Source organism: Erpetoichthys calabaricus, chromosome 16, assembly GCF_900747795.2.
Source record: "Erpetoichthys calabaricus chromosome 16, fErpCal1.3, whole genome shotgun sequence".
Taxonomy (NCBI): domain Eukaryota; kingdom Metazoa; phylum Chordata; class Cladistia; order Polypteriformes; family Polypteridae; genus Erpetoichthys; species Erpetoichthys calabaricus.
Genome location: NC_041409.2, coordinates 2,812,992 through 2,885,080, shown reverse-complemented (window position 1 = coordinate 2,885,080; position 72,089 = coordinate 2,812,992). Strand labels below are relative to the sequence as shown.

Genomic DNA, 72,089 nt, shown 5'->3' with positions numbered 1-72,089 from the left:
ACGTCATTCTAGTGTTTTGGAGCAGCTGGATGTTTAAATATACGCAGAGTGGATGCCAGTCCTGTCACAGCACTAGGTTCTCCATGGAGTCTGCATATGTTTATAGATTGATTGGCACCAGGGTTTATGAATCTGCTCATTCAAAAACATTGCTCGGCTCTTTTCTTACTGTATCATCAGCAAGAGCAGCTCATCTTGCATTTAAAAAACTTGATAATTCATCTGTAGCGTTTCAATCTGTTCTGTCGTACACACCCTTTTTTGTCACTTTGAAGTGGACTTGTTACTCTTTTTTGTAGTTATTTCTGTTATGTTTTATTTAGGTTTTTCCATTACATATGGATACAGGGTTCCATGGAGCTCCATTGTAAGATGTGCAAACAGACTACAACATTTTTTAAATTGTGAGCAATGCTTCCCTGTAGAACACAATTTTATTTAATAAATATTTACAATGATATTGAAGAAATAAATTCAACTTGAAAAGTACTGATCTTATTCTTTAACTATCCTGTGTTTTAGTAATAAAGTACAATCCTGGTCGTTGGATAATCTATCCGTCAGTTGTACCTTAATTTAACAACTTAAGTGGAGATGCATATAGCGCATCACTCATAATGAATCTGTAAGATTTGTTTACTTTAGGTTTTATTTCAGCCTCCTTGCCATCTGAACTATCCATCCATCCATTCTCCAGCCCGCTGAATCCGAACACCGGGTCACGGGGGGTGTGCTGGAGCCAATCCCAGCCAACACAGGGCACAAGGCAGGAACCAATCCCGGGCAGGGTGCCAACCCACCGTAGCCATCTGAACTATTTAATATGAAAAATGTTTGAAACGTTTGTTGATTAACTCAAAGGTTGGCAAATGTATTAAAAGCAAAAAAAATGAAACCTCTTCTTCATAGAAGTATTCAGACCCTTTGCTGTGGCGCTCCAAACTGTGCTCATGTGTTTAGTGTTTGATAGAATTTTTCTTGATGTGTGTAGAACTTGACTGGATTCGTCCTATAGCAAGTTGAATTGATTGGACATTGTTTGGAAAAGCACACGTGTACTTGTGTGTAGTAGGACCACAGTTTACACTCTATGTCCATGAGAACTCTCTGTAGATCTCCGTGATCCTTTTGTGGTGGTGCATCAGTTGGGGCAAGGGGATAAACTAATTGTAAAACTGTGTTCCAAGAATTAAAGCAAACAGGTTACACCTGATGCACAATTTGGTGTGCCATAACAAAGCATTTGAATGCTTGTATAAATTTAGAATTTTTTTTTTAATTAATTGGCAAACTCCCAGTAAATGTTTTCATTTTATGGGTTATTGAGCGTAGATTGATGAGCATAAATGGCAAATGTATCCATTTCAAAGTATGCAGAAAGTGAAGGGATCCGAAAAAGTTTTGAATCTACTGCATGTGTATAATTCTATGGAGCCTTAAGTGGCCCTCCATAATATTAGGGGCACTTTTTTTTTTTTCTTTTTCTTCTTTTTTTCTTTGATTTACCCCTCTGCTCCACAGTTTTAAAATCGCAAATCAAATACTTCATACGTGATTAAAGTGCACATTTCTGTCCTTCATTTGAGAGTATTTGCATATGTTTCAGTCACACAAAGTGGAAGTTACAGCACTTTTTATATCTATATAATACACACACACACACACACACAGTGGGTATAGAAAAGAATCACCCCCTTCAAAATATTCCCATCTTTTTTGCTTTACAGCCTTAAATGAAAACACACACAATATTTCTTCCGAGCTTAACTTACTCAACGCAACCTATAACATCCAAGTGCAAGATATCATAGCTACAGTTCAGAAAAATTATAAAAAAAAAAATCAAGAGACATACTGAGATTAATAAAGGATCACCCCCCAATGTCAATATTTTATTGAACCACCTCTTGCTTTAATGACAGCCTTGAGTCTGTTGGGATACTTCTCTTTCAGCTTTTCCCATCTAGATTGAGCAATATTTGCCCACTCTTCTTTACAGAACTGTTCAAGTTCGGTCAAATTGGATGGTGAGCGTTGGTGGATTGCTATCTTCAAATCTTTCCACAGATTTTCAATGAGATTTAAGTCTGTGCTCTGACTGGGCCACACGAGGACATTCACTTTTTTCTCCTTCAGCCACTGTGTGGTTAATTTTGCTGTGTGCTTCGGGTCGTTGTCGTGTTGAAAGGTGAACATTCTGCCTATCTTCAACTTTCTGGCAGAGGGTAGCAGGTTCCCCTCAAGAATTTGACGGCATTTTGCCCCATCCATTTTTTCCTTCTACCCTAACCACAGCCCCAGGCCCTGCGGCAGAGAAACACCCCCACAACAGGATGCTGCCACCTCCATGCTTTACTGTAGGTATGATGTGTTGTGGATGGTGAGCTGCATTGGATTTCCGCCAGGTGTACCGTTTGGTATTGAGGCATGATAGTGTTCGATTTTGGTCTTATCTGACCATAAGACCTTTTTCCACTTGGCATCAGAATCTTCAAGGTGCATTCTGGTAAAGCTCAAATGAGCCTTAATGTGGCCTTTCTTGAGAAGTGGCTTTCCTTGCAACCCTCCCGAACAAGCCACAATTGTGGAGCACTTGTGAAATTGTTGTCACATGCACAAACTGACCACTCTTTGCCATAAACTCCTGTAACACTTTCAAAGTAGCCATTGGCCTCTTGGTAGCCTCTCTTACCAGTTTCCTCCTTGCTCTTCCATCCAGTTTGGAGGGACAGCCGGATCCAGGGGGGGTCCTAGTAGTACCAAACACTTGCCATTTCTTTATTATGGACTTTACTGTGCTCCTTGGTATTGATAAAGCTTTTGAGATTTTTTTGTATCCATCTCCTGCCATATGTCTGTCCACAACTCTGTCCCTGAGATCTTTTGAAAGTGGCTTGTTTGCTGTCAGTTGCACTACCGAACAAGGGAATGACTGCTCCAGGAACAGCTTCACTAATCACACTGATTACAATTGATCACAGGTGGAAGGAAGCCAGTAACCATGGTCTCCAATGGAAGTGGTGATTACTTACACCTGATTGAGTTTATGGGGGGTGGGGGAGGATCCTTTATTAATCTCAGTATTTCTTGTTTTTGATTTTTAAAATTCTTCTGTGATATTTTTCACTTGGCTAACAGTTTATTTGAAGGGTGTCTAAATGAAGATGCGTTAACACATGAATAGGTTTTTTGAATAACATTTAAGAAGCAATGTTTGATTATATTATTTGCAAGATGATATGGGTGTTTTATAAAGTAGATGCCATTGTGTTGCATCAAAACACAATGTAATGTTAGTTAAATTATGGCTTTTTTATGAATTACTTCAGTGCTGTGAAAGGGTTTTTTTGTTTTTTTAAAGAAAAATGGTACTTCTCCAAATCTTCCAAATACTGATGTTAACTGTTCATTATTAATCACTTATTTCTTATTAAATGTCATTCCGTGCTTATGCATAGGATATGAAGCCACTATCTAAACATCCTTCAAATAAAGTATTATTGAAATTTGTCACATTATAGTGTATTAATATTCTATTTGAATGGTTAAGTAATCTCAGAAAAAGCCACCACTTTAAATATATTGGTGCACACTAATTTAGTCAAGATGAAATCTAATTGGGGCATTGTGAATCAAAATCAAATTGGAACATTGGTGCCAATACCCAGCCCTAATAGTAGGTACCATGTTGCATATCCCTTTCATGCAATGATTATTTGGAGTCTCCTGATTAATAGACATTGCCAGCTGCTGAGGAGCTTCTCTGATGCAGTCATCTTAAGTTCCTTCCGGTTTCTGGGACTTGGCCCCTTAAGTTTTAAGCATATGGATATCATGCTTAGTTGTATTTAAATTGGGTGACTGGTTTGGTCATTCAAGAATTTTCTATTTTGTAGCTTTGAAAAATCTGTTTTGCATCAGCAGTATGTTTGAAATCATTATCTTGTAGGATGAAGCACCATTCAATGAGATTGGAGGCATTTAATGGAATTTGAGCTGATCCGATGTTCCTATACATTTAACACTATAATTACCAGAGCCTACAAAAAAATTTGTGGATCCGGCCCACCTTAAATCACATCACACCTCTCCGTCAGCGTCTTTTGTCCTGTAAATGTGCCGATAAAGACGAGCAGCAGGCAGCCTGCTATTTTATCCCCCCCACTGTCGCAGAATGTGTACAAAGTTCTCCCAGCTCATGCCTTGATTATCTGGGAGTGAAGTGCTGGAGTTTTCGAGTCTGAAATAATAGATCATTATTTGGAACACATGCATTTCATGCGTGTTCCGTTTCTACAATAATTTGTGTAAACACATTGTTAAAACAGAAACATTTTTCATATTTTAGTAGTAAATGACAAAATGTTGGTATAAACTATATAATGTGTGAAGCCTGAAGTCCAAAGATCAAATACACTTTCACAAAAGGATCAAGGACGATACAACAGCTTCTGTGGCATAGCGGTAAGATTTGCTGACTTGTAGTCAAGAGTCCCCAGTTCGATCCCAACTGACTCCTATATTTGCCATTTTCAGTAGTGAGCTGCGGTTATTGTTAATATTATGCAGTACACACATACGTTTGGTTTGCGTCTGTAACAGACGGTGTACATTTATAGTACTTGTAAAAGTTACCGTTTTTTTTTTTTTTTCACTTTTATACTCTGTCACAATCACGATACATACTACCGCCCCAGGGATCTGATGCTGTTAGTGTTTATTTGAAACTGGGATTAACTGTAGATGTGAGTGGTGTTTTGAGGCAATGCGGTCACTGATTGCAACCAGAAGATGTTATGTGAATGAATAATATGAACAATGTTGCATCTGTGCCACAATGTTTTCCGAAATGTATTGTACAGGTCATAAAATGAATAATTCCAAACATCATATATACCTATGTCTCTGTTTTTGATAGACCATAAGGTGCATACTAATTCAGCGTGAGCGGGAACACTCAATAAAACTGAATATAAAAAAAAAAAAAAAATCAAGTGACGGTGAAATGCAAAGATGGCAGATTCACCAGCGTTTGTGTGTCAGCTTTTATCCATCCAAATCAGAGAATGTCCAGTTCCATTGTCTCAAAACACCACTCACATCTACAGTTATTCCCAGTTTCAAATAAAAACTAACAGCGTCCGATTCCTAGGGCAGTAGTATGTATCGTGATCATGACTGAAAGAATAAAAGTGAAAAAAGAAAGGTAACTTTTACAAGTACTATAAATGTACACCGTCTGTTACATACAGTGGGGCAAAAAAGTATTTAGTTAGCCACCAATTGTGCAAGTTCCCCCACTTAAAAAGATGAGAGGCCTGTAATTTTCATCATAGGTATACCTCAACTATGAGAGACAAAATGAGAAAAAAAAATCCAGAAAATCACATTGTCTGATTTTTGAAGAATTTATTTGCAAATTATGGTGGAAAAAAAGTATTTGGTTAATAACAAAAGTTCATCTCTATACTTTATGTACCCTTTGTTGGCAATGACAGAGGTCAAAAGTTTTCTGTAAGTCTTCACAAGGTTTTCACACACTGTTGCTGGTATTTTGGCCCATTCCTCCATGCAGATCTCCTCTAGAGCAGTGATGTTTTGGGGCTGTCGCTGGGCAACACGGACTTTCAACTCCCTCTAAAGATTTTCTATGGGGTTGAGATCTGGAGACTGGCTAGGCCACTCCAGGACCTTGAAATGCTTCTTACGAAGCCACTCCTTTGTTACCCGGGCGGTGTGTTTGGGATCATTGTCATGCTGAAAGACCCAGCCACGTTTCATCTTCAATGCCCTTGCTGATGGAATGAGGTTTTCACTCAAAATCTGACGATACATGGCCCCATTCATTCTTTCCTTTACACGGATCAGTCGTCCTGGTCCCTTTGCAGAAAAACAGCCCCAAAGCATGATGTCTCCACCCGCATGCTTTACAGTAGGTATGGTGTTCTTTGGATGCAACTCAGCATTCTTTCTCCTCCAAACACGCCGAGTAGAGTTTTTTCATCTGACCATATGACATTCTCCCAATCCTCTTCTGGATCATCCAAATGCTCTCTAGCAAACTTCAGACGGGCCTGCACATGTACTAGCTTACGCAGGGGGACACATCTGGCACTGCAGGATTTGAGTCCCTGACGGCGTAATGTGTTACTGATGGTAGCCTTTGTTAGTTTGGTCCCAGCTCTCTGCAGGTCATTCACTAGGTCCCCCCATGTGGTTCTGGGATTTTTGCTCACCGTTCTTGTGATCATTTTGACCCCACTGGGTGAGATCTTGCGTGGAACCCCAGATCGAGGGAGATTATCAGTGGTCTTGTATGTCTTCCATTTTCTAATAATTGCTCCCACAGTTGATTTCTTCACACCAAGCTGCTTACCTATTGCAGATTCAGTCTTCCCAGCCTGGTGCAGGTCTACAATTTTGTTTCTGGTATCCTTTGACAGCTCTTTGGTCTTGGCCATAGTGGAGTTTGGAGTGTGACTGTTTGAGGTTGTGGACAGGTGTCTTTTATATTGATAACGAGTTCAAACAGGTGCCATTAATACAGGTAACAAGTGGAGGACAGAGCTTCTTACAGAAGAAGTTACAGGTCTGTGAGAGCCAGAAATCTTGCTTGTTTGTAAGTGGCCAAATACTTATTTTCCACCATAATTTGCAAATAAATTCTTTAAAATCAGACAATGTGATTTTCTGGATTTTTTTTCTCATTTTGTCTCATAGTTGAGGTATACCTATGATAAAAAAAATCTTTTTAAGTGGGAGAACTTGCACAATTGGTGGCTGACTACTTTTTTGTCCCACTGTATGCAAACCAAATGTATCTTTTTACTGTATAATATTAACAATAAGAGCAGCTCACTACTGAAAACTGCAAATATAGGAGTCAGTCGGGATCGAACCAGGGACTGTTGATTACAAGTTAGCAAATCTTACCGCTACGCCACAGAAGCTGTTGTATCGTCCTTGAATCTTTTGCGAAAGTGTTTATTTGATCTTTAGACTTCAGGCTTCACACAATACAGTAATCCCTTGCTACTTCGCGGTTCACTTTTTGCGGATTCACGACTTCGCGGGTTTTTAAATACAAGTGATTGCCCGCCTATCGCGGAAGTTATGTTCCAGACCCATCAGCAACAGGAGAAAATCCGCGATATAGAAAGACCATATAAATAAACATTTTTATAGTTTAAGCCTTAAAATACCCATCCCACATGCTTTAAACACATGTAAACTTATAAAACACACTTTGTTAACACATATGATATGTGGATGTCGGGCTAAGGATATGAGTAACATCTCACTATTATAAAACATTTTAACTTCACGCAAGAAAAGACAGTGAAACAGGAAAATAGGTGCTGTACAGGCTTTTAAATTATTGACACGCAGAGCGACAAGCAGCACAAAGTCCACTTCTCCTTAGCGTTCATTCAGCTTCCCACCCCCTTGACAATGCGAAGTGGCAGGAGCGTACTGCGCCTCCGGGGAAGGGGGTTTGAGCGAATATGCGTTCAGCCCTCACACACCCCCACTCCTCCTCCTCCTTCCGAAAGCGCAGAGCAACAAGCAGGCATTTTGGCAGAAGCGTGAGTTCAGCTGCCCCCCTTCACAAAGCGAGTGCAGACTCATCGACGTCTGATCACTGCGTGCGGTGTGCAGTGTTGGTCTGCGGTGTTTAAGAATGTAGAAAGTGTTTAAGAGCATAGGAAGTGTTTATAAGAGTGTGGGAAAGGTTAACAAGAGAGTGAGAAAGGTTTATAAGAGTGTGGGAAGGGTTTATAAAGCCTTAAAATATGTATAAATAATAAAATAAATATAGGTCGCTACTTCGGATTTTCACCTATCGCGGGGGTTACGTTCCAGAGCCCCCCCCGCGATAGGTGAGGGATGACTGTATATAGTTTATGCCAACATTTTGTCATTTACTACTAAAATATGAAAAACGTTTCTGTTTTAACAATGTGTTTACACAGATTATTGTAGAAATGGAACACACATGAAATGCATTTGTTCCAAATATTGATCTATTATTTCCACTCAAACTCCAGCACTTCACTCCCAGATAATCAAGGCATGAGCTGGGAGAACTTTGTGCAGGTTCTGCGGCAGTGGGGGATGGAATAGCAGGCTGCTTGTCTTTATCGGAACATTTACAAGACAAAAGACATTGATGGAGAGGTGCGATGGGATTTAAGGTGGGCCAGATCTACGAGTTGTTTTTGTAGGCTCTGGTAATTCTAGTGTTAAGAATTCATTGCACAGCTGCCGTCAGCAGTTACATCATTCTGGAGAAGTGTGCCAGTACCTGTGGCAGCATTTCGTTTCCAAGCCATAATACTCACACAACAATGTTTAACAGATGAGGTGGCATGCTTTGGATCTTGGGCAGTTCCTGTTTGTCTTCACGCTTTACTCTTGCCATCTCTCTGATACAGGTTTATCTTTGTCTCATCTGTCCCAAAAACTGTTTTCATAATTATGCAAGCTCTTAAGTACTTTTTTCACAAACTAATTTGGTTGTCCTATTTATGTGGATAACTAGTGGTTTGTATTTTGCAGTGTGGTGTCTGTATTTTGTGTTCATGAAGACTTCTTTTGATAGTAGTCTCTGGCACATAGGCATCTGCCTCCAGAAGACTGTTTCTGATGTGCCAGAGAGGTGTGTTTTGGGTTTCTCTTTACCAAAGTGAGGATACTTCTATCAGCTGTGGAAGTCTTCCTTGGTCTACTAATCCCTTTGTGATTAGTGATCTCACCAGTGTGTTTGTTCATTTTAATGATATTCCATACAGATATTTCTAAAACCTTAGGAATTTTTTTGAGACATTTGTAATACCTTAAGGTTTAATTCTTGTTTCTCAGCGCCAATAATGGCTTTTTTTTTTACTTTGATTGGCATAGCTGTTGTCCATGTTGAACAATAGTAACTGCAGACTCAAGGGTAGAAGCAAGTCCCATACATTATACAGACTGTCTCAAACATTATGGTGCTCTGTAATGAGGAGAAACCATCTACAAAAATTGCTACATGGTATGATTTGAAATATATGGATATATCCTTAGTTTGCAGTGTGCACTCTAATCACATCTAAATTGTGTGATTTGTATTTTTAAACTCTGAAAAAGAAAGGTGAAGCAAGGAAGAATGGACCTTTGTCCCAAACGTTATGGAGGGCACTGCAGGTAGGAGAACAATGATGGTGAATTTTTTTTTTATATATATATAAATAGAAAATTTTTGTGGAAGGAGGTCAAATCCATATGGCAAACTTTTGTTGTTTCCTTTGGCAAAGGACTTACTGGCTAGTGGCATGAAGCTTAAAGGTGATATTATGGGAAGATACATGAGCAACCCAGAAGACAAATTGACCGAAACATGGCACATGAACACATGCTGTGAGAATGACATTACTGTGAAGACGTTCACGTGTCCTTGTTTGTAGCACAGTCTTAGTATACCAGCTGGTTAGTCCACAACTCAAAGTGGAGCTTGATGTTGGTGACTCGGTTGCAGTCTTGGTCATTCTTCTAGCAGGTACCACTATCAAATGACAAGTAGACTGAAACACCACATGTAACCACAGCATCAAGTTAACTCGAACACTTTCTCAGCTGTGAGAGTGACTAGGGGGATGTGGACTGCAGGAAGGTGTACCTGTAATAATTTTCTTAGCACAGTCTTAGTCATTCTCACCCCACATGAACATAAGTGTCTGTTGTTTTTTGGTCAGCTTGTATTATGGGTTTCTTGTAATTCTGCACTGGAAGTACTTTTGTGAGAGAACACAAAAGTGTCAGAGTTTTTTTTGTTCTCCTACCAAAACAAATTTTCCTCCCATCAAAAAATAAAAATCACAATTTTTTTTTCCCCTTCACTTATGTCATTGGAGAGGCTCTGTATAATTCTGATGTGTTGAATGTGGGCAGATAGTAGTATGTGACCTTGGTTGTCTCTGCCATATTTGGGAAGTCATTGTACATGTGCATTATACTGTCTTCAGTAGCCCTGTACATCATGTAAACGCATCGTTGGATGATGGTTTTAACATCGCCAAATGTCTCCTGTGGTACTTTATACTCTGTGCGATTTGCAAGTTTGTGCAAAGCAATGGTATTTTGCTTCTGGGCTGAAACTGGTACTTTGTAGCTACCTGGTTGTTCAACAAATTGTAATGTGCAGCTTAACAGCATTTCATATGTTGATCTTGACATTGTACTGTCATAATGTCTTTCATGGAGTTTGAGCTGTCAACTCGTCGTGTCAATGGAATTTTCTTTAAAACAATTTCTTGTAGGCATATTATCTGAAATTGTCTCATTTTTGGCAGCTAATTGTGGTGGTTAGCTGAGGCAGGACAGTATTAAGCAGTTTTCTGTCTATTGTGGCATCAACATGTATGGAAACCCAGGGTAGTCGAGGACACATTTGCAGTATCCATGAACTTCTAGATGGAATTTTTTTTTTTTTTTTTTTTTTGGCTATGAAATATTACATATTTTTATCATTAAAAGTCAGTTTGAAAAAAAAAAATGCAGTCATTTAACACATGCTAATTTTATGGTTAAAGGTTTCAGTTGAAGGAAACAGGTATTTGGCAACAAGTTAAATAGTTTAGTGTAGACTAGACAATTTAATACCTTGGCAGTGTAGGGTTTGGAATCTTCACATCCCTTCCCAGTCACCAGTCTATGCATATTTTCTACATCCTCCTCTTTGAGCCCTGTTTTCTGAAGATGTGTGTTAATTTAAATTTAAATCGGTGTCTTTGTCTGGTGAGTGTGTAGGTCCTGGAATGGACTGATCTCCTGTTTTGGGTTTGTGGGTATCTTATTTCACATGTGACACACAATGTCTTCTTTTGTGAAAGTGGATAAAGAGGACAGAAAATAAATAAAACCTTCACTGTACCATATGAATAAAATAACCCTAAGCCATTTCATATCCCCTCTGCTGGATTAAATGTTTCTCAAAAAATGTTTAGCCATAATTAATACTATTTTAAATGTATATCAAAGCGGCGTTTTTGTAAAGATCTTAAGTTTATTTACATTCTGAGCAAGTTTTTTGAATGCCTTATTTTAGTAAAACATCTTTAGCTCTCACTGTTGTTTTCCCAAGTGAGACCTTCATACAGCACAAGTACTGTTCAAGATTTGTGCTTCACCAAAGTCTGTCTGGCAGATGCACTTTGGTTTTCCTTTTCTGTTCAATTGTGAGCTGAAAGCATTTCAGATTCAGCATTTTTGTCAAGTCATGTCAGTTTTGGATGGATGGGTAGATAGATACTTTATTAATCCCAAGGGGAAATTCATATACTCCAGCAGCAGTATACTGATACAAAAAAACAATATTAAAGAGTAATAAAAATGCAGGTGAAAACGGACAATAACTTTGAATAATGTTAACGTTTACCCACCCGGGTGGAATTGAAGTGTTGCATAGTGTGGGGGAAGAACAATCTCCTCAGTCTGTCTGTGGAGCAGGACAGTGACAGCAGTCTGTTGCTAAAGCTGCTCCTCTGTCTGGAGATGATACTGTTTAGTGGATGCAATGGATTCTCCATGATTGACAGGATGGGTTAGGGTGGTCAAACCTGTTAAAGAAGTTGTTCATTTGGTTTGCTCTCTTCACATCTCTCTCGATGGTGGCACCCCACTTTGAGCTGCAGCCAGTGGGATATATATATATATATATATATATATATATATATATATATAATATTTATAGCACATTTAAAACAGTTGTGGACCAAAGTTTGTGTACAGTTTCCATAAATCAATAAACATACAGAAATAAAGTACACTTGCGCAAGTTCAAAAAGCTATGGTAAAATGATGGGATTTAAAGGTGCCTAATGTAGAGTTAGTGCTGACCTGATATAAAAGGATAGATTATTTAGAAGCGTATGGGCAGCTACTGCAAAGGCATTGGCCCCACTGAGCTTGTGCCTAGATCTGGGCACAACCAGTAGCCATAAGTGATTGTGATGGTAAGAGGGGCTAAACCATTCAGAGGCTTAAAAAATTTTAAACTCTGTTTTTGTGGTTTCTGTTTCATCTTGCTGTTTGATTTCTTAACTTTAGATGAGTCTGGGGACTGTGAGATTTTTGTTGTGGGCCCAGTATAAAATTCTTTTGATATTGTGTATAAAAGTATATTTGATACAAGTTGGACATCAGTAATCCAAAAGGCTCAAAAGTCCAAAACATTTTGAGTTCCAACATGACACCACAAGTGGAAAATTCCATACCAGGGTCAATTTTACAAAAGTTAGATTCAAATATGAAAATATGTTTACACTATAAAAAGGTGGATGTGAATAACACGTGCACATTCAAAATGTGTTTTATTCTTTCCAAGCTTTTTGGAGTGGAGTCCAGTGTGAAGCTTAGAGCACTATGAAGCCACTAAGATGATTAACATTCTGGGAAAGGGGGTGTTTCCATGAGGAAACAACATAATTGAATTTTGAACACCGTTAAGCAGTAGAACAGTCGGCAAGCTTTGTCCCCAGTGAAGCAACACAATAACCTCCACAATCAAACATGCTCTGCGGCATTGTTAAAATCGGATGACTTGTGAGTTAATGGAATGTCACTTCTTAGTTACCAAAAACAGCTTCATTCTGTCTTGGTGTCATTACTGCAATTTTAGTGCAGTAAAGTGCTCAAATTATTTTTAGAAGAAGCACGCACTACTTCAAATTCCCTTTTTATGTTGGTAAAAATGTTTTATGTATGTGCGCCCATACTCGTATGAAAACTGGATGCAGTGATTTGGTCGGTTAATAGCTTCCTGCTCCCAGGCAAGATGGGAGTGAACCTTGGCTGAAATATTCCTGAACTTTCTGTTCTTCAGAGCAAATATTTTATATAATATAGCCTATAAATTGGTCCTCTCTCTACATCTTATTCATCACTTTTAACGTTTAATATGTGTGTCATGTCAGTGCACATTACAATAACATCTTGGTAATATTAAAGTGTTTTTATTCCATGTCATTAATGGTTCTTAGTGCATGAAGGATTCTTCTTGAGTTGGAATTATTCAGTGTACCACTTTTTTCTGGGGAATGCACTGTTTTTTCTTAGGGTTCTGAGACAAAAATGAATTTGTCTAAGCTGACAACACATATGAAACTGACATGTTCAGAGTTTGTAGTCAACCATTCATTAACAAGCCTATTTAAATGTATATAGTGTTATTTGCTGAATCATTTGTCATTGTAAAGCAACTACATTACAATTAGTGATGCCTGATTGTCAACTCGATTTAATACCTATTTGATTAAGACTTGGATATACAGTATTATTTACAGTAATGCTTGCTCTTCACACTTAAGATTTTTTTTACTTCTCTTTAGGTGTTTGTAAGATGTATGAAGAACATTTGAAGAGGATGAATCCAAATAGCCCATCCATTACATATGACATCAGCCAGCTTTTTGACTTTATTGATGATCTTGCTGATCTCAGCTGCCTTGTGTAAGATTTTTTTTTTTTTACTTCAATACATATATTTTTAAAGCTGAAAAGCTTTGTAATTGGGAAGAGAAATTGCTATTATGGATATGCAGAAATATTTAAAAAACAGTATAGTGACTGGATCCACATTTATATTTTCCTGGGCATTTCTTCCTGTAAGGTTAATATCTTATGGCCAGTAGCAAATGCTTCAGCACAAAAATTGCATTTTATAGTTGTGAAAATGACATTAGTCACATTTTGATAAAACGTTTGCACTATATATTCCACATTTCCTAGTCTTTATTGACATAGCACATTTTTTTACAATATAATTCACGTGTACCCTTCCCTTGTTTTGGATTTTTTATAAAATGGACCAGAACGGACCCATTAACATTCTAGGAGAGGATAAATTAATGTATTTGTGGAACCTTTATATAGTAACATGGTAAAATCTGATTAAGTTCTTAATAGATGGAGTATTTTTATTTGTTATAGGTAGCATAGCTTCATATTGTTGTTCACTGTGAGTCTTTCTCCAAGTCGTTGTATAATTTGGCATGCATTTTAGCCACACGTTTATTGCAGGAGGACTTTTTTTTCCTTTATCGATAGTAATGTTCTTAACCCTCCTCACAATTTGTTGCATATTTGAATGGTTCAGACCATGATGACAGAATTGAGCACAAGACAGGGGACATTTCAGGATGGGGTGTGTGGTCATTTAAGAGTCTCTCAGTACTGGCAAGGGGTGAATTTGTCGGTTAGAAGAGCTGCTGGAAAAGTTTTATGGAAAATCAAAATAATTGTTGGCATGGAATAGGTTCTAGTCTAAGTTGATGAAATGGTAGTTGTACAAAAGCATACCTGGTTATGATAAGTCATCAGGGAGCAGGCGAAGTAGTCCTGAGATCAGCTTATCAAATTCTTGAATAATAATGAAATATAAATAGTAACAGTTTTTGGTGCAATTCATGTTGTATCATGTGTAGAAAGTTGAAACATTAAGTTTGAAGGCAACAATGAAATGGTCAGTAATGGAAAGGCTGGAAACTGAAGGGGACAGGGAGTAATGCCCATTTGGAATTTGGAGGGCAAGGCAAGTGTTGAGAATGGATAGTTGAATAGGAAGCCAATGGATGATACAAAAAGTCAGAAAGCATCAAGTCTTAGTGGTGGATTGCATAGAGCTATAATATGCTGCATGTTATACTTTGAAAATAGTTTTTTTAAAGGGTTTGTCAATTCTGTCAGTGTGCAGTGGCATTTTGTGTTCGTTCATTCTTGGTTTATGAAGCTGGGAATAATTCTGTAGCTAACTCTATAAGCATTAAACACCTTTAAGAATGTTCAAACTCTCACTTACTTGGTGTTGAAGGTTGGAGATAGCTGAACTGTTAATAGATGTTTGTTTAGTGTTGAAGGAGATTGTGTATGGCTTAATGAGTTTTGATGTTTTAGATTAACCATATTTGTATGTTGCATCTGGAAAGAAGCAGGTGTATTATACACCACTAGCTGTGTTTAGGATGTGTTGAAATCTAAGTAATCAACATAGACCCCATTAATGTTTGCAGTGCACTGTGCAATGCCGTGTTTGTTATATGCCATTTTGAATGGAATTCATTAAGCAGTGTTTGTTTGTGATGCACTATCCATTGAAGTGAAAAATGCAATGCATTTTATTACTAAAACAATTATATTTATTAATCAAAATTAACTGTATTAATCTGTTTATCATTTCCTTCAGTCATAGTAATGTTTCTATAAAGCTGTGATTAATGTTTAATACAAAACAGTTTTAATATCCTCTCAATGTATATTAAATTATTTCAGTTTATTGAAAAGTTTTGTGTAACAAACCTTTGAATAAACAGTGAAACACTAATCGTTCAACATCTAAAATTAATTTTTTGCCTTTTTATTTTGAGTCATGTCATGGTGCAGATTAGTGCAGCACTTTGTTGGTTTCTGTCAATTCTCCCTTTAAAATTATATGAAGATGAAAAATAAGACACTATAGATTATCCCTTTAGCCATTTTTTTTTTTTTTTTTTTTAAATATACCAGTTTATTTGTACTGGTTATTCAAGGGGTTATATCCAGATACAGAAAACAAATGTTCACAAAGGACCGGTGTTGGGAAGTTTTACTGTTAATTTTAACTTAAGAAACTACTTATTACTTATTTAATAACTACGTAACATGTTTAGTTATTTATATGTGTTACAGGCTGTGCCTTTCCTTTGTGTTTTTTCTTCTAGTAGAGATGAAAGCCATACTTGTAATCAAAAAAAATCTATTTCTTTGAGAGAGGAAAAAATAATGCATCATTCATTACTACTCTCTTCTAGATGGAGAAAGATAACATAAAGCAGGACCTACTGAAAGAAAAGTTTTGAGTTCTGTTCCACCCCCCCAAACCAAATCCAATCTCACAATCCTATTTAACTGTAGATGCGTATTAGTTGCACCCCAGCATGACCCTAAACTGCATGCACTGGTTAGAGAATGGATATATGCTTGAGCTGATGGACATCTGTACAAGTATGCAGTACAGTCAGAGATTGAATGTTAAGCCTCTGTTCATTTATCTGGACTATGTTGAAAGATATTTAAAAATGATCTTATCTTTTTATCACCTCCTGAAAATTGTGTGACACTACAAGTTAAACAGCTATATTTGATCAGTAATTTTATTTTCCTTACAAAGCACACAAGTCTGTGTTCTTAATCATAAAATGAGATAAAAGTGCCAATAACCTGAACCTTTTCTGTGTTTTGTGTTTTTTAAACAATTGACTCCTGCACTATCCTGCTGAAATTTACTTGCACAAACACAAGCACTTCCAGGTGTGAATTTTGCTGTTTTTCATTTTGACATTAATTGAGACAGTGCTGTATCATTATCACTGTGAGGCATTTTTGTAGATTTTACTGTTTCATAATGTATTATTGTGCCTTCCAGAGTAATTTGTCTACTTGTCATGAGTACAGTACCAACTTTCTTGGTAATACCAATACTGCAAAAAAAAAAGCTGGTGCTGTTATTTTCAGAACTATAGTATCAAATTAGTATTGAAATATTTGTTCTTGTAAAATCCCTATTTGTTAGCCAGTAGACAATAAGTTAGACAGTAAGTTTGTTTCCCTTTTGATTTGGTTTGTGTTGTTTAAGCAAGTCCAAGCTTAGATACAAGTTGCTATTCATTGACTAGTGTTGATAAGCGTATTGTTTTATCAGACTATAGGAATTGGCATACTGTGTCAAAAGTAATTTTTTGGAATCTCTGAATTACTAGAATTTCACATAAAATGTGCTTCTTTTTGATTTTTCTTTAATTGTGACCGTATTTAATTCAGTTAAAAATACTAATTTATATATCAATATCAATTTGACACATTTTCAGAAGGTACTACTCGTTTTCCATAGTATTAATTTTATCCATATCAGATTTACCCTCCTGTTTTGTCAATGAAAAAGCAATCAATATATTATAGTCATTAATGTTTGGAAATATCAAACTTTAGAGAAGGTGAAGCTTGTTGATTCGAATGCAATGTTAATGAATTCTGGAAAAAATATTGAATGTTCGATCTTCTGTAATTATAAGTAACGAGATTCTCCTTTCACAAAGTTGGGCTGTGAGAAGTGTGAGATTTACAAAATCTGTTGTGAAAACAATGTTACTCCTGTTTGGTGTAATCTTAAGTGTTGTCCGAGGGTTTGGGGTCTCTGTAAATTATCTGACAAATAGCAATTTTCTTTAAGTGTGACTTTTTGGTGATTCTCTGAAAGATGTAGGGCATTTATTTTAACATTTTTTAGCCTTCTTCAGAAAATCTGACATACATGCCAGTGGAGTAAACAGGCTAATGGAGCTAGTCCTGAAAACAGTGGACACAATTTAAACTATTTCTGACCTGGACCACAATCTTTGTGATAAACTGAAGGAAGAACAAATATTCCTTATTTGTGGCCAGACCTTTTCGCAGGATGTGGTTTTATCTCCTCTCCATTAGAAAGTGTTTTGGGTCAATATTACATTTTCAGGCAGTGGGAGCAGTTGACTTTTTTCATAGTCAAACATTCAGTGTTGAGAAGGTCATATCTGTTTTGAGCCGTTAATGCTGTAGAACAAAAGAATACAGAAAAGTGTAGATTCTAAACTGTCTACCCTGAATGAATTGCCACGGAGGTCTGAGCCCTTATTCATTGATGTCTATAACCTGTATCTTCATACGCATTTATCCTTAAAGAACTGTGCTACACAAATACCTTTTTTTTTCTAATCTTAAATCAGCAAATTCTACCTAACCTCCCATATGGTGAGTTTTAGTTTCTGTAGATAGTGGAACTGGCTGTCTCTGCCTCTTCGGTTTGACCTATTTTCACTTTGTGTGAGGATTCCCTAGTCCCCACCACTTTGCTGTGGGCCCTTTATTCACAATAATATTGCATTGAGTCTGCCTGAATGACAAATTTTTGTTTTTCTTTTCAGGTATAGAGCAGACACACAGACGTACCAGCCATACAACAAAGACTGGATAAAGGAGAAGATTTACGTATTACTCCGTCGTCAGGCTCAGCAGGCAGGCAAATGATCATCTCTGCTGTGCCATCAGTTTTTTGGAGTCAAAGGCTAGCAGTTTGAACGTAGTATTGGCATTTTGTATTCTGTTCTGTTTTCCTTGTGTTCTTACCCAGGTTAGTGAAAGGCTATTTACAAAGGAGAACCATACTTATGGAAATCATTATTTTATTAAAATAAAACACTTTGTACTAAATGTATAGGCTCCAACATTTTCTTGAACAGTTCTTGTTTTTAAGAGAAATTGATAACTTGTGTGTAGGTTGTACTCAAACTTGACATCGTCGGACTTAGTTGTGTTTATTTTGGCCTTTTGTCTTGAATCAGATTCCTCTTCCCTGTTAGTTGATTGATGTTTGTTTTTTTTCTCATGTTTGAAATTGAATGATTGTGATTTAACAGTTCTTAGCAGATGCTGCTTTAAGTTTTAATTTTTACAATTTCAGTAGCTGCTTTGACATTTAAGTGGTTTTTATTTTAATTTACAATCAATAATAAATTTACTCAAAATGCTTGACTTGCTGCTTTTTGTGTTTATGTCTGTACTCTTCAGCAGTCAACCACATTTGATCCTGTATTTGGTGGGTTCAAAATGTTGGTTAGGTTGTGCTTGGAGAAACATGCAGCTGATTGTATCAGCAGAGAAGATAAGATGAGTTTTACACTTCTGCTGTAAGGTAGTTGGATAAAACATTTCGTAAACCACTGTTCATAAGAACATAGTCATGGCCGAAATTATCGGCACCCCTGGAATTTTCCCAGAAAATGCACCATGTCTTCCAGAAAATTATTGCAATTACAAATGTTTTTGTATATACGTGTTTATTTCCTTTATGTGCATTGGAACAACACAAAAAAACAGAAAAAAAGCCAAATCTGACATCATGTCACACAGAACTCCAAAAATGGGCCGGACAAAATTATTGGCACCCTTTCAAAATTGTGGGTAAATTGTTTTATTTCAAGCATATGATGCTCGTTTGGACTCACCTGTGGCAGGAAACAGGTGCTGGCAATATAGCAATCACACCTGAAGCCAGTTAAAATGGAGAACAGTTAACTCAACCTTTCTGTTGTGTGTCTGAGTGTGCCACACTAAGCATGGAGAACAGAAGGAACAGCAGAGAATTGTCTGAGGGCTTGAGAACAAAAATTGTGGAAAAATATCAACAATCTCAAGGATACAAGTCCATCTCCAGAGATCTTCATGTTCCTTTGTCCACTGTGTGCAACATAATCAAGAAGTTCACAACACATGGCACTGTAGCTAATCTCCCTGGACATGGACGGAAGAGAAAAATTGATAAGACTGCAACGAAGGATAGTCCGAATGGTGGATAAACAGCCCCAATCAACTTCAAAACATTTTCAAGCTGTTCTGCAGACTCAGGGTGCAACAGTGTCAGCTCGAACTATCCGTCGACATCTGAACAAAATGAAACGCTATGGCAGGAGAGCCAGGAGGACCCCACTGCTGACTCAGAAACATAAAAAAGCCAGACTGGAGTTTGCCAAAATGTACTTGAGGAAGCCAAAATCCTTCTGGGCGAACGTCTTGTGGACAGATGAGACCATTGAATGCCTTGACTGTGTGCAAGGCATCATGAAATCTGAAGACTACCAAAAGATATTGGGGCGCAATGTAGGGCCCAGTGTCAGAAAGCTGGGTCTGCGTCAGAGGTGATGGGTGTTCCAGCGGGACAATGATCCCAAACATACCTCTAAAAGCACTCAGAAATGGTTGAAGACAAAGCGCTGGAGAGTTCTGAAGTGGCCAGCAATGAGTCCGGATCTAAATCCGTTTGAACACTTATGGAGAGATCTCAAAATTGCTGTTTGGAGAAGGCGCCCTTCAAATCTGAGAGACCTTGAGCAGTTTGCAAAAGAAGAGTGGTCAGAAAATTCCAGTTGAGAGGTGTAACAAGCTTGTTGATGGTTATAGGAAGCGCTTGATTTCAGGTATTTTTTCCAAAAGGCGTGCAAACAAATATTAAGTAGAGGGTGCCAATAATTTTGTCCAGCCCGGTTTTTTGAGTTTTGTGTGAAGTGATGTCAGATTTGGCTTTTTTTTATTTTTTTTTTTTTGTTTTTGTGTTGTTCCAATGCACGTAAAGGAAATAAACGTGTATACCAAAACATTTGTAATTGCAACAATTTTCTGGGAGACATGGTGCATTTTCTGGGAAAATTCCAGGGGTGCCGATAATTTTGGCCATGACTGTAGAGGTGGGGTTGAGTGTATTTTTTTAAAAAAAAGCCTTTTTTTAGCCTCACTGAATACGGTGCTGCTGTGGTTATGAACCAATGGTGAAATGAGCTGTGCAGCCACGCTATTAAAGCCAGACTGGTTTTCATTTACAATTTGATGCACTGTCCTGATGTCATAAATTGGTTTGACCAGTTTTGCACATCATTACGAGATTGTTCCTTCTCTAAGCTATTGGTGCCAGATGAACACATCAGACTAAGTGGTTGATGACGCTGTAACAGTTTTCTGTTTGATTTAGCAAGAGTCTGGAATTTTTTTTTATTGGCTTACTGTTTAAAATTGGGCGTTCTTTCTTGGCTGATGTGCTACACACATTTTTACCTCAACATCACTAAACATCTGAGCTGTGTTGTGTCAGAAGAAGTCCCACATAATAGCCACATTTCTATGTTAATATTAGATAATATCCAGTCATATCTGCTTCATCAAGAGGACAGGACATTCCAGCCTGCATTATACTTGTGTGTTCATTCTGAAGGTAACAGGTTTTTGTAGTTTTTCTTCTGCACATGTTGCTGCTTTTCAGATGGCCATTAACATTACTATTTTACCTGTAAGCTCCTTGCACCAACCACTGTTCTTACTGGGCACCTCGCCTAGTCATAGCACTTGATTTCTTCTTTCTTCAAACCTTTCATAATTGCTTCACATTTGTAAGTATGTAAAACAGCTCATTCAGTAGTCAACTGAGTGTTCTGCTGCTTCTAGAAATATTGAAAAGTGTACAGCTAACATTTCTTCTTTCAGTACTTTGAAGAAATGGAATACAAGTTAATAACACTAGTAAAACCAGTTGTCAGCAACTTTTAATCCCAGTCATTTAAGTTTTAGTAAATTGCTCACTTACTTGGACGATAGACTGGTACTTGGTTCAGTCTTTACTGCTGCGTTTTGACCAAAGTCACCATTACAGACTGAACTGAATTAAATAGTTTTGAATGATGCAGAATATGAAAGTAACAAGAGCATGTGGTGGGCTGTCTGATATTTGATACATGTTGGTAAAGTGAAAGAATTCTCTTGGAATTGATCTAACAAATGTTTTCATTGAAAGAGGGCTGTTTGGCTGCTTCCCCATCCAGAAATGAGAAACTTTGGAGAAGATGGCCTGTAAACCTCAACAGAACAAAAGACAAGAGTGTGGCTCTGTAGAATTCATTCAGTTTTTTTTGCAAGAAAAGGAAATTTGATACCCAAGACCCTCATTCCTTAAAGCCTACTGGACACTAGTCAGTAGCCAAAGCAGTCTTCATTTAAGTGGGATTGTTTTCCTCTACTGTTATCTTCAGCTCAGGTAATGAAGTTATTGCTCCTGTTTACATAAAGGTGAAGGCTGGAAGTGCCATAGTCTGTGAGGAGAGCAGGGCGGCCTGGCAGCAGACAACCACACAATGTTGCCAACAGCAGGCTGCTGTGTGTGCAGTGACAGAAGATAAGGAGTCCAAGCACCGAGCTGGGGCCAGTGAAGACCAAAAAATAAAAGCGGTTTGTGGGTTTAAAAATATTCTTCACATTTAACAGAGGACCCTTTCATCTTAAATTTGAGTAGCTGTGAATGCAGATTTATTATGGAATAAACAATATTTGCACCTACTGTTTACCTTTAAAATTAAAAAAGAAATGAATAGGGTGTACACTCTTAAATCCTGGTTCTTTAATGGCACTTTACCTGGTTATGTAATTGCTTGACAGAACTATTTAATTCTGGGATGGGTTCTTTGTAAATTGATCCTTTGGGCCCTAAAAGGGCTTTTAATGCATGAACGGAAAAAATATATAATACATGGAAGGGTACAATAGATCAAGAGTACCCAAATGTAGCCTGTCATTTTAAAATCAGGATCCCAGTGGTATTTCTCAAATTTATTATTTATGGAACTCGTTTCAGAACTAAAGGTGGCTTTTTTTCTGGCACCTCCATGTGGAGGTTTTTTGGGGTGTCAAACATGGTTTCTCTATGGCATTGCCAGGAAAAACCTCTTTGGCACCTTTTAATTTTAAGGGTGTAGGTACTAAATTTTTCAAAATAATTAGCTGCCTTTGTCTCATACTGTTAATGTTTTGGTAATAAGTTATTTTCATATTTTTGTCATTTTTAATTTACAGTTGATATTTGTTGGTAGCTTAAGATTTTTATTTTCAAAGTATACTTGGAATGCAAATTAACCTAAGACTAATGACAGAAATGGCAAGTATGGTGTTGACACAAAGTGCCCCTATAATATCACTGAAGATTATTGGTGGTCTCACCTAAAGAGTAACCTGAAGTTGGCTGAGAGACAACTGTTGGTGTGACACAAACCGCCATTTAGGGACAGGGCTGGAGATTCAAGTGACCTCTGTAGAAAGGCCTGAGCAGTCAAAAGACAGTTATTGATACGGGGGCGTTAATGTTTGTTACCTGACTATATGGATTTAAATCGTAAAAAAATTAAGCAGGTGGTGCATGGTAGAACAAGGGTGCAACTGATGAGAATGTTAAAGCTGCCACGTTGCCCAGGGTTGGTTGAAAGGCCTGACAAATAGTGACTACACAAGCAAACCCCTTGCCCGTATTGATGTGCTGGTGGAGGCATACACACACACACACACATATATATATATATATATATATATATAATTATTTTTCCCCCACACCTTTTAGCTAGTTTGGGATAACCCAGTGGAGTTTTTGCTGATATGAACTCCCACATTCTAAACTAGCCAGATGGGACTCCGTAGCCTTTTCCCCATATCCCCCTGAACACCACCTTGGTGGAGGGGCGAACTCGCCCTCCATAAAGGGCCTTAGCACAATTAGCAATCTCCCCCGTCTCCGACCCTCGCCCCCTCCTCTTCTCCGAGGGGATTGTCCTGTTTCGGCCCTTGCCAGCGTTGGCAGGGTGACAGTAGTCGAGTGTGCAAACTTGTGCTATTGTTCCCGGGCCAGTGGGAGCCATGGAGACCCCACTAATATGACACAGGAAAATGTTTGCTGATGGCAGTTCTATGGGCTTTGTCCAAGTCTCTTTCTGCATCATGACGACTCGATTTAAGTTTCGAACTGTTTGACTACAAATGCAAAAGTGCTATCCAAGTCCTTTGCCTTTGTCCTCTGCGGCTTCAATGGGTAATTCAGCTTTTGTGTGGCTCGATTGAGGGGGCAAACATAAAGACAAGATTCTTGAGCTCTCAGGTCCGCTTTCCATGGATATGCGCTTTTTTTTCCTCTTCCCCTGAAATCAACCCTAGATGGAAAAGGAAAAGTCCGCATCGGAACACTTGAAGGGTCAGGAAACGGCCTCTCACCTTAAACGGTACAGGCGGTCTGCTTGTTTGTTTAATAATAATAATTAATAATAGTGTACCCATTTTCTTTTATTTAAATTACATGAATATCCCAATAGATAAAGTGGCGAAGGCAGGGGCGCAAATCCTAAAAGGCGTGTGTGCGCGTTTTCCGATGGGCTTCTATGACAACAATCTGCGATTGGGAAGAATGCGGGGGCCTCGAGTGTGATTGGGGTGTATTGTGTCCAAGAAGAAGGTGCTGATTGGTCTAATGAAAACCCCCGAATTGTATGCACTTTAAATTCATTCAGCTGCCTCGAGTGCTAAAGTGATGATGATGACGCCGATTTGGGCTCAGTCGCTCTGCGGATGCCAGCGGGCCCGAGGTCGCTGATGAACTGGGCTGCATCTTCGTCCGCCTGACTGATCCGAAGGTTCAAATCGCCCGTTCGATACGAGGGGCGCACTGCACGGAGCGTTTTCAAGGCCAGGTTGCAGATTTCAGACAGAACAAGGCAACGACCTCTTTCACAAATCCACCGTTTCGCCTTCACCTGCACTTCGGACTGCCCACCTCCCTGTCTACTTGACGAGATGCTTTTGGATTAAATGTTCTCCCTCCAGCATGGCTTATACCGACAGCGAAGTGAAGACCCTCCTCAATTTTGTCAATCTCGCCTCCAGTGACATCAAAGCTGCTTTGGACAAATCGGCCCCCTGCCGAAGGTCCGTGGACCACCGGAAATACCTACAGAAACAGCTGAAGCGGTTCTCCCAGAAGTACTCGCGGATCCCCAGGTGTTCCGCACACCGCAGCGCCGAATCTCCGATGTCTAAAAAGGGAGATGGGAAATCGACAGGTGGCGCCCCGGAGGCGGCGCAGGGCAGCAGCCAGGCTTTAGCGGTACTCGCTAACAAGGACAGCGACACCTCGAAACGTACGAGCCCGAGCGCCGGGGTCGACAAGGACTGCGGGTTGCAAGATCAGGTGCCCATGCGGAAGCGACAGTTACCTGCGTCCTTCTGGGAAGAGCCTACCTCTTCCAACGGCCTCGAGCGGCCCGGCAGGAAGGGTGCCGACGATCAGCACCTCAAGCGGAACGGGGGCGACTCGAGCAAGGTGGCAGAAGGGGACCGGGTCGCCCCACAAGTGAGTGCGGCGGCGTCCAGGGCCAGGATGTGCGGTTGCTGCCCGTTCCCGTGTCACGGTCAGCAGTTACACCAAGGTCACCTCGTGCTACCCCATGCCGGCTTCTCTGACGTCGCTTTATGGGGAAAATCTGGTTCCTGTCCAAGCGAAGCGCTGGGCTTTGGCCACTCGAGCCACGCGCACGTCGTGCTCAAGCCCATCCCAACAAAGCCCCCCGTCCCGTCGCCCATCTTCAGCGTGTTTGGATTTATTTAAGGTGCGCTGCTTGTGATGCAATGACGAACCTGTCAGAAGCCGACCGGAGAGAACATGGGAGAGTCTTCTGAAGAAGACACATAGAAGAAACAGCGTCGGGGGGCGGCGAGGAACGCAGACACCTTTGTTCGAATGGCTTTTCTAAACGCCGCAGGTGTCTGCCTGCTTATCAGCCCCCGGAAAATGCGATTACCCTTTACAAAGTGCCCGCGCCCGCTTTGAAAGACTTGGAGCAAAGAAAAAAGGAGCTGAGCGAAGAAAGGGTTAAAAAAAAAATCAACAAAATATGGAAAATAAATGTGACTGGCAGTGAAACGGGAGCCCACGTCCATAGCACTTTAAATCTGAAATGAGCTGGCCATGTCTGGGAACGGGCACCTCTGTATGGTCGTTTGACGAAACGGCGGACGATGGGGTGCAAATGTATAGAAACTGTGGAGAAAATCGATTCGCCTGTGTTGTTTGTGTCTGTCTGTGCACTGTGGGCATTACCCATATAGCGTCTTTCTTCAGTGCACACCTTTTTCGTGTATGGTCTGCATACACCAGTAATGTGATCACCGGGTAAGTTCAGTGACTCGCTCGGAGTCAAATGTGATATAGCGCCTTCCTCCTTACATTGTGTATCCATAGTACTACTGCTGAGTTATATATATTAAAACTTGAAAACGGCACTCGTTTGTCCTTTTTTTAAGGGAGTCCTGGGTATCCTAAGGTTGTCCTCGAACTTGAAATTTCATTTTGTACATCTAGGAGAAGCGCAGCGACGTACGGTGAGCGTTTTGGTAGGGCGCCACCTAGCGTGCATCTTCTTAGTCCAGGCAGCACAGGGTACAAGCCCTGGAGGGGTTGCCACAGGACGCCCATTTGAACCTGCCATGTTGTTACTATTTTATCGTGAGCCATTTTAATAGCAGATAACGCCGTTATACATCCGTATGCAACATTTCAAATTTTACAGAGAGAGGTCTTGCCCTAAAGACCCCTTTGATTTCATTAAGGCACTGATTTTATAATAAAAGCTTCTGCGGACAGCCTCTCTGTCATAAACGCACACAGGCGGCCTGCCATTCCACCGCCACTCGCTAACGCCGCCAAGCACCATCGAGTTATGGACGGGACGCCGCTCAGGCGCACTTGTGATGGAAACCCAAGCATTCAAGCGACACAGCTGTGCCTAAGCCGTCAGCCGCGGTATTTTATCGCCGTTTTAAACCCAAGATGAACAATTAGTGACATTAAAGAAACGCCGCGGCATAAACCGAATCGGTAACGGGTGGCGATTATACGCTCATGCAGCAAACCCGAAAAGCAGTTAGAACATGCCGTAGTGTGACAACATGGCCTGAAAATGAAGTCCAGTAGCCTAGTTCTGTTGAGGATGATGAGTAAGCAAGGGGACCAAATGGAGACTTGATGGCCTTGAAGGACAGGTGACTTCCATGCACCCGGGAACCCAGAAACAAACCCGCTCGGTCCTTTTTCTTCCCCTTTGGGAACCCACCGTTAGGTCAGTGCAGTTCTATGTGGCGCTAACCACTATGCCACCTCCTCTCAATTGCGTTCTCTTGAAAGGCGAATTTTGAAATATCCCGAGGAGGCAAACTGCCAGCCGGCCAAAACCTTAAATCGACTACGAGCCAAAAGAGCGTAACTCCGAAATCCGCTAGGTGGCGCTCTCTTACTTTTGGGGGCTTGTAATGTGCTACTTGCTTTGTTAAGAACGTGCCTTCAGTGCCACCGAACATATTAAAGCCTTCAGCTATGGAATATAAAAGCGCTCGTGTCAGTGAAGGACCAGCATAAGAACAGAAAGGCGGCGTCGGCTCGTGTTGGGTGTGGAAGAAGTGCGCGGTGTTTTAAAATGCAAAAAATGTACAAATGAGATTTCCTAGACAAAAGATATATTTAAAAATATCAAAGTGTTCCATGTAGGGTTATTTACGCAAATTAAAAAAATAAATGCATTATATTTAGGATGACTGCTGTAAACTAAGAAGATCTTTACGTATCTCAGTTTAGTAGTGCTTGCCAAAATCAAAATCTGCTCCGTCAGCCTTGGCACCTTTATCCTGCAAGCAGCCCCAGTCCCAGTGAAGCGCTTTGGAGGATGTGATGGGACTCGCAGAGGAACAGCTTGTTTTAGTGTCCAAAATAAAAGTCATACTTTAAGAAATCGGTCCAAGTAGGCCTATAACAACATTACCAAAAACAGAGCAGCAACGTCTGACCAATATACTCTTGAGTGGGTACAGCTATGAAATGAATAATTGATGGTTTCGCGTTCCCCATAATTGTATTTGTAGTTTTGTACCTATATAATTGTGAATTAAAAAAATAATAATAGAAAAGGAAGCTGTCTTCCTGCCTTGCACCCGATGCTTACTGTGATAGGCTCCAGTGCTCAGAATACAGTAGTGGGTTTGAATGATGAATGGATGGATCAAAATCACCTGATAAATCCAAAGAGTAGAATCAACATAAAATGCAAATCCCAAAACCACTGGTTTGTCAGCGCTCTAGAATGGCGAGGGCATCCTAGTGGGCCGCGCTAACAGTTCAACAGTTAGAGTAGCAAGGACGTCACCCGCGCATGTCGCTCTCAAAACAAGGCAACGTGAAGCCCTCCGAAATGCGGTGTGTGGGCAGAGTGCCGAAAACATCAGCACAAGGGTTTAAATAGGAATGCCAAATCTGCAGTGTTAAAGTAAAGTAATTGGATTACGTGTAGTTTAAACTCGACTCGTTTAAATTTGGCACTCTAACCAGAGTAGGCTGAGTTGGATAAACGCGGCTTACTTTTTAAAACTCCCACCTCCGAGCATAAAATCAAATTGCTGAATTTTAACACAATTTGAATATTCTGATTGCACACTCGTGCACTGCATGCTAGTGGCCCGTCAAAGCAATATTTTTATTTTGTTTTTAGCAGTTTAATTTTCGCGTTTTAGTTGCGAGGCAAGTCCTCGGCTCACTGACCACAGTCGCGTCATTATTAACTGACATTGCCAATAGCCAATCACAGAAGGGTCTTATTTTATTGACACAGTACAAATTGCGGTCCATAATAAAATTATTTTACAGGTGTGAGGCAGACGCGGTGATGAATGAATGGAGGTCGCTCAATAAACAAATTACCCACTTTATGCTAATAAGGGTATTAAAAAACATAACTGCCCAAACATTTTGGAAATCCTTCCAAACAGCCTTATGTGAAATCCTCTTATTTCCTCCACGGAAAACGTAAAAGAGAAATTACGTCATTTTGCATCGGAACGTGATTGGTGGTTCAATGCCAATGAAATTCATTTGGTTTTTATTAACATAAATTAAGCGAGCTATTATGGCAACCAAACAAATTATACCTGTAATAGCAGAAATGGATTCGTGAAGCCCACAGAACGTCCATTTTTGAATTCAGTCATCTTAAAGTAGCTGCGGTATGACGCATTTTCCTAAAAAAAACATTTTTTGATCTTAGAGATTCATTTTCCGTAAAGTCAATCCAAGATTCTAAAAATGATTTTCGCGAGCGGTGTTCTGAATTAAAGCAATGCATTCCATCCATTTTGTATTTATACAAATTAGACTTCTTAAGAAAGTGAAGTCAGTCGTACTGGCAATGGAAACGCAAAGCATTCAAACCTGCTCGTCAGTCCACTTGAGTTAGCCGAGTAACAACAGCAGCAGCAGCAGCAGCAGACCCCAAGTGTCGTTTTATTTAAGCACGCAGAAGGTGAAAGGGTCTGAATACTGTGACACTGGACCTCCGAGGAAACCACACAGGTGAGGACCGTACAGCTATATAATCGGTCATAGTCGGGACTACAAATAAATAAAACGACGTAGCTGTCGGATATCTCATATAGCGCCAGCCCGAGTTCCGTTCTCGGGACTGCCTCTCTCGGACTCCACCGGGTCCTTCTAATACGGCGGCGTCAGTGAATAGCACTTAAACGTTTACCTAAAGAAAGGTAAAAGAAGACCTTTTGACTTGCTGACGCGCGTGCATGTGAAAGATTGGAGCGTGAATTCGGCACAACACCTGCCTCCCCTGCGCGTGCACGAGGGCTGACGTGCATGCTCGTTAGTCTCGCGATCTTCTCACCGATCAGTCTGGCGTCTCCGTGCTCACCTTAGATTCACCGGGTGACAACGGCAGTGGCGGATTTATTGGTCACTTACATTTAAAAAAATTTAAAGAATAAAATAATTTTAATCGGCCCGTCTGAAGATCGAAAATGAGGCAACTCAGGTGTGCGACATGAATATCGTAATCAATTACAATTCAAGCGGCATCGTCATTCTGCTCCAATTAAAGACTAGTACCGGACTAAGCTGCTGGTATTGGCTTAGCAGCTATTAAATTGGACTAAATATAAAACATTTATAGTTATTTTTTTATTTATAAACCCATTCTTTGGAATTTAGTAAAATGACAAGATTTCAGTGTTAGAATTTTTATTTTTGGAATGTAAGGAAAAAATAATTGAGGCGGATCACAAAAAAAAGGCACTATTATGTTTTCAGAGTTTACATTTGCCATTTTTGCCCATCAGTTTACACTCAGTCAGCCCATAATGACAAACTGAAGGTGTGTTTACAGAAAAACTTGTACATTTGTTCATTAAAATCTCTCATTCGTAGCAGTATTCAGACCCGTCATTGAGTAGAAACCCCTTTGGCAGCAATTCCAGCTTTGAATCCTCTTAAGGTAAGTCTCTACAAGCTTTGCACCCCTGGATTTGGGCAGCTGATCCCATTCCTCCTGGCAGATCCTCTCAAGCTCCATGAAAATCAATGGGAAGCGCCTGTAAACTGCCATCTTCGGGGTCTCTCCACACATATTCTGTGGGGTTTATGTCTCAGCCACTCAATGACACTCGGAGACTTGTCCCAAAGCCACCTCAGTGTTGTCATGGCTGTTTGCTTCAGGTCATTGAACCATCACCCCAGTCTGCGATTATGTGCGCTTTGGTGCAGGGCCTCTCTGTATTTCACTGCCTTCATCCTTCCCTCAGTTGTGACGAGTCTCCATGCCCCTATAGTGTAATGCTGCCATCGCCACACTTCACCGTAGAGATGGCATTAAGCAGATGATGAGCAGTGCCTGGTCTTCACCAGACGTACTGATTGGAGTTCTGCTCAGACAGTTCAGTTTTTGTCTCATTGGACCAGAAGGTTTTTCTCCTCATGCTCACCAAGTCCTTTAAGCTGTCTTGTGCCTGTTCCTCAAGAATAGCATCCATCTAGCCGGCCTACCATAAACACCTGATTGCTGGAGTGTTGCTAAGTTGGTTGTCCTCCTTACAGGTTCTCCTATCTCAGCAAGAAACTCTGTCAGAGTGACCAATGGCTTCTTGGTCACTTCCCTGGCCAAAGCTCTTCTTGCGTACTTAATTTGACCAGGTGGCCAACCCTCAGAAGAGTACTGGTGGTTCTTAACTTCCATTTCACAATTCTTCAGGCTATTGTGCTCCTGGTACCACTGAAACCTTTACAAATGGTTTGATCCTCTTGCCAAGACATTTTACCTCACCTGTCTGTGGAGGTCTACAGAGTGTTCCTCGTAATTCATGGCTTGGTTTTTGTCCTAACGTGCTGTGTGCATTGTGGACCTTCTACAAACAGGCATGTTCATCTTTCTTTCTATCTATCTATCTATCTATCTATCTATCTATCTATCTATCTATCTATCTATCTATCTATCTATCTATCTATCTATCTATCTATCTATCTATCATATAGTGCCTTTACTATCTCGCCATCTATTATATTGTACTTTTTCTTTATCTTTTAAATCTATCTCTCTATCTTATAAGAGGCCTCATTAAAAACTGTCACTCACACCTCAGCAACAGAGTCTGGCTGGAGACCTCCAATGGCAGACCCCTGAGAGGCAGCTTCAGCTCCTGAATGATGTCACAGGGTCCTGTGGCTGAGGTTTGCCCCCCGGAGGTCTGCAGCCCACCTTTATCACTTCTCCTCCCTGGTGATCAGGTTTCAGTGCCCACATGGAACTGTTGATCCATCGTTTTTTCTCCCAGCTTCAGGTCCGCCGGGCCTTGAGTCGGGAACACCACAGAGTCAGAGGACACGATGGAGCGACCACAGAGCACCGTCAACCAGTTTAAAATGTCTCGTGAATGTTTAGGAACCGAAGAAGCCAAGGAAAAACCAACCCAAGCGTGAGGGCAAAGTACGGTGGTCTGGAAGCAGCAGCTCCTACTGCCACCCCACCTCACTCTCTGTAACGTTTCACCTTTTCTTTCATTTTTGGCCATTAACGTTTTTATTGTTTGTCTACGTTTTGTGGTTGGGTGGGAATAAAATGTTGGGACGCCCGCCTGTTTAATTCAAAGGGCAGACTGAAAACAAAAAGTGCCGCACAACAAGACGCAGGCTGTAGCCTTCTTTTAGTGCATAGCCTTTGAGGAGCCCCGTTGTCCGGGTCGGCTCGTGCTGAAATGAGACCCCCGGCTTTATAAGACTCGGGGCGGGGGTCACATGACCTCATTAGACGAGGAGGAAGAAGGAGATGATGGTGTTGGCGACGGTGGCACCATACACCCCCAATGAGACGCACAGGAGAGATGTGGTGGACTGAGGAGCACAAAGGTTGGCGAAGCCACCATCTTAACAGATGGGTTTGTGGATTCCTCTGACAGGAGCTTAGGCCTCAACTGCACTTTGCATGTCAATTACAGAATTCATGTCTTCTGTCCCGTTAAGTCTGCTGTGTGTTAAGGGCCAGCATGAAGGCAGTGTGTGTGTGTGTGTGAGAGAGAGGGGACCTGCAGGGAATTGGGCTAAAGTAAAATGCTTTTCAAAAATTCTGAGAGGTGCATTCAAAAACAATTTCCTTCTCATGTCGATTTATGAGACACTAGCTTGTGCTACCTGTTTAAGATGGATGGCAATCTGATTCATCAGCGTTGACTGTGCACCATCTGTTGGAATTAATTTTGAAAAGCATATAGTAATAAAGTGCATTGCATTTGTCATTCACAAACATCAGTCATTGTCATCACAAACACCTGCAATAATAAATGATTCTGATACGCCATCTGTTGGAATAAAAAATGCAACGCATACACCTCTGTTTTACGCACTTTGGCAAGGAATTTGTAATAGCAGTGTTAAAGTTTGTGATGTTCCAACTGTTGGAATGGCCAATGCAATGCACATAATTCTGTTATATGCCTTTTGGATTTGTAAATGCAGCGTTAATGTTTCTGATGCACCATCTGTTGGAATGAGAAATGCAATGCATCTGCCTCTGTTACATGCCATTTGTTATGGGATTTGTAAAAGAAGTTTTAATGGATGTGATGCACCATCTGTTGGGCTGACAAGCACCTTGAGCATGCAAAAGGTGCTATATAAATAAAATGTATTATTATTATTATGCCGTATGGTATGGGATTTGTAACACCGTACTTTTTTTTTTTTTTTTTTTTTGTGATGCACCATTTGTTGGAATGACAAATGCTATGTATGTGTCTCTGTTACATGACATTTGGTTGGGGATTTGTAAAAGCAGCGTTAATGTTTCTGATGTAACATCTCTTGGAACAACAAATGCAATGCATTTTATTACTACAAATGTTTGTGATGTGCCATCTGTTCGAATGACTAATGAAATGAATACACCTTTGTTAGGGGATTTGTAAAAGCAGTGCTAATGTTTGTAAGGTTCCATCAGTTGGAATGACAAATGCAATGCATTTTCTTACTACACATGTTTGTGATGCACCATCTGTTGGAATGATAAATGCAATGCATATGCCATTTGGTATGAAATTTGTGAAAGCAGAGTTGATGTTTGTGATGTGCCATCTGTTGGAGTGACAGAGACAAAGTGACTGGACTGATACACTGACACTTATTGAATGCCTTTCTTTACTGTCATCAGTGGAACTAATACGACTCGAAGGCCATTGTTGATTTTGTCTTTTTTAAATAGTGTTTATTACGTAAATATTAAATACTGCCCCCATTGATTACATGTAAGCCATTACAACAACACTTTAATATCAGTGCTCAAATTATTTACTGTCCTGCAATGAATATAATTCAGACATGTTGATCTACGATACACAAAAGAGGCTCACCTAACAATATTTCCATCTTTTATTAAAAAATTATGAAACACAAAATGTGACAAATCAGCAGTTATAAAACTTTGCTCAGCTTAGGCCTTAAACAACGGTTCCAGAAAGCATGATGGCCGTCACTCCTAATGTTCTTCTTTTACCAATCAGGGGCCTTCTTGTTCCGTTTCCCCCCTGATCAAATCTCTTCATGCCGTCCATATTTTAGCTTCACTGCACTAATCCTGTCGTAGAGAATAAAGCGCCATGCTGAATTTGACTGTCCACACTACGAAAGCCGTTTCCCAGAGGACATTGGCCTCCAGTTTTGTTGTGACACACACACCGGTGCATTTGTTGGGGGGCACTTTGCATTTTCCTTGTTGTTTTTTTCAGAGGCGAGCTGCACAGACTCCATTCAAAGAGCCCCAGTGGGGGTCGTCAGCCCCTATTTGACCATTCAGGCCTGCAGGATCCGCTTAGCCCACCTTTACAGTCGTGTGCTGGTGAACCTCCATTTCTATGGTGTGTTGCAGTATGGGATTTCTTTAGCAGAAACCCACCAAGTGGCACAGAGTCCAGCCCAAGGTCTTCTACTGTGGCAGTGCCACCAGGTGGGTGGGCTTCAGCTGCTTAAAGTAGGTGTCCAAAGGAAACATCAGCGACTAAAGGAAAGCTGTGGAGTTATCTTCAAAGGCTCTGCCAGTCTGGCAAATACCTGCATACTAAAAGGGGGCACTTTTTGTGCCACTTCTCAAATGGCACTCAACCCCTGCTCATTCTTGTTTGTATTGTTTGTCTCTGAAAACACAGATGTGCTGGGGTCCCGGACAACATCCGTGGTTCCTCGCCCAGCTGGCCAGTGTGGTTACTGGTGCCTTTCCTGGCCAGGAGATCTTGATAGTGGAAGGACAGAGGGAGACCACTGCCTCTCGGGGCCATGCATTCCTCCTGGTACACCCAGGGGCCAACATGGGAGCTGTAATCCTGCTGAGGTACTTGGGTGGCCCCTGAAGGATTGTATTCCCAATAGGAAGGTCTCCCTGACCCAGAAGTGCTTCCTAACTGTAATGCAGTCACACCGGGGGTCTTCCTGGGTCCACCATTAAAGGAGTCGGGAGAGGAGCTGGACAATAGGGAAGAGACAAGGAAGGCACTGTATTGTTGGGCTGGGCTGTGCATTTATTAATTAATGCACTTGATTTGAACCCGGGACTGCGTGTTGCCAAGTTGTGCCTGGGGCTCCGTGATACCCCCTAGTGGCCACATGTCTCACAATTTATACTCCAATTTTGATTGTGGCATTGTCAATTACGTTACTGAAGTGGACGGTAGGATCGAGAATCGTGCAGACAGAAAGGCCCTTCTTGGTGAAGTTTGGGGTCTGAGCTCCCGTAAAGGGGTGAGGCTGACCTCCAGGCCATGCCATATATTGACGAAGAACTCTCACGCTCAAAATGGCGTGACTCCCAGTGACTCACAAATCCTAAATAATTTACCCAAATGCACAAGAACTGAGGTGCAGCAAACACTTCACACAGAAGACCCAAGACATACAGGGATGATGGGCTGATGTCCTGAAGCACAGATCTTCGATTGCAGACGACAAGCCCACCTCTCCAGAGTAGACGTCGTGTAAGCCCTCACAGGCTCACCAGCGAGAGTTGTACTATCAGACATGACCGGCATGTCACATGACACTGCTCAGGTCACTGCTGCGATATACGCCAGGACTCAGAGGGCCGGCGTGACCAGATTGTGGCACTTCACATGTCCCAGCCCATGTCGTCCCACGAGGGGATGCGCGATTTCTGTCTCAGGCTTAGAGAATCCGAAATGAAGAGGACATCTGACTTGATGACTCGTGCATAAATCTTCCACCTGAAGAAAGCCGACCATTTCCTGCCATCCTTTTATATCATATTTGGAAAGAGAAACCCCTCAAGTGGGCCACATCCTGGTCAAAGCGGCGACCTTAGCAGTCGTTACTGTAGTTATACTCCAAGTACCGGATCAGTCTTGAAGGAATCTGCAGGCGGTTGAGACGTTTCAAGCGCTCGTTTCCTAGCGTCTCGCGAATCTTTATTCGACAGAGGTGCAGAAGGCTTCTTGGAGGTTCTGAAACAACAAGGGGGTAGAAGAACAAACGACAGCTTTGGTGAATTTGCCAGTGAAGTTACAGACCGTGGACGCTCGCGTTTGCGTGATTTCTAAACATGAGAGCTCCTTCCTTTTTTGCCCTTGCTGTGCACACTCATCCATGTAGGACCACCGAATAAAATCTCCTCGTGACAATGAAAATAAATTATTTGTGGCAGCTTCAAAGAGAATTCTGAACGTGACAGATCTCATATCCTCGTCTTTTGTCAATCTGGACAAGAACGGGCTAACAAAGCTCGCCAGTCCTATCCACTTCGTTCCTCCAGAATATCATCAAGTCGAGTTTTGAAGGTCCCTGCAGTTCTACACTGCTTGCTCACGTATGCCACGTATCTTTTTGTGGTTCTCTTCCTAATGTTTGTGCGAAATTTACCCTTAACAAGCTTCCAGCTGTGCCCCCATGTTCTTGATGAACTCATTTTAAAGTCACCATCTCGACCCACTGGACTAATTCCCTTCATCATCTGAAAGCCTTCCATCATGCCTCCTCCGATTCTCTGGACTTTCTCTAGTGCTGCTATGTCTATGGAGACCAAAACCGCACAGAGGACTCCAGATGAGGCCCCACCAGTGTGCTGTAAAGCAGCGCAGGAAAACCTCAGCCGTCCTCCCCTCACTATGACATGTCTGACTTTCTAGGCTGGTGTGGATCTCACAGTGTAGAGCTGAGGAAACGGCCGCACTGGGATTTGTAAAAAGATGTCCACGAGGTGAGACACAAAAATAACCGGACTGGGCTTGGGGCTTTCCTGGTAAACCATCTGGAGGTCGGCCAGCCATGAATCATCAAACCCTATCCGCTCCTACACACCCTCCCAAACCGCTGACCGGCCAGGTGTACCCTGTGAAGACCCCAGTCAGTATTTGCACAACAATCGCTACATGAGTTGCTGCGATAATGTCGGGTGAAAAAAATCGAACAGCGAATCAACATCAAATTTCTCCGCGAAATTGAACTAAACGGCCACAGAAACTTATGAGATGATAACGACAGTGTACGGTGATGACAGTTTGTCTCACATACAAGTTTTTGAGTGGCACAAACATTTCAAGGAAGGACAAGGAAATGTGAAAGACGTTCAACGGCCAGGTCGCCCGCTCTCGTCTCGGACGGATGAAAACATCAAAACGGTGAATCAGATTGTTCGAAATGATCGGACGGCTTTTTTTCTGTACAGCTGTTTTTGGCTGACAAAAATATTCCTGTCCTCGATCATCCTCCCTATTCGCCCGATTTCCAGGACTGTTTCAATCAATGGAAGAAACTTACGGAGTGGTGTAGAGATCGTGAGGGGGAGTACAGAGAAGGTGACAATATTTAGAATGCTGTAACTCAACCATAAATATTTACTTTTTTCCAATTCGGTTATTTTTGTGTCTCACCTCGTATGTCATTATACAAATTGTGATGTTTTTTTAGTATAATATTTTGAGGTGTGCATTAATCACAAGCGTTTAGGACCACCTCACACTCACACACACACACTGTGTGCCCAAAAGCGTGTGGACATCCCTCCATAGTTGTTGGCAGGTGCCATCAGATTGGCACCCAGCCCTGCAGCCTCCATTGACAGGTCCTACCCAGGAGTGTGTGCCACCTTGGCCACATTGTCTACTCTGTCCTGGTTAAATGTAAGAGGAAGTGTTGAGGGGCGACAGCAGAAGTGTAGACCACTCAAACGTACAGACTCAGGACTGCAGAGTGCTAGAAAGGGCATCACATCTGCCCTTTATAGGAAGCAACATCTGCTCACGAAATGGGCTTCCTGCACACGTCTCAGATCACTATGAGCAATGCCAAGTGTCAACTGCAGTGGAAACGTGAAGTGATGAATCGCACTTCACTATCTGCCAGTCTGATAGAGCGAGTCAAGTTTGATGGATGCCTGGGGAACGCTACCTTTTGGACTGCATTGAGCCCACTGTAGAGTTTGGTGGAGGAAGGTAATGGCAGGGCTTGGGTTAGGCCCCTTGGTGCAGCAGATAAAGACACAAAGGCAATTGTGCTCTTCCAGTTTGTGAAGACCCTTTGCTGTTCCAACATAACTGGGGCCCCCCAGTGCACCATGCCAGGTCCGTAAAGACATGGAGGAACTCAAGTTGCCTGCACAACTCAACCCTACTGAACAGCTTTGAGATGAGAGCGTCCATCATCTCAACCTGACCTCACAGATTGGCGCATATTCGCACAGAAATTAGGGTTAGGGTTCAAATCTTGTGTTATTGGGAGCTCCGACTCCATATTAATGCCCATGGTTTTGGAAAGGGATGTCCATCAAACTCATGTAGGTCTGATGGTCAGGTGTCCATGCAGTTCAATGCTGTGAAAAGGAAACTTGGGAAGTATTTGCTAGTGAAGTCCTCATCAGTCCAGTGTTCCGTCTGTTTTCATGAACATTACAGGGTCACAAAGAACTGAAATAGTTAAGGCTGTGAGTTCAGATCCCACTGCTGACACCATGTGTCCATGTCGAAGTCACCTCACCTGCCTGTGCTGTAGTCGGAGCAGCAAAAGAAATGGAACACCTTACGTCTCAAATGGCGTCAGCCACACAGTAAGTAACAGTAATGACAGGACTGAGAAGTAAGCCAGACACAGATTGAGCCTTGCTGGACCCCAGCTTGGCCATTTTCTTCTACATAACAAATGTTCATTCAAATTGAGGAGGGAGCTAGGCCTGGAAAAATTGCCTTGAGGACAAAAATAACTTTAGATTCACTCAGAAACAAATAAAACTGTTCTGAATATGTGAATCAGTCATACTGCAGCTATTACCCCCCTAATCCACACACACATACACACACACACACACATACGGTTCAACTGGATCAGGTGAGAAGAGCCCCCTCCGCACACAAAGCGCTCTTTACACGTCCATGCACATGTCAATAAGCTCTTGAGCTATCGGGCGTCTTTAGCCACAGCACCACTGGAGGCTCCTGTCACGTCTTCAGGTAAAGTCCACCCATTCTGAAGTGGCAGGTAGAACACAACACCTCGGAAATACACAGGGGCATCCAGCGAGGAGACGTGACTGGAGATCCATCAGCTTCCTCGGCTCTGGTCTCCCTGAGGTTTAATTCTAACTGTTATGGCAACTCTGAATGAAATTATGCAGCTTTGACCAAACCATCCATGGTAATGAATGTTCCAGATTGATCTCTGGTATAACTGGACTTAATGGAAACCCCCATTAGATGAGACAAACCCCTGGATTCCTGTGTCCATTCTACCCAGATGCCTGCCTCAGTTACTCCAAATAAACCACAAATGGCACTCAGATGCAATGCCCCCTCAGGCTGACGCTCCTGGGGCCGCACTTACTTGACTTCTCCTTGATCACGGCCCAGTCCTCGTAGCTATCCAAGTGCTCTGTAAGTCTGGAGCAGAGCTGAACGTTTCCCACGTAGTCGAGGAGCAGATCGATGATCGGCCCAGCCCAGCGAGTTATCTTAGGTGTGGAAACCATTTCACAGAACTGAAAAAGAAACAGCATTGTAAATACCCAGTGACATCACTTCTGATGTTCTCCCCAGGAGTGAGAAACACACGGATTAGAGCTGGAATGAAAATGGAATGAGCGTGTCCACCGGAATACTTGTTAACAGCAACCAACTCGGGCACACTGCTGGTAACATTCCTGATGGATCTGACATCGCCTTCGTTTCCCTTTCTGTCTGATGGGACTCCATGGAGTGCCTGCCTGTATTGTACCCTCCTTGGTGGCTCTTTCTATCTGGTCTACCTCACTCACTTTATTACTGAGACTACACAGGTTTATAAAACAATGACAGGAAAGTGATGCATGGTTGGCATAAAAATCAAACTAATGACGATTCTTGTCTCTTAGTAGTCTCCCATTTGGTAGTTTGTAGTCACCCACCTCACATGCACTTGGGCCTCGGCATCTGGCCAGCCTGATTCTCCAAGATATAATTTGGGTAATTATTGTACTTGCTGTGCTACACATCTAAGATGGCTTTAAATTGAAGACTTTGGCGTTAACATCACTGCATTTGTCATTCCAACAGATGGTGCATCACAAACATTTGTATTCAGAGAATAAAGGTATTTCTGTATACAGTTTTTCTTTTAAATATTAATGTGTTTCAAAATGAGTTTTATGACTTACCAGTACTTTAATGGCTTTGTGTGTTTGAGTGTGTTTGAGTGAGAGCATGTCAGTGGTGGACCAGCCATAGTTGTTATCTGCCTTGCACACCACAGTTGTGACACACCGCAGCCAAGAATAAAGAGAAAATGCCCATGAAATAGACAAATGCTTGTTAACATGATCACAGTCACAAAATTAGTGGTAATAAAATGCTTTACTACAAATGTCTGTGATGCACCATCTGTTTGTAATGACAAATGCAATGAATATGTCTCCTTTATATGTCATTTGGGAGTCATAAACCCAGTGCTAATGTTTATGATGTGTCATCTGTTGCAATGACAAATGCAATGCATGTGTCTCTGTTATGTGCCTTTTGGTATAGAAATCATAAAAATGATGTTAATGTCTGTGATGTGCCATCTGTTGGAATGAGAAATGAAAAACTTGTGCTCTTGTTATATGCCATTTGGTATGGGATTTGTAATAACAGCATTAACGTTTGTGATGTGCCATCTGTTGAAATGACAAATGCAATGTATATGTCTCTGTTATATACCATTTGGTATGGGATTCATACCAGTATTGATGTCTGTGATGTGCCATCTGTAAGAATGACAAATGAAGTGCATTTTAGTACTGCAAATGGTTATAATGGAATGTAGTTTGAATTGTATTTAGTAATAAAATGCACTGCATTTGTCATTCCAGCAGATGGTGCATCACAAACATTTGCAGTAGCTCAGGGTCATATAGCTGAGATAATAGTGAAGAGTGCAGTGAATGGATGGAGTGAGGGGCTTCATTTGATCTGTTTTGAAGAAACCACTCCACAGTGTCTGAACCACAGTTTATAAAACTGGCATTGTTTTGTAATCAGAGATGTTTGTTTGTTTAGTGCTTCCAATTTTGACAGCTTGTGCGTCTGGACGTTCATTCAGTTGTTTGACTCCATGGTACCTTTAACTCATTTTAATAGATGAGATACAGTATATGGGCAGCAGAATGGCTTTGTGAAGCCAGCAAGCACTTCTTAATGAGTGGAGTAGAAACCCTGGGAGCTTTTCAGAGGTATCTGGTTTAGATATGTTAAGCCTGTGTCGTGTTATGTGCCTCTTCCATTGATTTTCAGATGTCTTCATTTACATCAATGTTTCTCAACCTTTTTGATTTCGTGACTCACTTTATCCCATGTAAGACATGACCCACTGGGTAGGGCAAGTCCTCCATGGTTAATCATGGTTAATTGTTTGAGCAGCTACCTTTTGAAACCCACTACCATCATTTACAATAATATAAACAGCAACTCATGACCCAAAAGTGGGCTGTAAGTGGGTGGTTAAGTAAGACTGATTTAAATCATCTTAGCAAGTTGGTGACAGTTGCATAATGGGACATCCCCAATTAGTCCAGAGGTTACTCTGAAAAAACAAATCGGGTTTGATTACCTTGTTAGTCGTAGGGTGGGCTCTGTGTGCCTGAGAGCTAACAAGCAGTGACTACTCATCAAGTGTACCAATGCATAGCGATGAGGCATAAAGAACGCGGGTGTCTTGGACCTCACAAACAGAAGAGAAGCTCGTCTGTCTGATGTCTCATGTTTTACGCACTAAAACAAAATGGGAAAACAAAAGGGCAGAGACGGTGGACAAACGAGCTGCAACTATTAATCCCTATTACGACGCCATGCCCGTCATGAAGCAGGCTATTAGTGGTCCGAAAAAAGGAGCAAGTACAACTGTGATGGGCGGTCAGCACACGATCGCTAAATGTGACATTGGGAACGATTTCCAGTTGCTTAAATTGACATGGTCTGGAGAAGACATTGGCAAGGGCAGTCAGCAAGTCTGACATACCATCCATCCATCCATCCATCCATTTTCCAACCCGCTGAATCCGAACACAGGGTCACGGGAGTCAGCTGGAGCCAATCCCAGCCAACACAGGGCACAAGGCAGGAACCAATCCCAGGCAGGGTGCCAACCCACCGCAAGTCTGACATAACTCACGACTTAAAATGGCGTAACTTGACATTGGCATCAGCTGTTAGCCAAACAAATGAGCTTGATGGACAGAATTGTGTTCTCTCGTTTCTTACGTTCTTCATATATCACTTGCTTAAAATGAGAATGACCCACTTGGTAAGACAGGTAATTACATGCAGCATGGCAAACGGTTTGATGCTTAAGGGGTAATGCTGTCTATGGTGTAGTGGCAAGGTGCAGCGGGGGTCCTGCCTATCAGTTTACAGCTGTGCCCCACAGTCACACTCCTTTTAGGTCTGGTTGACCTTTGGACCAAACGGTTTGGCCCGTTTGACACAAACAAGTAAACGAATGCCCAGATACTTAAAAAAATGATTGCAGTAGGGAAGTATGAACGATGTATTATTTCATGATTTTATTTATTATTTTACTAGCAAAATACCCGCGCTTCGCAGCAGAGAAGTAGTGTGTTAAAGAGGTTAAGAAAAAAAAAGGAAACATTTTAAAAATAACGTAACATGATTGTCAATGTAATTGTGTTGTCATTGTTATGAGTGTTGCTGTGTTTTATATATATAATATACACACACACATAAACATATATACATATCTACATATACACATATCTACATATATATATACACATATATACACACACACACGCTTTATGGGTGATGATTGTTTTACTCTTTTTATCTTTATTTTATTTTATTGTAGAATCAACTCCTATCTGCGCACAGCAGGGCAGCCGTGGGCGGATGTGTATGGTGTATTCACTCCATGTTATCGTGCATTGCGCTGTCACTGGTATTTTGATAAAAGAATTTGAACAACATATAAGAAGCGTATAAATTATTAAACAGTAAAACATTAACATTTAAGAAGTAAAGTTACATGAAGTACTACTGCAGTGCCTTCGGGTATACCTCATTTTTTGTTTGCCCATTACATGCTTAAATGTATACATTTTTTGGTGCACCTACCCGAGAACACGCGACATATAACCGAGCGTGGGAGAAGCATGGATTTTAAACACGCATTGAGTTCATCTGCTGGTCTCCCTCGTGGAATAACTGGTAATGTTTGACTAAAATCTACAGCGAGTAAAACGACATTACCTCCTATTTTTTTTTTTACGATCTCTGAGATCTTGCTTTTTTCGGTTCAAGGCTTCATAAGCTCTTTTATGTTGTATGGTGTACTTATCCCAAACCATCATCTTTGAATGTTGCAAGACTTTCGCCTTGTATGTAGATCGGGGTAATTACATTCATTGCATTCCTAGTCTGAATCACAATCTGATTGTATGGGTGGTTACCTGGCACTGTAGGGTTGCCACCCGTCCTTTAAAATACGGAATCGTGCCGCGTTTGAGAATGAAATTGCGCGTCCCGTTTTGAATCAATACTGGACGGGATTTATCCCGTATTTTTTTTATCATTTTTTTTTTAAAGCAGCGTCTCATGCAAATCATCCCACACGCATTTTATGAAGATGCCTCCTTTCCTACTTTTGATTGGGTAATACTTGATGTCATCGTTAGTTTGATTGGTGTTTTTAACTGTCCAGTGAGGAGGGCGTGTCTTTTAAGTACAGTCTGCAAAGTGTTGGCACTGAGATGTGGCGTCAGCGCCATAGTTGAAGCCCCTAACGTTGCGGTCAGCAAGTCGGCTAACATCCGCCATGTGCCGTCTTTCAGTTGCGAGAAGCAGATCATAGAATGGTTGAAACTGTTGCCCCTAACGTTGCGCCACGGCGTGTGGTTCGTTTATACCTCGTGTCTTCTCATTAAACTTTTATCTCGCGAATATGTTATTGCAATCCGCAGCGGGAGCGTTTCTATAAACTTAATTGAAACTTACGTTTTACACCGTGCTTTGTTTCCCTTATGAACATGCTTGTATGCTTAACTCGCTCCGTTCTCAATTGTTTAATTAATTTTTTGCTCTTCGCTGTTTGCGGCTGTTCCTCCATTTCCCCCTACTTCGTTCTTTCATCTCGCGAATATGTTATTGCAATCCTTAACTGGAGCGTTTCAATAAACTGATTGAAAATAGTTTTGCATTTACCTTTTTAGTAAAAGGCGAGCTTTTAAGCCTGAGAAATCACCCCGTAAATGCACACGTTTAATTGGACATGTGTTAATATGTATGGTTACACAGTATTAAAAGACAGTGAACAACGTCAGTTACCTTTCTTCCCGCGTTTGATAAAAGGTGAGCTTTTAAGCCTGAGAAATCACCCCGTAAATGCACACGTTTAATTGCACATGTGTTAATATGTATGCTTACACAGTATTAAAAGACAGTCAAAAATTAACGTCATTTACCTTCGTTCCCGCGTGTGACTCGTGCTGTAAATGTCTTCCTTGTTTTTAGTTCACGTGATTACGTAGGAGGCGTGATGACGCGATACGTGACTCCGCCTCCTCCATTACATTGTATGGACAAAAAATATGTTCCAGTTATGACCATTATGCTTTGAATTTCGAAATGAAACCTGCCTAACTTTTGTAAGTAAGCTGTAAGGAATGAGCCTGCCAAATTTCAGCCTTCCACCTACACGGGAAGTTGGAGAATTAGTGATGAGTGAGTCAGTGAGTCAGTCAGTCAGTCAGTGAGGGCTTTGCCTTTTATTATTATAGATTTCATGAACGATGTATTATTTCATGATTTTATTTATTATTTTATTTCATGAACGATGTATTATTTCATGATTTTATTTATTATTTTATTTCATGAACGATGTATTATTTCATGATTTGTTTCTTATTTGTGCAGCAGAACAACATTTGACTGAATTTAAACCCTTACAAAATCACGTCAGTTCGGTTGAAACACACAGTACATCAAAGAGGACATCGAGAGTTGTATTAAATATGAACGCAAGCTTTCAAGCACAGATTTACCGTATTCCGAGCTTGTACTTACACAGATTTAACAGACAGAGCAATACTGGGCCTGCCGTTTCCAATTCACTTTTTCCACGCAGGTTGATGGCGGGCGCTTTTGTGCTAACGTGAGCCTTTTACATTCCATGAGATTTCTGGTCCTAGTTTGTAATGTATATTGTTACTTTTCAGTTTAGAATTTGGATACATTTGGTGTAGAAATATCAAATGAGTCTTAATGTGGGAGGAGAAATCAGGTGCTTCCTCAGCCAGGTATGCTCATGCCCATAGATCAGGGGGTCCTTAGTTATGTTCCTGGAGGTCCGCAGTGGCTGCAGGTTTTCGTAATTGGAAGGCAGGCCTAACAGGTAATGAAACTTGGGATTTAATTTATAAGTGCTTTCATTCTTCCAAGACAAAAATGGAATATTCTTTGTTTTGTGAGGTCTTATCCATAGTTTTGTTGGCCCTTCCCTCCTATCTCATTGATTTCGAAACACAGACACTTCAGGAGGCCCCTGCATAAGTACGCTATTACAACCTGAATGCAGCTGTTTAAACTAAAACAGGCAGTTAAGGGGTCTTACTCGTAACAAACGAGTTAACTATGACAAAGCCCCCAAAAGGTATAATGTTTTAGTAGAAAATAGATTGGTTCTAAATATGTAAGAAAGTGGTTAAAGTGAAAACCTGCTGTCACTGTGGACCTCCAGGACCATAACTGAGTACCCCGACCGTGGACGCCAGTTCTTCACAAAGCGGTCTGTGTAGTGTGGTATAGGGCCGACAGTTTATCCCAGCCAATACTCCCATGCCGCCATGGAGGTCCCTGCATCATGGAGGTGCCCCGAATTCCAGCAGAGCATCATGGACCTTGGAATTTTAATTTACAGCCCTGCTGGATACCATGGGGGCCACCAGGGGACGCTGCAGGGAGGCTCAGGGACTTCTGTTTTCAGTATAATCCGGAAGTACTTACAAGTCACGGGGACAGAGGAAATGACGTACTTCCGGGTTGAAGAGAAAGAAGATTTCATCTGACCCGGAAATGAAGGACTGAAGCATTTCCGGGTCAAGAGGTATAAAAGGACTGTGGGAAACCCCAGCAAGTTGAGCCGAGTTGGGAGGAAGGGTGACTGAGCTGCTGGGAGTGGAGGATAGTGTATTGTGATTATTATTGATTGTTTATTGAGTATTGTGGAGTGGAGGGTGCTTTGTGCACTTATTATAATAATAAATTTAATATTTTGGGCTTTTATCTGGTGTCTGATGAGTGATCTGAGGGTTCAATGGGACGACAGCGCCCCTTATCTGTCCCAGTAGATACCTCCTGGTAAGTGGTCACCGCAAACTACGATTTGTCAGATATACCAAAAGTGTGACTAAGACAGCGTTACGTAAAAAAGGCGCCATTTGAAGCTAAACTTTCGCTAACAATTCACGTTCACAATGAAGAGGTTTCTCTTTCTGTTACCTGCACAAACTTGGGTTTTGTATTCCTTTGGGGAAAGTCTTCTCTCGGAGAAATGTCCTGCAATGGAGGATGCTCTCCACTTCCGTATTCACATGTAAAACAAGAGAGGGCATCACAGCCCTGGTCCAAGAGGAACTTGAGTAAGCTCAGGTACTGCATGGAAAACATTATGGTGGCTGGAAATGTCGATGGGACCGCTGCAATATAGGCGTTGATGTTAGCCCCATGCGCCAAGAGGAGTTTCATGGATTTTATACAACCTTGGCGAATGGCGACCAGCAAAGGGTTGATAAGGTCCACGTTGGGATGGGCACCAGCTTTCAGAAGCAGCTCAGTGGCATAGATGTTGTTGTTGCTGACAGCAAAATATAACGGAGTGCTGCGTCGGTCCTCGTACATCCGAGATCGCTCGTATGAAAGGGTCGAGTTGACGTCATAGCCGGCCTCTATGAGCTCCTCCAGGGTCTCATCCCGATTTCGCTCAGCAGCTAGATGTAACGGGCTGATTCCGCTCCGTCTGATCCGCGCCCGGCTGGTAACTGGAATCAGCAAGCACACAGTCCTGTAATGGAAACAGCTCAGAGTCAGTCGGGCTGCCCACTGGTGTGCACACTCGCTTTCTAGCTGCACCTTTCACCTTCATCTCCGCGTTCACTCTCGACTCACATCTATAGCTTATGGTTTTGGAATCAAACAATACAAGCACTCAATTAACAATTCTCAAGAGAGTCCATCCATATTTAATACTGCATCTGGTCAACATCCAGACCGTGCTCGTCGTTTGCAAAATGCACACACACTGGAGCGAGCTGGAGTTGTGAACTTAGTCTAACTGCGTTTCTTTGGACGCTGGGAGGAATGGAGGAGCTCCCTGAGCTGGAAGTCAAGTCAGGGTCCAAAGACTATTTACACGCTGCGCTGTCCTTCCATCCTCATGTCAAAGATGATAAATAACAAATATTAAGGAGTGGGTTCACCTCGGCCTTTCTATCACTTATCGAGATCTTCAATACTAATAAAGGGAATCTGTCAATTGTAACGTTTCTGATCTCATATTCTGGGACTTGATCATCTGTTCAGTGGGAGTTTCTACTGCAGGAGGAAAAGTGGGGAATGAACCCCAAGGATAAAAAATGGCGTACTTACTCCTTATGCCCACACTGTGCCGCTATGTGGATTGGGAGCAGTCCATTCTTGCCAGGTATGTTAGCATCTGCATTCTCAGAAAGAAGATATTCCACAATATGTGCATGGCCATTTTTGCACGCTTCATACAACGCTGTAGCTTTGTCGCTTGCCTGGCTATTGACGTCAGCGCCTGGAGGAAGACATGTTATCATTTCAGACATGAAGGCACACATATGACGACTGCTCAATCCTCAGTCATCCGACTTGCAGATTCATCTAGTTAGGACCGGAAAGGAGCAAGTTCATTGGCTACCTCCGACCTCCTGTGTGACATCACACATCACGTCACCTGCAAAGGCGATATGGAGGTAGAAGTGCTCGTTTGTCTGTGCTCTTATATAATACAGTGATGTCAATGAGTGTGCCATAGCATTCTATTAAACTGATTATATAACTAGTACTAAAATTTAGACTTCAGTATTGATACCGGCTTTTGGGCCTCAGTCCCGGTACCGAAACAAATAACAGAAAACTCCGACCTCCCTGGTGTGCCACACTGCACATCGCTTCCCTTTTGATAGTTCTGGTCACTTCAACAATTGGTATCAGGGGTATTGTGTGATTGAAGAATTAAGGTTATAGGTGAGAGTTTTAAGACCAGCGGTGATTTATGGAGCTGAGACACGGGCAGTAAAGGGAGCACAGAAGAAGAAGACGTTAGATGTGTCAGAAATGTTGAGATGGATGTGTGGAGTTACAAAAAAGGCCAGAATAAGAAATGAGACAATCAGAGGTACAACACAAGTGGGAGAGATGTGCTGAGGTGGTATTGACATGTGAGGAGAAAAGACAATGAATATGTGGGTAAGAGAGTGAAGGGAGTGGAAGTACAGGAGAAGAGAAAGTGAGGTGGAGGGATAAAGTAGAAGAAGAAGATCTGAAGGAAAAGGTCTCACTAGGGAGGAAATGTTGGACCAAACTGTATGGTGAAGGTTTAGCAGGCACATTGACCCCACATGGAAGTCGGAGAAGATGAAGACAAAGAAGAAGTTGCTCTTTGTGATAATTAGCATTCAGATAAGTAGGATGTGTCTTCTGGTTACAATCTCTTTTCTGCATTTGACTTTCATGTTTGTCTTGCCCCTTTGGCTACTGGTTTCTCGCTTTTGTTTGACTTCCATGGTATTCCGACCCTTGCTTTTGTTTCCGTAATCATCTCCTGGTTTTATTGTACTCGGTCATCTTTACATTGTCCTTCTAAATGGCAACCAAAAACTGCTAAGTCAAAGAAATGTGCTGAACATTCATGGCCTGCAATGACTAAAAAATTTCCTAACTAAAAATATCATATGTGATGCACTGGCAAAGGTATAAACCAAATATTAGGTGCAGCCATCTTAAATAAGAAAACAAAATGACATCCTCAAGCTACGGCAACTGTAAACCACATGGTGGCACCCGTCAAAAACCCAAAAGATATTACAGAAAATAATTTCAAAACAACTGAACATAACATGGAGGACCAGGACAGGAGATCTGAAATCGCAATACCTGCAGTCATCTTAAGTCAGGCAATGCATTGTGGGTGGATAAACATGGCAAGCGTCAGTCCAGAAAACATGGAGCTGTACGAGGAGTTTCCAAAGGTGTCTGTTATGCAGCTGGTGTTTGTCATTCGTTTCCACAATTAAACAAGAAAACACTAAGATGTGGCCCCCCAAAGGCTGCTCTCATACCAGGTGACCCCAAACAGAGATGCTGATGTTAATGAAGCTGATAAGCTTTTACGCTCCATGAAGTTGAACAACTGTGGCTTAAACCCTATCTATGTTGTGTAGCACATTTGAAGTTGGACCAAACCACCCAGCTCTGACTTTGACACACTTACTGAGAGATGATCCTCACTTTTAACCAAACGTGAAGAGCACCTCAAACCTAAAAGGCCGAAATGACAAAGCTGATGTGGGCTACAAGTGATGGGAGGTCCTTTGGCCCTGATCAGGACACTCAGCTCCCTGATGGTCCCCTAAGTGTGGTCAGACCATCACCCGCACCCAGCAGCATCGCTCAGTCAGGTTCTCCAGACCATGAAGACCATGCGTCATCAAACCATACAAATTTTGATTAGGAGAAACTTACCGTGGCCTATCAAGAACTTCAGTGCGTCCAGCTGTCCACTCTGGGCTGCAACGAACAAGGGGCTTATTCCGTAGATATTTGATACTGAAATCTTGGCCCCAGCTTGCACAAGAATCTCGATTATTTCAAGATCGTTTCTGGAGACTGCCTCATGAAGAGCTGTCCAGCCCTGATTACAGCGGTGATTCACGTCTCCATTGTACTTCACCAGCATTTTCAGGATTTCAGCATTCTGGCGTTCACAAGCTACAGTAAGGACAGAAATACAGAGCAGCAGTCAGAAATAAGCTCCACTCAAACAAAAGTCCTTGTCACATTCCACGACTTCTCCAGTGACTTTCAGTCACAGACGTAATCATGGCGAGTTGGGGGCCATGCTGTTGTGTCATCCCTCAAACAGGTTGGATTTTGTCTTTTAGTCGTAGAGGTGCGTGAGAGAGCTGTAAACCAATGAGCGCCCACCTGGAAGTACGATACGTACAACGCAGAGATGTGGAATAAGGAACGCAGGTGTCTTGGGCCTCACAACCAGATGAGAAGTTCTTCTGTCTGATGTCTCATGTTTCACATACCGCGACTGAATGGAAGAAAGAAACACAAAAGGTCGAGATGACCTCTGAACCCGCTGTACCGGTAAGCCCTTCGTCGCCACCATCGCTGTCAGAAGAAAGTCGCCAGGCAGTCAGGCAATCTGCCATCCGCAGCGATTTCTACTTGATACTTTCTCATATACGTAGTACTGAGAAAGTATAGGAATCGCGAAAAAATTTGACCTTGAGATTTTGATGAATCTCCACGTTTCATGCGCTCCTGGACACGTTTTGACCGTTTTTGCAATTATGTTGGTGTGTGTGAGTGTGTGTGTGTGTGTGTGTACGGAAACAGGAGAACTTGAGAACGCTTTGAGCTAGATATATGACATTTGGCATATGGGCATTATATCAAAATGTTAGTTTTTTAGGCAAAATACGTCAACCAGAAGTGGTACTTTACCTGAACACGTTTCAAAATATTTCAAATAAACTGGTACATAGTTTAAATAAACAATTAATTGAAACTTTGTACAGTAGTTTTTCATGTAAAATTTCATTATAAGATTGAAATTTTATATCATCGTTAGTTAGGGTAAGAAACACACAGGTATAGACTTTCACCTTAATCCAATGACCGGAAATGATATGTTAACAGGTATCAGCACTATTACATATGCCTCACTGCCATTAAATTACTTTACATTGCTACCATTTAAATTATCCATCCATCCATTAGCCAACCCGCTATATCCTAACTACAGGGTCACGAGGGTCTGCTGGAGTCAATCCCAGCCAACACGGGGCGCAAGGCAGAAGACAAACCCCGGGCAGGGCGCCAGCCCGCTACAGCATTTAAATTATTTTACAGATAAATAGTTTATGTTTTGTGTGATCATTACTTATTGTTAGATATTAAATTTGACCTTGATCAGGTGACTGGAAATGGTATGTTAACTACCACAAAAAACAATCAGATTGGAAATTTCCGTTTGATCGGATTGCCAGAAGTAGTTCTTTGCCAAATAAACTTGCATTATAAACAAAGATAAGTGATTGAAATTTTGCAAGAAACACACAGATATGAAGTTTCATTATTATCGGACAACCGGAAGTGGTATCCACCTGAACAGGTATAAGGAAAGTCGAGTGGAGAACAATCCAGACGTTTTATGCTTTACAAAAGACTGGCAAATTAGCACTCAATCAATCAATCAATCAATCAATGCGCTTAACCAAATAACTAACTAGATGTTGGTCTACGGAAGTCTGCGTCCGGCGTTTGGTATGGGTGATTGTGACGCATCTGCTATTATAAAAGTTCATTGCACTCGTAGGATTGACTTTTTTATGGGCATCAAATGTGTGTCTACCTTTTTTAACCCAGAACTAGGGATTTTCTAGAATTGTCCGCACCACTGTGACTGACTGACGACATTTCAATCTGCTTTCTTGACAGTTGATTGTGTGATGTTGTTGAAGTGGCTTTATCTGTTAAACAAATGATCACATTTCAACATGTAACTACGTCTTCCTTGAAATCATGTCCCACAATTGTTTTGAGCCGTGTTTTTTTTTTTTAATTTACTTTTTGCTTTTTTTGGTTTTGTGCTTAAAATACAATCGTGATTTAATAGTGTTGGCGAAATGCTCTTCATTGTGCTGGTTCTGAATTTCCACAAAAGGTTATTAATGCAACTTTGCGTAAGGATTTGTGTTCAATGCTTATCATGTGAACACTAGCAGTTGGTAGGTTTTTGTTTTTCATTGTTGCACGTTATTTTGTCAAACAAAAGAAATTTGCTTTATCAGTAATTACGGTGGTTGTTTGAACTAATTTAATAAATTGTATTATGATCAATAAAGTCATTGTTTTATCTTTTTTCTGGTAAGAGATCACTTTTAATTAAAGTATAGATACAGGTGCTGGTCATAAAATTAGAATATCATGACAAAGTTGATTTATTTCAGTAATTCCATTCAAAAAGTGAAACTTGTATATTAGATTCATTCATTACACACAGACTGATGTATTTCAAATGTTTATTTCTTTTAATGTTGATGATTAGAACTGACAACTAATGAAAGTCCCAAATTCAGTATCTCGGAAAATTAGAATATCAATTAAGACCAATGCAAAAAAAGGATTTTTAGAAATGTTGGCCAACTGAAAGGTATGAACATGAAAAGTATGAGCATGTACAGCACTCAATATTTAGTTGGGGCTCCTTTGGCCTGGATTACTGCAGCAATGCGGCGTGGCATGGAGTCGATCAGTCTGTGGCACTGCTCAGGTGTTATGAGAGCCCATGTTGCTCTGATAGTGGCCTTCAGCTCTTCTGAATTGTTGGGTCTGGCGTATTGCATCTTCCTCTTCACAATACCCCATAGATTTTCTATGGGGTTAAGGTCAGGCGAGTTTGCTGGCCAATCAAGAACAGGGATACCATGGTCCTTAAACCAGGTACTGGTAGCTTTGGCACTGTGTGCAGGTGCCAGGTCCTGTTGGAAAATGAAATCTGCATCTCCATAAAGTTCGTCAGCAGCAGGAAGCATGAAGTGCTCTAAAACTTCCTGGTAGACGGCTGCATTGACCTTGGACCTCAGAAAACACAATGGACCAACACCAGCAGATGACATGGCACCCCAAACCATCACTGACTGTGGAAACTTTACACTGGACCTCACGCAACGTGGATTCTGTGCCTCTCCTCTCTTCCTCCAGACTCTGGGACTTTGATTTCCAAAGGAAATGCAGAATTTACTTTCATCAGAGAACATAACTTTGGACCACTCAGCAGCAGTCCAAAGGCGAGACGCTTCTGACGCTGTCTCTTGTTCAAGAGTGGCTTGACTCAAGGAATGCGACAGCTGAAACCCATGTCTTGCATACGTCTGTGCCTGGTGGTTCTTGAAGCACTGACTCCAGCTGCAGTCCACTCTTTGTGAATCTCCCCCACATTTTTGAATGGGTTTTGTTTCCCAATCCTCTCCATGGTGCGGTTATCCCTATTGCTTGTCCACTTTTTTCTACCACATCTTGTCCTTCCCTTCGCCTCTCTATTAATGTGCTTGGACACAGAGCTCTGTGAACAGCCAGCCTCTTTAGCAATGACCTTTTGTGTCTCGCCCTCCTTGTGCAAGGTGTCAATGGTCGTCTTTTGGACAACTGTCAAGTCAGCAGTCTTCCCCATGATTGTGTATCCTACAGAACTCGACTGAGAGACCATTTAAAGGCTTTTGAGTTCATTAGCTGATTAGAGTGTGGCACCAGGTGTCTTCAATATTGAACCTTTTCACAATATTCTAATTTTCCGAGATACTGAATTTGGGACTTTCATTAGTTGTCAGTTATAATCATCAACATTAAAAGAAATAAACATTTGAAATACATCAGTCTGTGTGTAATGAATGAATCTAATATACAAGTTTCACTTTTTGAATGGAATTACTGAAACAAATCAACTTTGTCATGATATTCTAATTTTATGACCAGCACCTGTATTCTTTAAAATTTGAAATTTGCATACCGTACCTTTCTGATTTGCGCTACGCATTTATTTCTTTGACCTTACGTTTAGTTCCACGAATTCTATTTCATTTTTGACCTTTCTTCTTGTTTTCTATATTTTTTGGATTGTCTGAACTCTTTTTTTTATTACCTATACATTTACTTATTTATTTGAAAATGAGAGTTAAATAACAAAGGCAGAAGAAAATTAATCAGTTGCATAAGCGTTTACGCTCTGATTTTTCATTTAAAGAGAATGAAAGAGTTAAAGACAGGCCCAGAATAATAGATTTGGGAATATCTAATTATTCATCTTATTTAGTACCAGTGTAGTGACTACATTGCATATATTATTATTTTTAATTGTTATTTATCCATCCATCCATTTTCCATCCCGTTGAATCCGAACACAGGGTCATGGGGGTCTGCTGGAGCCAATCCCAGCCAACACAGGGCACAAGGCAGGAACCAATCCCGGGCAGGGTGCCAACCCACCGCAGGACACACACAAACACACACTAGGGCCAATTTAGATTCGCCAATCCACCTAACCTGCATGTCTTTGGACTGTGGGAGGAAACCCACGCAGACATGGGGAGAACATGCAAACTCCATGCAGGGAAGCGAACCCGGATCTCCTAACTGCAAGGCAGCAATGCTACCGCTGCACCACCGTGCTGCCCAACTGTTATTTAATTATCAACAATGCAAAATAACACTGTAATTGGAAATGTATCTAATCAGGTAAAAGAACTATCAAACAACCTTGAAATTTCAATAGGTACATGTTTTGTTTCACAAGTTGACACATTCATACAATTATTATATAATCTCTATGAATATGAGAAAGTCGAGTGGAGAACACTCCAGATTTTGTTCATTATCAAGCTCTGATGACGGGGTCGGTAACTGCAGTTGTCGAGGTTGACGTGTTTCTCCTCCAACTAGAAGTTGTGTAACGTGACACCAATGTAAGCAAATATCATTTATGAATGTATAAAGCATATGGAAGGAGTCAAAACTTCAAAAGGCTGGAAAAACTTACAAAAGTCCTTTATTTATTATTTGAAAGAGGGGCACCATCTGTTGGAATGGATAATGCAAAGCATTTCATTACTGCTTGCATTACAAAGCACATTCCAATAGATGGTGCACTGCAAACATTACCACTGAGGACTCCACTGCTTACTTTCGATTTTCAGATGTCAATAGAGGTATCTTCGTGTACAATTTGTTGCAATAACAGTTTTATTAATTATCAACTCCTTAATGGCCTCGTGTGGTTTGACTGTGTTTGAGTGTGAGTGTGTCAGTGGTGGAGCAGCCATCGTTGTTTCCTGCCTTGAGCAGTATGGTGGTGACACCCTGCAGCCAGGAATACAGAGAATACGCCTATGAAGTGGACGAACGCTTATTGACAGGTGACAAACTGAGTGGATGTACGTCTTCTTCTAAAACCTTCTCTCCAATGGGAGGTTACCAGTCACACAGATAACTCGCATGAAATGAGTGGCCAACCCAAAACAGTATGGTAGATGGACACGTAAGAATGACCCTTTGTTCTGGATGGCCTGTTTTCGAAGTTCTAATGTTTCAAAGACTCCACAACATCAAGTCCCATCTGGTGTTGGTGTTCATACTTTGGAGTTTAGGCTGGGACCCTGAACTTGAGTGTCACCTCCCATTGTCACGTCTGCATGACCTCATCATCGTGCCCTTACCTTTGTAAATCGGGGTGACTCTTGCTTTATTTGCGATGTCCGGTTCGGCTCCAGACTCCAAGAGAAGCTGAACACAGTCCACGTGGTTTCTGTTCGTGGCCAAGTACAGAGCTGTTTCCTCGTTCATTGTTCGCACATCAATTGTCCCGGGGTAAGCTGTGGGGAGGAGACGACACATTACAGTAGGATCTGGAAAGCTTTGAAAGCAAACATCAGATGGACATTGATGGCATAAAACATGGTGGACAGAAGTTCTGCAGAGCTTTCGTTAATGGTGACACTTGTAAAGACATGCATTGCATTTCTGACAAGTCCTTGAATTGTAACTCATCTTTGTTGTATTTATCTGCTGCATAGTAAAAGCGGTGTGGGAGGCTGAAGCTTGCGATTCCTGTGACGCTGGTGGAGAATTTGCAATGGGAAGGTGGACGAGTTTCCATCAAACCACTAATGTAATGGACAGCCTATCTAAAATCCCTGAATGGGGTCTTGTTCTGCTAAATCTTCTCTCGATTGGGGGGTTGGAGGCCTAGTCCATAAGTGCAGTATGGAGTCTCTCCTACCTTAGCTTGGAGCAGTTCAGCCTCTGGTCTGTGTTGACATCTGACCTCATCAGACAGACGTTAACAAGATGGTTCCATGGAGACAGGGGCCAAGCACTGCCTGATACTCAATGTTGATGGATGCCTTAGAATGGCTACCTACTCGAGTCTAAAGAGCACAGATGAGAAGATCTCTGGGATCACAATCCACTTGGGGGTGTTTCTGTCATCTGGCTACTTGTGACTCTTCACTGAAAAGATACGTTATACCAGACTCCTGGTTTCTGTAATGGGTGGTCCAGCAGCAGCAGGTCCAGATCAAGCACTCAGACCACCTTCCCCTTCCAAACTCTTGTGTCGGTCCTGTGCTGTTTGTATGGCTTCCCCATCTCCACATGTGTGTGTTTTTCTCTGTGTCTCCTTCCACCATTCAACTATCTGGGCCATCTTGTAAATCTGCAGTTGTCACGTTGACCTGTCATGTAAAACGATCCCTCTTCTGTCTGAATCCCTGCCTATTGTCCCCGTACTCCCCCCAAATCAGGACGTGTAGTGTGGCCGTAGTTTGTAACTTAATGTATGTAGTTTGCATCCTCCTTACCTTTAATCAGAAGTTTCAGGCACTTCAGTTGTCCATAATATGCGCATTCGTGAAGTGGGATCCAGCCGTCTTCATTCTTTTCCAGCAGATTCTCGCCCGACTTTAGTTTGCTCCTCAGTAACTCATCATTTCCGTTCATAATGGCCTCAACGATAGGGGATGGCTCTCTAGGACAATAAAGCTTTAGTTACGAAGCAATTTGAAGATTTGACCACTAAACCCTTTCACTTGGGAATGTGGGAGTTGTGATTCAGTAACAGCTGAGCGACGCATAACGTTTGTTTGGGGCAACATCTCAGCACGAATACATCTGGGGTCCAATAAGGCTATAATAGAGCTCAGAAATCCCAAACGGAGAACGCGATGTAGCAAATCATTCAACACAGGTCTGTCATGTCTGTCTTGTGTACAAAGCGATTGCTGCCATTACTTGTACTTTGTCTCGTAATTTGAATGTGAACTTTACCAACCTACAAGTTAGAAAGTTTATCGTATAACCGCGTACACTTCGACTCATAGGCATAAGAACTTCATCTCCTGTATCAGGAGTCTCAGTAGCGTTGTAGCGTTATCTCTTTGTTGAATTTTCTTTCGAAAATATTACCATGAAGCACATCATGGCTGAAATACCATACTGTATGTGTAGAGGAGACACCCAAAGATCAACACTGAATGTCTGTCCCTGTCCTTCAAAAGTACCACCATGGTAAATTAAGAATCAAAGTCTAAAACCAAAATAACAAAAGGCTCTCGTGAATTCTTTATAATAAATCCGTAAACTCGGACATCAAATGGACAAATTGAGGAGAACTTCATACGTTTGACCACAGAAGTGCAAACAGCTGACTTCCTGGTCAATTGTCTAGCAACACCTACACAACATAGTGGTGGTCAGCTTCCCAAAACTGATGCTGAAATGGCACAAAAACAGTTAGAAATACCTGAAATGTCAACAGTACTGCATATAATATAGAGTTCGTACAATGCACAAAATACATAGCGTCGAGTTTCACAGAGCGCGTCGTGTGACGTTACTGAAATAGGAAAAAGAGGAATGACTTAGTATTCACGTTCTGCTCATCCTGCTTCACAACCTGTACACCGTCCAGAAGCAGATAAAAGAAAGCAGGACTGACGTGAGCCCAAAATGTGTGTTAGAAATGAGACGATCCTGTCAACCATCCTACAAAGTTATACATTAGACACTTGTAGCTGTTTCGTGTTTGGTTGTTCCTGACACATTCACTGACACTCTTCTGGTGTTTGGAAGTTTATTTCAGTGCCTATGGAAATAAGAATTACATTGAAAGTGCATTTATTGGTAAGTACATTACTGGATGTTGCAACTCATTCTGCTGTAACATGTGTGTACAACATAACTAACATGAATAATGAGTGAAGGATGATGAAGTTATGGCCAGTCAAAATAGCAGAAAAGGGACAAAAAATGAACCTGAGTTTGACATGCTTTACTGTTTTCCTAATCAGCTCTTCGTGTTTTGTTGAGCTATGCAGCTCACTGCTCAGGGTCACACCTCTTTACTAATCAGAATTTTATGTCTTGTGAACAGTATAAACCTTGTAACTGAACATGTGATAAGTAGTGTTAACGTTTGCTGCCTACTGGAATCTACTTTGTGTTGCATGTAGTAATAAAATGCACTGCATTTGTCACTCCAACAGATGGTGCATCACACATATTTGTATTAATAAAATGCATTACTACAACTGTTTGTGATGGCCCTTCTGTTGAAATGGCAAATGCAATGCATTTTATTACTACAAATGTTCGTGATGTGCCATCTGTTGGAATGAGAAATGCTATATATATATATATATATATATATATATATATATATATATATATATATAGCATTCATAGTCTGAATCTCAATCTGATTTTATGGGTGGTTACCTACCAGGTAACGCTTGTGGTTGGTCAGCAAGTCGGCAAACATTCGCCATGGTGCCCTCTTTCAGTTGCGAGAAGCAGATCACAGAATGGTTGAATAGTTTACTGTCAAATAATGCAAAGAGTACGCGACACGTGTTTCACCCTAATTCTGGGCTCATCAGGTGTACACACTCACTGCACCCCCCTCTCGGGGAATCGAACCTCAGACGTCAGCGCTAGAGGCGAAGCCCCTAACATTGCGCCACAGCACGTGGTTCGTTCATTTGACAGCATGTAGATCAGGGTTGCTGATGTCCGAGGTTCGATTCCCCGAGAGGGAGGTGCAGTGAGTGTGTACGCCTGATGAGCCCAGAAGTAGGACGAAACACGTGTCGCGTACTCTTTGCATTATTTGACAGTAAACTATTCAACCATATTTATATACTGTATATATATATATATATATATATATATATATATATATATATATATATATATATATATATATAAATATATATATATATATACACTAGGGGGCTCTGCCCCCTGCTCGCTTCACTCGCCCACCCCCGGGTTTGGTTTACCAGAAATACAATTTAAAGAGATTTTTATTTTCATGGGAATTGTTACATATGCATTATTTTCACCTCTATTTTAAAACTTTTGTAAAAACAATACTTGTTCTTAATTTCCGGCCCCAGGCGTGGTTACATCTCTTTCTCGCAGGACGTATAACACTGCTTGCGTTGTGAAGAGTCTGAGATACCATTCTTTCAGCTGCTGTCTTTCTGCTGCTGGCGAGCTGTGTGTTCTGTTTGTCGTGCTGCGCATCAATCATTTAAAGCCTGTGCAGCAGCTGTCCTTTTGCCACATCGTGTCTCTGCCGCTCGCGTTGTGAAGGTGGAGCCTGTGCGCATCTGCTGGCTTGCTGCTGCTGCTGCTGGCGTGCTGTGTGTTCTGCTTGTCGCTTGTCGTTTTTGAGAGCTGGGAGCACATGAAGTGTGTCTGCCAATAGCATTCCAACTACTGCTAGGTTAGATATCCGTGAACTTGTTTTAAATGTTGTCCCACTGCCTTGTCTCGCGGGACGTCAAATTGTTCATTGCATTCATAGTCTGAGTGTCGACGACCTGAATTGTGTGGGTGGTTACCTATCAGGTAACGCTTGTGGTTGGTCTGCCATTCAGCAAACATCTGCCATGGTGCCCTCTTTCAGTTGCGAGAAGCAGATCATGGAATGTTGCATAGTTGCATAGTATGTTGCATACATACATACACATGTCTCTGTAATGTGCCATTTGCCATGGGATTCATAAAAGCAGTGTTAATGTTTGTGATGTGCCATCTATTAAACTAACACAGAGGTACCAACCAGGCAGACATTGATTTGTAGAAATAAAATGCATTGCTACAAATGTTTGCAATGCACCATCTGTTGGAAGGACAAATGCAATACATTTTATTACTACAAAAGTTTGTTATATGCCATTTGTTGTAATGACATAGAAATACCAACCTGACAGACACTTATTTGTAGTATAAAAAATGCAAATGTTCATGATGCACCACCTGCTGGAATGACAAATGAAATGTATTTTATTACTACAAATGTTTCTAATGTGCCATCTGTTGGAATGACAAATGCAATGCATTGTATTACTAAAAATATTTGTGATGCACCATCTGTATGAATCACAGAAACATTGTAACTGGACAGACACACAGACACTTGTCACTATATTAAGGTGAATTTGATGGTGCTTTCTTAGTGCTTTGCATCTAGCAACAGTTTCAAACATCCTGAGTACAAATAATTTCAAACTGTATGGGATTTGTAAAATCAGTGTTAATGTGTGTGATGTGCCATCTGTTGGAATGACAAATGCAATGTAATACGTCTCTGTTATATGCCATTTGGTATGGGATTTGTAAATTCAGTGTTGGTGTCCGTGATGCGTCATCTGCTGGAATGACAAATGCAATGTATTTTATTGCTACAAATGTTTGTGATGCACCATCCGTTGGGATGACAGAGACACAGCAACTGGATGGACACACAGACACTTGTCCTTTTATTAAGGTGGATTACAAACAACTGAGATGTATCACATGCCATCTTGTGCTAAATATGGAGCCCAGGCAGTTTTGGGAACAACACCACAAAGTTCTTGTGTGCTAAGTGTCACAGATTAAACGTGTGCCCCCAAATTTAACACCACAGCATGTTTCCTATCTGTGTATTTAGATTTTAGAACAATTTTTGAGAACCATTTTATTGGTTTTTAGTGCCTATTTGTTATCTTTATGATTTCACCTTCTGTGACAATTGTGATTTGCAACAGGCTTGTGAAAATGTGACCCCTTTGGCAGGACAGCTGTGAAGACTAAAGAAGGGCGGCAGGTGCCACACACTCAGTCACGAAGAGCTGATGACTCCCTGCCCCCTGTTCCTTTGTTGTTGTCCTTCAGTGACAGCTCATCCTGAGCTGCTGCCCTCCTCGTCCTTCAACCCGAAATGTGACAAGAAACACAAGGTGGGTGGAGAAGAGGGGCGGTGTGGTGTGCGGGGGGATGGGAGTGGGGGGTTGACAGCTGTCCATTGTTCAGGATGGTAGGGTTCAGCTGAGACCATTTCAGTGATGCCCAGTCCTGCCATCCTCCTCGCTGTTTGTCGCTCGCTTTCGTTACTGCCCTCAGTCCACACCGGGGTGGTGTCATTTAGACAATTTCAACACAAATCAAAAAGCCAGGATGCTGATTACAGAATAACTAGTGCGGCACGAATGGGTCACTGTTATAGTTAATCGTACTGTGTCATCATCTGACGCGCTTGTCGCTTAATGGTAGAGGGGACAGCAGCGGCCAGTCTGACCTTTAAGGAAACCTGCGCGAGACTCCTTAACAGACACGGACATAACAAACATAAAGCTGCGGCACTAACGGCAAGTTGACAAATACGTAAATAAGCATAAAGCAGCTCCACTTTAATAGATACATAAATATAAAGCAGCTCCACTTTAATAAATACATAAATATAAAGCTGCTCCATTCCAATAGACAAATACCTAATAAATATATAAATCTGGTCCTCTTCAGTATATAGATAATAAACATAAAGCTGCTCCACTTTAATAGACACATAAACATAAAGCTGCTCCTCATCACATAATAAACGTAAAGCCTCTCCGCCACCAGCCCCCTGCCCACTCTCGCCCCCAGGTTACTCACTCGTGTTCCGGGACGATGTACACGCTGCCATCGTATCTCGTCCAGGCTATGCATCGCGTCCCGTTGCCCGACGTGAACTTGGAGCTGGTGTCTCCGGGTCTCGGCTGGTACCGCCTAAGGTGAGAAGGACGAGAATGGAAGTGAGAGAAGTACGAGCGGTACGAGAAGGCGCCTGTCATCTCCGAGGGTCGCTAGCTCGGCGGTCTGTGCGCGCAGTTCGTGCCGGCGCGGGCCTCAGCTGTGCTCTTCTGCCGCAGGTTATTTTTGGATGCGATACGGAGGGGTGCGGGGGGCTTTGTGGATGACCATATAAGAGCAGTGAAGGCACAGATCGCAGCACAGCGGCGTGTGCGCCAGGAGTGTCCACAATGGGACCAGCGAGCCCGCGAGGAGATGATTAGAGAGCGGCTGTGTGGGGGCGCGCGCGCGCGCGCTCTTGAGAAGCCGTATCTGAAATTATTAAATAAATGAACAGTCGTGGGCGGCACGGTGGCGCAGTGGGTAGCGCTGCTGCCTCGCAGTTGGGAGACCTGGGGACCTGGGTTCGCTTCCCGGGCCCTCCCTGCGTGGAGTTTGCATGTTCTCCCCATGTCTGCGTGGGTTTCCTCCCACAGTCCAAAGACATGGCGATTCTAAATTGGCCCTAGTGTGTGTTTGGTGTGTGGGTGTGTTTGTGTGTGTCCTGCGGTGGGTTGGCACCCTGCCCAGGATTGGTTCCTGCCTTGTGCCCTGTGTTGGCTGGGATTGGCTCCAGCAGACCCCCGTGACCCTGGGTTCGGATTCAGCGGGTTGGAAAATGGATGGATGGGATGGATGAACAGTCGTGAAAAACGCACAGCTGAAACATCTCACATAGTGACTTGGATCCCGGCCCTGGTGTGGGAATGAGGTCAGGTTTGTTTAACTCACGTGACTCTGACATGCAATTACAGCGCGATTTGCTTTATAGCGCCTTTCAGCACCAGCGGGCTACGCCTGCTAAAATCTTGACGTTAACTTTAAACAGTCTGAAAGGCACTCAAGCCAGGCAAGACAGGGATGAAACCTCTCCGGACTAAGGGGACTCCCTGAGAACATCCGAGCTTCATTAGAGTCCACTAGATTGAGGCAGGGCAGGTCTGACATCACCTCGTAGTCTGCAGTTGTTATATGGGCAGCTCAATTTCTTTATAAAATGAGTGACCTGGCACGTAACACCTAGGTGAGCTGGCACAAGCGGTACGATTTTATGGCCAATTTGCACTCACTGTCTGAGTAGGTGTAAATTTCAACTTCACTGGCCATCATTACCAGTGCAGTGTAGCGGGGCTGCCAATCTTATGATTGGACCATTAGGACTGGAACAGGAATATCATGTCTGCCATGCCATCACGTACACGGCCGCTATAGACAATCGAGGTGCCAGAGCCGCTCTTCTCAGCAATGCCACAAGACCCTTCCATATGAAGGCTCCAGAAAGATCCTTGATTTATTTGGATCAATAAGATGCTCCATATGATGAATAACCATGAAAAGATGGTAACAGATTTGTGAAATAGATAGATAGATAGATAGATAGATAGATAGATAGATAGATAGATAGATAGATAGATAGATAGATAGATAGATAGATAGATAGATACTTTATTAATCCCAATGGGAAATTCACATACCAATGGGTTGTAATTTTAAATAAACTCTTGCTGCAGGCTAAGTCCAGGTCTCGCTAGGTAGCCTCCTAGACATTTCTTCTACATATTAGGAGGCTTCTCAAAACTCAAATGAAATGGCTCTATGAGGAACCACACAACCCAGTAAAGAACTACAAAGTGCTATCCATTAAAGGACCCACATGTCTTAAGAGTGTAAAGTCTAAACCCCGCACTTCATGGCGTGTCAATTGGACCAAACGCACTTGGACAGTTTGAGCACGAATGTGACGGGCGACTCCATCGTTCAGCGTGACCACTCGCTTGATCTCGATTACTAAAACTCGCACCGTGTCCAATTACTGTTTTTTTTAAAAAATACAAGCAAAGCTCCAAGCTATTTCTTCATACTTCCAGAATGGCGTCTTGGAGCGATGGTGTCCATGCCACCGGCATTGTTACTACAATTACTGTAAGTAGTTACTATAAAATAGGCAGGAACCATTTGTGTTTGCTCGCTTAGTAGACGCTTTTATCTGAGGATAAGTGTGACAGGACAAGGGGACAAAATCGATACTGACAAGTCAAGAGAGAGAGAAAGAGGTTAGGAGCAGGCACCGATACAGCGCATGACAATCCAACTCAGGATCCCAGATTAGGACCCGAGTGTAGCCATGCGATGGGTGACACCTCGGCACCACACTAGTTCAGATGAGCTCAGAGCAAAACACATGTGAGTTGTGACTCCTAGATGATAAAAACCCGACAGGTGAGTTACACAGAAATTTAAGGGGGTCTTCAAATGCTTCATAAACACATTGAGGGAGTCAAAAGTTCGCATGGAGGTGGGCAGCTTGTTCTGCCAGCCAGGAGCTACACGTGGAAAGAGTCTGGACTGAGCTTTGATACCCCTCAGAGATGGCATCACCAGACACCACTCAACAGCAGATGATCAGATGCGCTGCACTTAGAACTCTTCAAAATCTTCAAATCTTAATGCCTACCTCACAATTTTTGAACCTGGATGAGAACACGTTGTAAAGCCTTCATGGACTGGGAGTCCCAATAAGTTCCAAAAGCACTTCCAGCTGGAGGGGGATAGCAGTGTTAAATCCCAGCTAGTAGGCCTGAGTGGTCGAGAAGCAGCAGAGGACCCCACAAGTCCACCATCTCTGGACAGGGTGCCAGTCCGTCACGGTGGATATGTAGACCCATTCACACCGAGTCGGTTCAGAGTATCCGCTGAACATTCTTTGTGTGTGGGAGGAAACTGGAGTCCGTGGAATAAGGCCATGTGAACACCCAAAACATGCAAAGTCCACACCTGCACAGCCATTTATAACCTGCACATGCGCTCAGACATTTTTAAAAAGAGTTTTGTGGGCAGGAAGGTCAATGACTACAATGCAATGTAAATCCAGTTGCTGTCCTTCTACAGAACTTCAAGATAACCACCAGTGCACAGACTAAGAAGCGACCATTAAGAACGGCAGACTCAAGCCAGCGTTGACTCATCGATATTTTCATGGGGTGCCTCTGAGAGTTGATTTTTCCAAAGACAATCGTTTATGATGCTCGGTAAAACTCACGTTAGGACATTAGAGGTTTCTTGGACCCATGCAATCTCATTGAGTGCTACTGTGGGCAAGAGTGGGTACAGGGTGAGGGTAAATCCTGGCACTCCATTGTAGGGCCAATGATGAAGTAAATCGGCCTTTCTTTTATATACTGCCTTTTGTCACATGGACTGTCATGAACAGGTTGCCAGTTTCAGTCCCGATTTTGTTTTTGCGCAGTGCCCTCTCGTTGCTGGCAGTGCCAACGATGCCTTGTAAAGCTAGCCAGTGTCATTCGTAATGTGCTTCTCAAGGCCTTTGTGAGATGTCCTCTTTCTGTCCTTCCCCACCTCACAAATGTTGGCACAGAGGATGAGGGTGCCAGGGAACATCTCAGAAGCAAGTGATATTAAGAGTGGTGTCCAGCTTCATATATTTAATGTACATAAATGATTTGGATAGAAATATGCATAACAAGCTGGTTCAATCTGCAGATGATACCAAGCGAGGTGGATTGGCAGATTATCGAGATTCCATTGAATTATTACAGTGGGATTCGGAGAGCAGACAGGTTTGGGCAGATTTGTGGGGTTAGTTGCTCCTGAGGGCCGTCTTTACATCTGTCAGTCAGTCAGTCATTCATTCATCTCCCAACCTGCAATATCCTAACACAGGGTCACGGGGGTCTGCTGGAGCCAATCCCAGTAAACACAGGGTGCAAGGCAGGAATAAACCCCGGGCAGGGCGGCAACCCACTGCAGGGCACACACACCAAGCACATTTTAGGATTGCCAATGCACCTAACCTACATGTCTTTGGATTGTGGGTGGAAACCCACGCAGACACAGGGAGAACATGCAAACTCCACGCAGGGAGGACCTGGGAAGCGAACCCGGGTCTCCTAACTGCGAGGCAGCAGTGCTACCACTGCCCCACCGTCTGTGTGAGAGTAAATAAACAATGACACCGCCAGCGGCCCACCGGGGTATCTACTGTATGCCTCCAAAGAGCCCGTGAGGCGTTCGTCTGCATGACTGCGTGTAGATTTTGACATTCCCAGTGGTGTCATCTTACGACAGCAGACTGTCCCATTTGGACAAACGGCTGATTTTTCTCACCTGCTGACACTTCATGGGCCCCTTGGCTCCTTACAGCTGTTGTTGAGGGACTCGACTGGCTGGCAGAGAATCTTTGATTGTGGGTATAAGATGAAGATGGCCCACCCTGCGGCACCCACCAGTTCCTGATGTAGGGCTTTGCCTTCCTTCAGGCTGCTTGTCTCGCGCCTCTCCATTGACACGTTGTACATTCTCACATGTGGTTAGCAGACGTTCTTGCATATGTTGATCTATGGATTGCTCTTTAGGATTTATCAAAGCCCACCTCCATCGCTCAGTCCTTACAACAGGCTGAATGCAACTAGAGGGCAGTGTAGAGCCAAAGCATCAGGTGTTAGTTAGGCTGAAGGGTCCACAAGGAGGGACAAACTTGGCTTAGTCGGAGTCACTGACATTCATGTCACAAGGAACATCAGAGTATCAGATGCAGACTCCACACAGACAGGGGTGGTCTAGGGTTCAGGCCACGTCTCCAGGGACCATCGGTGCCCTATTAAGCATGTGACGGACCCTCGTATTTAATGTGCACACATTTTGAGCTTTACTTGCATTTCCTTCTTTGGCCGACGCAGCACAATTGAGACCCACTGTGTTAATTTGGTGCCATTTTGTTTCTGTGATTGGCGCACGGGCAGGTGAAGTGGTCACACCTCAGGGTCTGAAGCTCAACGCCGTCACCACTTCCCAGCCCTGCCTAAGTAGACTTACCTCTTGGCCAGAGGCTGCATGGATGAGCAGGTCTGAGTCCTGGCACCGGCCATGTTTGATGCACCAGGTCTGCTCTCCCCAGCTTTGTTGACCTTTGTGGCCAGCAGATTCTTTGCTCCAACGGTCACCTCGGATGGCTTTTGAAGACCCTGAGTAGATGTCTGTTGTGTCGCCTCACTCAGGCTCTGTTCGATGGCCATCTGGATGAGTTCATCTTCACTGAAGTTGCTGTACAGACTGTAGTCCTCAGAGCACAGGGCTGAACTTCGGGCAGACTGTGAGGAGAGCTCAGTAGTCATGTCTGCTGTGGGCTGAAGCATAAAAACGTGGCTTAGGATCCCCCATGGAGGTTTCTACTGCCCTGCCACTCGTCACATACATGCATACATACATAAATATCAAGTTCACTCAGCTTGTCACTGGTACTGCTGATTCACCGGTGACGACAAATGACACTGAAGTGCTGCTTGATGAAGTCGTGTCAGCTCAGCAGGTACTCATGAGCCTCAGTGTGGCATCTGAATGACCAATAAAAGCAACGTATGGCATGAAGCTGGCATAAGTCAGGGTGAGACAAAGTAGGAGGTGACTGTGGACAGGATGCCAGTCAAGCTCAGGGTCTGCCAACGCACACATCCACTGGTGCTGACGCGTGCCAGTTTACAGTCAACAGTTCAACTCACGATGAACGCACTTCTTACATTCGCTCAGCGCAAAAATGAACTCAGTTTGCATTGGTTTGGTTCATATCACGTCAACTCCACACGTCATGTGCGCCACCACACCACCCACTTCATTATATTGGGGGACCTCTGAATGGTGGGGTCATGGACGTCCAGTCTAAAAGGTTAAGGATTACACCACCCACCACATTCTGCATCTACTCTGGCTTCAGCCATCACTTGACAGATAAAATTTAATGGAAGTAAATTTTAAAAAGTACTTGTGGAAAGTAATAAAATTAGGAAGTAATTACACAATTGGGGGTAGAGGATTTGAAAGCAGACCTTTTATGGTGGTCTTTAGAGTCATAGAGGATTCAGCCAGTTGTGTTCAAAAGCAACTGAGGAGGCTAATAGGACCTTAGATGATGTGGGACCCACACTGTCCACATACAGCTCAAGCGAGCTTGTGGGATCAGCTTTATAGCACAAGTAGTGGTGCTACCCGACGAAGATAATCATCGTGGACCTCAGCACATTCAGGGTTAATGTTTGCAGTGCACCATCTATTGAATGTATTTTGTAATGCATGTAGTAATAAAATGCATTGCATTTATCATTCCAACTGATGGCACATCACAATCATCTGTAATAATAAAATGTACTACTACAAATGTTTGTGATGTGCCATCTGTTGGAATGATGGAGAGACAACGACTGGACAGACATGCAGATACATAAACACACACACACAAACACACACTTATTTGTAGTAATAAAATTCACAATTACAACAAATTTTTGTGATGCACCATCTGTTGGAATGACAAAATGCAATGCATATGCCTCTGTTATATGCCATTTGGTATGGGATTTTTAAAGGCAGGGTTAATGTTTGTGATGCGCTATCTGTTGGAATGACATATGTAGTGCATATATATCTCTGTTTCATGCCATTTGGTGCAGGTCCCCAACCAGATAAATGGGGAGGGTTGGCGTCAGGTGAGACATCCAGCTGTAAGAATCATGACAAAACCTATAAAACATCAACCCCACACAGAAGTGGGTAAAGATGAAAAAAGAAGAAAATACACCATTTGGTTTGGGATTTTTAAAAACAGTGTTAATGTTTGTGATAGGTTATCTGTTGGAAAGACAAATGCAAAGCATTTTATTACTACAAATATTTGTGATGCACCATCTGTAGGAATCACAGAAACATTGTAACTGGACAGACACACAGACACTTGTCACTATATTAAGGTGAATTTGATTATATGTTAATGTTTGTGATGTGCCATCTATTAAACTACCACAGAGATACCAACCAGGCAGACATTTATTTGTAGAAATAAAATGCATTGCTACAAATGTTTGCGATGCACCATCTGTTGGAAGGACAAATGCAATACTTTTATATTTTATTACTACAAATGATTGTTATATGCCATCTGTTGTAATGACATAGAAATACCAACCTGAGAGACACTTAATTGTAGTATGAAAAATGCAAATGTTCATGATGCGCCATCTCCTGGAATGACAAATGCAATGCATTGTATTACTACAAATATTTGTGATGCACCATCTGTAGGAATCACAGAAACATTGTAACTGGACAGACACACAGACATTTGTCACTATATTAAGGTGAATTTGATGGTGCTTTCTTAGTGCTCTGCATCTAGCAACAGTTTCAGACATCCTGAGTACAAATAATTTGAAACCATGCGTGATCGCAAGTGTTAATGCTGCAGTTTGCCATTACTTCTCATCTCTGGTTGCTCATCACTCCATGGTGTGTGTGTGCTTGTATATTTGGTTTAAAACATTATAAACACGTCTTGTACTAAGCTGGAAGTGCCGACAGACTTCTGTTTGATCCTTTATTTAATAAATGCCACCCATCCTTCACAGCCTTACACTTCTGGAATCTCAAGTGCAGTCCAGTCAGTGAGCCCAGTCACCACTTACTGACCCCATTCGTAAATGACAGGGTGAAGCCCGATTTTGACTAAACAAATACATCTGCTGTATAACAGCAGCACAAACACTTCTTACTGATGAAAACCAGGAAAGCTTAGATAGATAGATAGATAGATAGATAGATAGATAGATAGATAGATAGATAGATAGATAGATAGATAGATAGATAGATAGATAGATGTGAAAGGTACTATAGATAGATAGATAGATAGATAGATAGATAGATAGATAGATAGATAGATAGATAGATAGATAGATAGATAGATAGATAGATAGATGTGAAAGGTACGATAGATAGATAGATAGATAGATAGATAGATAGATAGATAGATAGATAGATAGATAGATAGATAGATAGATAGATAGATAGATAGATAGATAGAACTTTTGAGGGTTCATTTTTAATTTAACAGGCTCATTCTGGATTGGTTGTTTTCTTGCTACTTTGTTCAGCACTCTTCTTCACTGATATTTCTATGAAGATCTGATTTTAAAAATCATTAAACCAGTATTAAATATGCCATACCTGACATTTGTTGTCATTTCCAAGGACACCTGCTGATTTCCTATTGTGTCGCCCCAGTAGCTTGTTGACACCAGAGCTGCTGTCCTCCCTAAAAGAAGGTTGAGAACCCCTGTCCTAGTGGGCGCTAGAAGGAACACAACTGGAAGTGCTGTCAGATAACATAATGTGCTGAATTTTTTACACATTTTTCCTTAGAAAAGATGAAGCCTTAATCCAATACGCTACTGAAGGAAGTTTCTTGAAAAGCCAAAGACCCCAATTTATAAGCGGATTACACAGATTTATTCACTCTTATGGAACTTAAGAAAACGGACCCCGGTGCCAGGCGTGTGCCCTTCGTTGGCTTTCGTTATTTCATTTGCGCAGTAAATTCCATTCGATTTGCCTCCTTTTGCATATAACGGGACACCGATGACGGGCGCAGTTTATTCTGCATCTGTAGTGCTGGCATTGCGGCCCCGTCACTGAAATTCAAAGAAAGTCGTGTAATAAAGTCGAAGGCTTAGGAGCCTCGAGGATTTGGTTCAGTGGGTGTCTGCCATTTAGGGGACCGACAGGGTGTCGTGGCGGCGCTTTATTTATAGACGCTTGGCTTCGTTCCAGCTTAGGGTCGCCTTTAGCATTGATCAACACGCACATCTCCGAGTTTTTAAAAGTTTGTCAACCTGAACGGAAAATGAACTTTTAAAGCGTTACTGGCACTCACGGCAGTGCGACAATATAGCAGTGGTCCGCTAATAGCAACTGATCAAATGTCGCTGCTCATACAGTGCATTGAAGGAGTAAAAGCCAATTGGCCGATCGAACTAAACCTTAAGATTTCATCCCCTCAAGTATCTGAAGTGTCGCCGAACACACGCAGGTCAAACAGAGATTTAGGGAAAGTATGAAACGCCACGAGAGGCGACAAACGAAGTACCTGCAGAGAACTCGTAGTCGCTCGTCCTCCTCCTCGTCCTCGCTTGTTTTCAAATGGCAGCAGGCTTGTGTTTCTAGACGACCCTCATGATCCGCTGGTCTGCTGCCAAATTCCAGTCGCTGCTGACCTCCTGCGAGCTCCTCTGGTTGTTCCCACAGCGCAAAGCCAACCGTCCATTAACTAACCTGTAAAGTGAGTGCAGAGCGCCCTCTGCCGGTCAGCCGGGTAGGGCACACACAGCCACCAAGAGAGAGAAGTGCCCGTTCTTTACCCAGATCGCTGCGGAGAGGAGTGCCAGTACCTGTCTTGGCAGCATAGAGGGCAAAGCAGGAAACGACCCTGAACAGATTGCCAGTCAATGGATGGGCACAGTAATGACTCTGAAAGTGAACAGGGTGTGCTGGACAGCCCCTGCAAAAGGGCTCAGAATCTCACCGTGATTCAGTTTGTCGAAGTTACTGACTCGTGTAGTGCTTCACACACCCACACTAAGGGCATTACTTAATTCGGAAATTTCGGATGAGCATAAATTACCCTGTTTGGACAAACTGTAAAGCATTTAACGATCAAATCAGAGTCTTGATGCTCGCGTGTTCTCCATTGATTTTCTAAATGAGCGCTGCTTTATCTTTGACTACCATGGAAGTGACAAACTAAGCACAACAGACAAAGCCATTATGACAAGATGTGGCTGTGCCCGTGCAGGCCATCCTGCATCCCGTCCGGAATGTCCTCTTGCTTTGCCCTTCAGCTCTAGTGAGTTGATTAGTTTGGTGTCCTCGAGTCCATGTTGACTCACACTAAGGACAAGCTGCCCTGAAAAGCGTTTGGTCTTCTCTCAGCCCACTCAAACCTGATAGTGGGGCATCCATGGCTGTTGGAACTGTGAAAAGCCAGCACTTAAGTTCTATTAGGCGACAAAGCGGCTCCTGGATGTCATAGCGTTAGATTAGGCAGGTACACTAAATGCATAGACAGACAGAAAAGGCTGCAACCACAAAATGTCATTACTTTTCAAACCATAACATTTTATTAGGTGGGGAGGAAACCGACAAAGACATGTGGAGAACATGCAGACTCCATGTAGGGAGGACCTGGGGCGTGATTGAGAGATACATAGGAAAGGCACTATAAAATACAATTAGTGCTAGATAGATACAGTCATATGAAAAAGTTTGGGAACCCCTCTTAATTCTTTGGATTTTTGTTTATCATTGGCTGAGCTTTCAAAGTAGCAACTTCCTTTTAATATATGACATGCCTTATGGAAACAGTAGGATTTCAGCAGTGACATTAAGTTTATTGTATTAACAGAAAATATGTATCATAACAAAATTAGACAGGTGCATAAATGTGGGCACCCCACAGAGATACGACATCAATACTTAGTTGAGCCTCCTTTTACAAATCTAACAGCCTCTAGACGCTGTCCTCCTGTAGCCTTTGATGAGTGTCTGGATTCTGGATGGAGGTATTTCTGACCATTCTTCATACAAAATCTCTCCAGTTCAGTTAAATTCAATGGCTGCCGAGCATGGACAGCCTGCTTCAAACCATCCCATAGATTTTTGATGATATTCAAGTCAGGGGTCTGTGACGGCCATTCCAGAACATTGTACTTCTCCCTCTGCATGAATGCCTTTGTAGATTTCCAACTGTGTTTTGGGTCATTGTCTTGTTGGAATATCCAACCCCTGTGTAAGTTCAACTTTGTGACTGATGATTGAACATTATCCTGAAGAATTTGTTGATATTGGGTTGAATTCATGCGACGCTCGACTTTAACAAGGGCCCCAAGTACATGAACTAGCCACACAGCCCCACAGCATGATGGAACCTCCACCAAATTTGACAGTAGGTAGCAGGTGTTTATCTTGTTCTTCTGCCATACAAAGCGCTTTTTGTTATGACCAAATAACTCAATTTTTGTCACATCAGTCCAAAGCACTTTGTTCCAAAATGAATCTGGCTT

The 72,089-nt window shown here is 42.0% G+C and overlaps 3 protein-coding genes across 3 annotated transcripts in view; 2 read left to right on the top strand and 1 right to left on the bottom strand.

Moving 5' to 3' along the window:
• Positions 1-18,576, top strand: part of erh (ERH mRNA splicing and mitosis factor) — a 20,835-nt gene extending 2,259 nt beyond the window's left edge. Inside the window, exons 3-4 of the mRNA XM_028821860.2 lie at positions 13,365-13,485; positions 17,970-18,576. Of these exons, the coding sequence (XP_028677693.1) occupies positions 13,365-13,485; positions 17,970-18,072 (224 nt within the window). The 3' untranslated portion in view covers positions 18,073-18,576. The remainder of the gene's footprint in view (positions 1-13,364; positions 13,486-17,969) is intronic.
• A 5,124-nt stretch (positions 18,577-23,700) lies between these two features.
• On the top strand, positions 23,701-25,675 carry LOC114666593 (protein FAM181A-like). The gene has a single exon (XM_028821507.2). The coding sequence runs from the start codon at positions 24,224-24,226 to the stop codon at positions 25,001-25,003; it is 780 nt and encodes a 259-aa protein (XP_028677340.2). The 5' UTR covers positions 23,701-24,223; the 3' UTR covers positions 25,004-25,675.
• A 7,447-nt stretch (positions 25,676-33,122) lies between these two features.
• asb2a.1 (ankyrin repeat and SOCS box containing 2a, tandem duplicate 1) lies at positions 33,123-70,200 on the bottom strand. The gene is made up of 10 exons (XM_028821845.2): positions 70,118-70,200; positions 66,025-66,335; positions 61,015-61,128; positions 55,893-56,059; positions 54,750-54,905; positions 48,988-49,233; positions 46,867-47,038; positions 45,721-46,282; positions 38,582-38,735; positions 33,123-35,214 (listed from the first exon to the last, which is right to left on the bottom strand). The coding sequence occupies exons 2-10, from the start codon at positions 66,321-66,323 to the stop codon at positions 35,072-35,074; spliced, it is 2,013 nt and encodes a 670-aa protein (XP_028677678.1). The 5' UTR covers positions 66,324-66,335; positions 70,118-70,200; the 3' UTR covers positions 33,123-35,071.
• Between the last annotated feature and the right edge of the window lie 1,889 nt (positions 70,201-72,089).

Bases quoted from the DNA above. Each gene is read 5' to 3' on its own strand.
- LOC114666593 (XM_028821507.2), top strand. From the start codon at position 24,224: ATGGCTTATACCGACAGCGAAGTGAAGACCCTCCTCAATTTTGTCAAT.
- asb2a.1 (XM_028821845.2), bottom strand. From the start codon at position 66,323: ATGACTACTGAGCTCTCCTCACAGTCTGCCCGAAGTTCAGCCCTGTGC. The intron at 56,060-61,014 runs GTGAGTAACCTG...TTATTGTCCTAG, and splicing joins TACATCGTCCCGGAACACGA to AGAGCCATCCCCTATCGTTG. The intron at 47,039-48,987 runs GTAAGTTTCTCC...GTCTTCCTCCAG, and splicing joins GAAGTTCTTGATAGGCCACG to GCGCTGACGTCAATAGCCAG.